Here is a 71,780-nt window from a genome sequence, read left to right on the forward strand (position 1 = left end):
ATATTTTTTTAAGACATTTTTAAAAATTACATTTTTGTTCTTGACTGATGAAGTGGAACTCGCCCAGCATTTGCAGGGCCCTCAAGCTCAGGGCAAGCAGAATGTGTACTCATCTCCTTACTCCATACCCTAGGAACCCCCTGACTGTTGACTCAGGAACTTTCTGAGAATGAAGACAGCACTGGGAGATGAGCTTTGGGGTGTATCCACCTTAGCTCTACAGTCATTGAGATTGTATCATAGAGGGAAGCAGGAAGTCAGAAATCAATCTATGCTTTTAATATGAAACCGTGCCTGAAACAGTTTGATTGTTTTAATATTGTTTCTGAAATTCCTTGTACCTTTGTAAAAAAAAAAAAAAAAAAGTGAAAATAAATAGATGTGGAATAGTGCAATGGAAAGAATGTAACAAAATAATAAACAACATCTTCCTAGACATTTTAATACATGGAGCTTTCCTTGATTTGTTTCACAAATACCAATTACAGGTTTCCCTCGCTATCTGAAAGTAGAGGGTTCTTATGAAACCTTTTGTAAGCCAAAATGGCTAAAGTGAAGAAGCAATTACCTTAACACAACTTGCTAACGGACACACAAAATAAGTCCAGATAAAGCACAAATGCTCACAGGCGCTGTTCAAAGCTAAGACGGCTTAATGTTGAGATGCTGAGTGTAGTTCCTGGGGAAGGAGCTTGGTGGTGCCACTCCCACTGCTTGGGGTGCTAGGGGGTGCACCAATGCCTCTATAATAGCTTGCTGTAAAACAAATGCTGAACATATTTTCACTTTTTGTCTTTTCTCATAAAAGCGAAAATCCTCTTCAGATTTCTTTCCGTTAGTGAAAGCAGGTACTAATGTAGGTCTTTCGTGAAAGCAAGGTGGCATAAAGTGAACTTTTGGAAATACCCACTTGTTTGGGCCAGAAACCAAGCTGGGAAACAGGCAAGAAAGACTTGGTTCCTACCCTCCAAAGAGTTTTTAGTCGTGGTTGGAAGGAAGGGGACATTCAGGCTGCTCTTGGAGGAGAAGCAAGGAAGGCTTCTTGGAGGAAATGATATTTAGGCAGAAACCTGAAGGATAAATAGGAGTAAACAAGGCAAAGAGCATTTGGGGAAAAGAGTGTTCCAAGCAGAGAAAACTACCTGTTCCATAGTCTGGAAACAAGCAAAGGGTGGAGCATAGACAGGGCAGAGATCATGAGTATTAAGAGCCAAGGGCAGACTTCCCTGGTTGTCCAGGGGTTAAAACTCCATGCTTCTACTGCAGGGAGCGTGGGTTCGATCCCTGGTAGGGGAAGCTCCACATGCAAGCGGTGCGGCCAAAAAAAAAAAAAGGAACGGAAAGAGCCAAGGGCTTTGTAGGTGGGAGCTGAGACTTTTTTCCCCTAGTTTTATTGAGGTATGATGATTGACAAAAATTGTATATATTTATGTTGTTTGTGATTTCTTGAGGTGTACGTGGTAATGATTACGATATGAATACATTGTGAAATGATCACCACAATCTAGTTGATTAACACATCCATTACCTCACATCGTTACCATTTTTTGTGTATGGTTGAGAACATTTGAGATCCAATCTCAACAAATCTCAAGTGTACAATACAGTATTATTAACTATAGTCACCATGCTGTACATTAGATCCCCAGAACTTATGGGTTCTGTAACTTAAACTTTGTACCCTTTTCCCCCACCCTACCCTTTTCTGTCAGCCCCTTGCAACCACCTTTCTACTCTCTATCAGTTTGACTTTTTAATTTTTTTTTTAGATTCCACATATTTAGGTATCATACAGTATTTGTCTTTCTCCATCTGGCTTATTTCACTTAGCATAATGTCTTCCTGGCTCATTCATTTAGAAAATGGCAGGATTTCCTCTTTTAAGTCTGAATTACATTTCACTATATATACGTGCATATACCACATCTTCTTTATCCATTCATCCACTGATGAACTTGGGTTTTTTCCATATTTTGGCTATTGTAAATAATGCTGCAGTGAACATGGGAGTGCAGATAGCTCTGAGATACTGACTTCATATTCTTTGGATATACACCCAGAAGTAAGATTGCTGGATCATATGGTAGTTCTATTTTTAATTTTTTGAGGAACCTCCATACTGTTTTCCATAATGCCTGTACCAACTTACATTCCGTGGATGCTGAGACTTTAGCGTGGGTGCAGGTGGAGTTTCCAGAATGTTTCTCACAATTGCGGGAATCGTTATTTCTCTTGGGGATAGGGCAAGAGAGAATTAAGGGAAAATGAAAAGCTAGGTAATGCACAGCATCCTGGAAGGCCACAGCCAACTTTGGTCCCATCCACAGGGCTGCAGTTTTCTGATCATGACTGGACGAACGTCACTCAGCGGGGAAGCCCACCTCCTTGCAGTTAGTTAGCCCATTCGAAGTGAGCCCCCATTTGTGCTGTGGCCGCCTCTGGGCTAGACACAGAGCTGGGAGACCAGGCCTGAGCATTCACTGCCCGGGCAAATGGGCGGGAGAGCACCGTGCTGTCCGCAGGGTGATGATGCTGCGGCTGTGCCCTGGCCTGCCGGGGGCGCCCTGCCATGTATCTGTCTTTCCCTGCCGGAAGTGGGACGGCCCTGAGCGCCCCGCCCCACCGCCCAGGTTTCGACTTCCCTGCCGGCCCCTCTCTGCGCGGCGGCCCCAAAACTTGGGGGTGAATGGCGGGCGCGCCGCCAAGTGGGACTCCTGGGGAGCTGGGCCCAGCGGAGCCCGAAGACGCGCGCGGCTGGCGCAGTCGGGAGCACGGCGACCGCGTGGCTGAGCTCTTCTGTCGCCGCTGCCGCCGCTGCGTGTGCGCGCTTTGCCGGGTGCCGGGCTCGCACCGCGGCCACCCGGTTGGTCTGGCTCTGGAGGAGGCGGCGCGCGTGCAGGTGGGGACGCGGGGGCGGGAGCCCGGGAGCAACGGGCGGGGAGGGGCGTACCGGGTCCCACTGACAGTTCCCGGTTGGGACCAGGACCCCCAAGGCGGTCCAGAGACCATCTAGGAGGCCGACCTGTTGTTGTTCAGAAAAAGAAACTGAAGCCCAAGGAAAGGCAAGGCCATCATTTAAGCATAAGAAGAGGTGGGTTTGGGAGTGAGAACTTGGGCGCTCCGGCCGGCACCGGATATCCCGGACCTCATCCACCAAGGCGGGTCCACCACACTGCCTTTGGGCCGGAAGAAATTCTGCCTTTTAACAAAGATGAAAAAATCCCTCCCGCTTCGAAAACATCTGTGTTTCCGGAAAGCCACACAAACACCTCCTCTGGTTTTCCCTCCTGGAATTCAGAGAGGGACTGCGGACCGCCTGATCGCCCTGGGAGCGGACACAAAGGCCCTCTGCCTACGCCGTTCTGCCCCTCCCCCTCCATACCCGCTCCATTCCACGCTCATAACAGCCTGGTGAGAGCTAGGCCAGACGCTTCGTGGACAAGGAGAGGAGGGTTCTGGAGGCCGAGGAGGGCCTTGAACCCAGGACTGCCTCCCACGGGCCCTTTCTCACCTTGGAGCTCTCACCCATGCTTATTCCTAATAGTGGAAGGGGGCTCTGGACTCTTGTCCCAACCTCGTGGCCAACTTGTCCAGTGACTCTAGTCAGACCCCTCCAACCTCTCTGGGCTAGGCAGGCCCTCCTGTCACAGACAGATGTTGATTCTACCACTTCCACCTTAAAGAAGTCGACTGTGGTTAATCCAGCCCCACAATGACCTATCCCCTGCACAGCATGACTTAACACCATCATGGTGACAACCTTGGAGCTCCACTGTGAGAATGGGCCACGTGGGGGCCAATCTAGCAGGTGGAGTCCAGGATTCAAGGCTTGCCTCTGCCTCCAAGATCTTCTTCTTCTTATCTATAAAATGGTTATAATAATAATTTTGTTCCTCAAAATGCTGTTTTCAAAGTTAACAAGGCTGCTTTCAGAGATATAGCTTTTAATAGGCAGGTCTACCCACCTACCCCTTTTGCATCCACACACCCACCCACTCACCTGTCTGTTCATGCATCATCCATCCGCCCATTCATTCATTCATTAGACGTCCATTCAACTCATACCTGGTGCCATGAGTCAAGGAATAGACCAATTCTTCCCTGACCTGGAGGAGTTCCTTTGCTAGTGGGGGAAGAACAAACAGTGACAACACAGTATGATAAGTACTGTAATTGGAGAGTCTGAGGCAGTGGTCAGTGGGAGCCAAAGAGAGGACAATGTGAACCAGGTACAGGAAGCCCAGCAAGACTTCCTGGAGGAGGAGCCATTGGAACTGGTGGTGAAAAATAAGTGGGGTTTCACCAGGTACCTAGACTGGAGAAGCACCCTGTAACTGGAGGTTTCAAGCACCAGGAAGCTGGGTTATCCTTGGCTGATAGGCAGGAGCTGGACTTGAAGGCTTAGAAATCACAGTGGGGTATGGATGTGCTCCTGGAAGTTGAGGCTATGGCTCATATTTGGGTTACTATTGTGTTCCCAGCCCCCGCACTCACTCCCAGCCCCCCGGCTAGAATGAAACTGTGCACACCGTAGCAAATGCTTGTTGGATATTAAAATAACGATACAAGCTACATCTGTTGAGCACTTACTGTGTGCCAAGCACTATACCAAGCACTTTGTGTACTTCTTATTCTTTACAGCAACTCTGTACGGGTGTCCCCTTTTGTGTAGCTGAGGAAACCAAGGTTTAGAAAGGTGAGGTCACTTGCCCAGGTCATGTGGAAGGAGAGCTGGGACTCAGACCTAGGAGGTCCCATCTGACTCTGGGGCTTAGGCTCATGACTTGCTCCAGCTCTCCACTTGAATTTGGCAGCCCCTGGTAATTCTGTTCAATTCAGCAAACACTTCTGGGTCACCCCCTGGTCCCTATGGGGGAGCGGGAGCCAAGGATGGAGCAGACCTGCCCTCAGGAAGCTCCCAGTTGGTCCAGCAGCTGAGTGTAAGGTGAGCCATAAGAAGGTAAGATGGAGGTAAGGCCTTTGGAGAAATGGCAGTTGCAAAAAGCAGAGATAAGGAAGGGAGCCATCTTAGGTGGGAGAGGGGACCTCTTACACATGCAGGTCCTCTGAACCCCAACCCAGGCCAGAGGACCACAGACCAAGCCTGGATGCAAGTTCCATGAGGGCAGCTCCAAGAACAGGCCCCAGCACATTATAGGTACTCAGTATTCACTCTAGAAGTGAAGGCTCTTCCCCTGACCCCAAGCTGCTTCCCTAAAGTCCTATTTGAGGGCCTGGAAAAGCAGGTCACAAGCAGGACTATCCTAGAAAAAAGGGGGCACCTCGAGGTTTGGAGAATACCTCATGTGGGCCTCTGAGGATCAGAGTGGCCCTAGTTCCAGCTCATCTTCCAATTTGCCTCATGACTTTGGGCAAGTCAGCTCACCTTCTGAGTCTCAGCTCAGCTGAAAAAAAATACAGGAGTGAGAGGACATGACCCCTGGGGTGACTTATTATCTCAAAAGTGACAACATTAAGACTTCTCTCCTAACGCTTGCACATACAGAAACTCACCCAAGAATGTTTAAAGAATTTGACAACCAAGAAGCAGCAGCAAGTTGGCAACCTAACCCAGACAAGATGCTGCTGAGAAGCTCAAGGCAAGTGGGGGATTCTTCCTTATTCTAGATGAGATGTCCACCTTTGCCCTTGGACACACAGTTCTCCCCAGTATGGAGCCAAGGGAAAATGAAAACCAGCCTCAAAGGGGCAGGTCAGGTTTGGTGAGGCCTGGGGCTTCTGTAATTTAGGGGGCCCTTTTGGAGAAAAAGAACACAAAATTAGTTGCAAGACCATGAAGGGGCCATGCCAGGGAGGGACCTGGGGCTCCTGTTTCATTAGCTTTGTGGTGAATCTGCCTCTGCCCAGCGCCCTAGCCTTGTCCCATAATGCCTGACAAAATGGAGGAACAGCCTTTTCTCCCGCCATGGCCAAAGCCATTCTCTTGGGCAGACTACTCCTCCATCCCCCGCACCCCAAACTGCCTGAAGCAAAGCAAAATACAAGGTAAGGAACACACAAATCGCTCTTTAGGTTTCACTGTTGAAAGAAAGTAAATAGGTATAAATGTATTCCATAAATATGTACTTTCTTCAGGCTTCTCCTTGCATAACACTGTTTATTTAGGTGGATTCTTTTGTGGGTTTTAAGTGGGAAGTTGGGGCTGACATTATCCCAGCTGCTGTTTTGACTGTGAGAATGGTGTGACTCTTTAGGAGCGTTTTAGGTGAACTTGGCCAGTCCCTTCCCTTCTCAGACTCAGCTGCCACCGCCTCAAAGTGAGGGCTGGAGTGGGTTGCCCTCCCAGGGCCTGTCTCACTGAGGGCTCTGTGAACCCCAGACTGGCCACCCCAAGTCAGGCAGGGAGGTTGGCTCTGACGACCACAGGAGTAGCTGGCACCCAGACCAGGCCACAGAGTTGCCCCCCTGTTTGCCCAGCATCCATTATCTTTCGGGTGACAGCATGCCCCAGTTTACTGGGGACAGTTGTGGTTTACACCTGTGGCCCTGGGTTAATTATTAATCATGTCATGTCTTCAAGAGCAGGACTCTGGGTATAGGCAACTACATCAGTTCAAAAGGATTTGGGAACTGAAAATTGGCACACCTGAAGGGATGGCGGAGGTGCTTTGGGCTGTTCAGCCAGAAGAACAGAGTCAGGGCACAGTCTCACTGTCTGTAAATCTCTGAGCAGATATGGTTTGGGGGTCCCTGAGGAAAGAGTTAGGATCCGTGTGGAAAGTCTAAGGGGGCAGGTTTCAGCTTAATCTAAGGAATGGTTTTCTTTCTTTGAAGCTTTTCCCCAACTTTTAAACTTTATTTTGAAGTAATTACAGATTTATAGGAAGTTGCAAAAGTAGTGCATGACCCTGGATGGATGACAAGATTCCTTGCCCTTCCCCCAGGCCAGTGGGTGGATTTTACTGGTGCCTGGTTCATGGATGGAGCGGCTCTCTGTGAATCTGGTTTGATGCGGGTCAGGTGGCCCCCTTCCCACTCCCAGGATGCCAGGTGCCCAGGGCACCCTCCTAGATGACCCGGCCCCAGCATGGTGTGGCTCTCATATGCCCCTCCACCTCCACCCCACCCGGGTCCCTCACTCAGCTCCCGCCCATGGTTCTGACGCCAAGTTCCCTCTTTGTTTTTGGCACCCGAGGATTTCCCTTTTTTTGTTGTTGTTTGTTTGATTGTGGGTTGGTCTTTTGGGTTTTGTTCTTTTTTTTCAGCTTGATCACGTAATTTTAAAATTTGCTCATTTTATCAGCATTTCCATGTGTTTGAAGTAGGAAGGGGGATTTCCATGTCAGCTCCTTCTCCCTTTTTAACCAAAACTATATGTCATTTTACATATGGGGGGTTTTGTGGTTGTTTGTTTAAGACCCTAACCCTTCCCTATGTCATTAAAAGTTCTTTATCAATGTCAGTATTAGAGGCTGTATATTCCATTATATGGATCGACCATGATTCATGAAGCCATTTTCCTAATGTTGAACATTTAGATCACTTCCAGGCTTTCACTCATGTAAAACAACGCTGCAGTGATATTTGGCACCTTGATTTATTTTCTTTGGGACACGTTCCTAGAAGTGAGTCGCCTGGCTCAATAGGCACAGACATTTGTAGGGAGTCTGGTGCGTTCTGCTGAACTCTGGCAGGCGTAGTTGTGGCAGAGAGGTCTGGGGCAACCTTGCTTACTCAGAGGTAGTACTAGGGAAAAGACCATTTGCCTGAAAATTAATCCATAAAACAGCTTGGTAAACAAAACCAGTAAAGTTCATAAATGTCAAACATCTACTGTTCAGAAGCCAACAACCAGGCCTACCCATCCACGCCTTTCCAGAGAGCAATCAAGAAGGACTTGATCATGAATCCCCAACCAACACCCATTAAATGATTTTTCTCTGACATCCTTGTTAATAGGCTGTTTGCTTCCCCATCATGGCTCTTCAGCGGGCTCATACATGCCAGGTGTACGGAAAATCAACACTTGCCTGCTGCCCTAACTTTTTACTCAAACTGGGATGAGTTGACAATATAGCAGAGTGGTTGTAGTCTTCTTTCAAATCTTCCAAATTTTCCACAGTGAGCTTTTGATACTTTTGTGAACAACAACAAAAGAGTATATAAATACATGATATATATATAGATATATAATATATTAGTTCACTTTGAACCAATGTGGCCCAAACCAGACAGTGTACTTCCTTGTTTCATTTCCAGAATTGTCTCTCTCAGTCTTTTTTTTGTTTTACCATATTGCATAATCAGCCTCATCTTGCCTATACTTAAGTTTTCTATGCTGAGATTTATAACAATGTGTAGTGTCATTAAGCTTATTTTGTATATTCTTCTTTAAAAAGTGGATCTGTAGAAACTGCTTGGAGCCCAGTTGGTTGGGAGAAGGTATTTGCTCTCGGTTTCTGTAGAAAGGTCCTCCGCGTACATATGTTGCCTCCAAAATGTGTGGATAAATCAAGCGTTTAGAACACATTTTCTTTCCTTCGTTTAGTCATTCAACAAAGATATATTTCTGTCCAGGCTCACTGACTCATAGAAACCATGTTGTAAGTGTGGACTAATTCCCAAGCTAGCCCAAAGCCAATTTAATCAATATGAGGCTCTAAACTCAGAGCCTCACCACTGCCTAGAACATTGCACGGGAAACACAGACTTCGGGAGCCCATCCCGTAGATCCTGCCAAATCACACATTCCTGCCCCACTAAGGAGAGAACATGGCACACAGGGGAGCCTGCCCACCCCCATGCCTGCCTGGGTACCAAGGATCTTTCTGCTGTGTGGGCTGTACAGACATTTGGGCTGAGGAAAGAAGCCGGCCTGATTTTTTTGTTGTTATGATTTTATTTTTTAATTGTACTAGGAATACATGAACGCATCTCAGTTTTTAAAATTTAAAGTTTATTAGAATACAGTGTACAGCTATGGAAAGTACAGAGTGAGAGTCCCTCTTGACCATCTCCCCAATCCCACACCTCTTCCCAAACATGACCAAACTAACAGACATTTTATTTTTTAAAAATTTTGATTAATTTATTTATTTTGGCTGCGTTGGGTCTTCTTGCTCCATGCGAGCTTTCTCTAGTTGCGGTGAGCGGGGGCTGCTCTTCGTTGTGGTGCGCGGGCTTCTCATTGCGGTGGCTTCTCTTGTTGCAGAGCACGGGCTCTAGGCGCGTGGGCTTCAGTAGTTGTGGCTCGCGGGCTCCAGAGCGCAGGCTCAGTAGTTGTGGCGCACGGGCTTAGTTGCTCCGCGGCATGTGGGATCTTCCCGGACCAGGGCTTGAACCCATGTCCCCTGAACTAACAGGCGGATTCTTATACACTGCGCCACCAGGGAAGTCCCCAGACATTTTAAATGCACTTGCAAACGTGCAGATGCATATATACATGTACACTTTTTTTAAAATTTATTTATTTTATTTTATTTTTGGCTGCACTGGCTCTTCGTTGCTGCGCTCGGGGCTTTCTCTAGTTTCAGCGAGCGGGGGCTAGTCTTCATTGCGGTGCGTGGGCCTATTGCAGTGGCTTCTCTTGTTGCGGAGCACGGGCTCTAGGCTCGCAGGCTTCAGTAGTTGTGGCACACAGGCTTAGCTGCTCCGCGGCATGTGGGATCTTCCCGGACCAGGGCTCGAACCCGTGTCCCCTGCATTGGCAGGCGGATTCTTAACTGCCGCACCACCAGGGAAGCCCTACATGTACACTTTTAATTTTGTTATCTTTTACATAAATGGGCTCATCCTATATGTATTATTCTGCAACTTGCCCTTTTTCACACGCTGTCTTGAAGAGCTTTCCACGACAGGACATATAGGTCCACTGCATTCTTTGGGTGTGTGTGTGTGTGTGTGTGTGTGTGTGTGTGTGGCAAAATACACATAACATAAAAGTTACCATTTTAACCATTTTTAAGCATATAATTCAGTGGCATTAATTACATTCACAGTGTTGTACAACCATCAGCACTCTTTCCAAAAGTTTTTCATTACCCTAAATGTAAACTCTGTAATCATTAAGCAATTACTTCCCATTCCCCTCCCACCAGCTCCTGGTAACCTCTAATCTACTTCCTGTCTCTATGAATTTGCCTACTCTAGATATTTCATATAAGTGGAATCATACAATATTTGTCCTTCTCTGTCTGGCTTATTTAATTTAGCATCATGTCTTCAAGGTTCATCCGTATTATAGCATGTGTCAGAACACTGCATTCGTTTTCATCACTGAATATTATTATTTCATTGTATGAATGCAGCATAATTTGTAAATGAACATATATATATACTTCCCATGTTGAAAATTTTGTCCAACTTTTCTCTATCTCAACAATGCTATAGTGAGCTTCTTGGTACACAAATCTTTGTGCACATGTGAAAACATTTTCTAGGATCAATTCCTGCAAGAGGAGCTGCTGCATCAAAGGATTTAAGCATTTTAAATTTTGATATTATCATATCACCCTCTAAAAATGCAATACTAATGGACACTACCACCTGCAGTGTATGTAAGTTAGCATTCTTCCAGTCTGATGGGCAATATATATATATATATTTTTTTATTTTTATTTTTTTCTGATTATGCTGCTCACTTCCTTGATTGTTTGGGACGCTGAGGCACCTCTTCATACGTCTATTGGCATTTGTATATCTCTGGTCCATTTTTAAATTGATTTCTTTTTTCACTATATGTTATGGATAGTAAGCCTGTGTAGTTTGTTACTTGTCATGTGGCTTTGTTTACAGTGCCTTACCTCTCGGGAAGAGTTTCTTTTTTTATGTAGTCCAACCTGTCATGACTCCCGTTTTGCTATCTGAGTTTTGGGTTCCTCTTACAGAGGTCTTCCCTTCTCAAATTTTTAAAAATAAAATTGTTTTGTATTTTATTCTAGTAGGTTTATTATTTTTTTAATGTATAGTGCTTTGATCTATTTAGAATTGTTTGTTTGTTTAGCTTTTATCGTGGAAAGCCTCAAGCATACATACGTGTTTTGAAGCAAATCGCAGACATACCATTTCATCTGTAAAACTCTGAGCATATTACCTCTATAAGATAAGTACTCATTTTTTAAAATATATAACCATAGTATCATCATCACACCTATGAAAATTAACAGTGGTTCCTTAATATTATCAAATATCCAACCAGTAGTCACATTCCCAATTGTCTTATAAACGTCACATTTTATTTGTTTATTTGAATTAGGAGTGAAATAAAGTTTTCAAAATGCGATTGGTTGATGTATTTTTTAAGCTGATGGTTAACATGCTCCTCTGTCCTCTATGTGTCTTCTAAATTGTATCTTTAAGTTAGATCTAGAGGCTTAATCAGATTCACATTTACATTTTTCACAAGAGTACTTCATAGGTGGGGTTCTGTCTGAATTTATTTTTGTATACAGAATAAGATAAGGATCTAACTTAGTTTTTAAAAAAATACATGATTAATTGTATGCTGTACCAATACCATTTGTTGAATTATATATATAATTATATCAATTATATATATGTATATACATACTTTTCTAAGCTATTCTTTGCTCTTGATCTTTTTGTCTATGCCTAAGCCACATAGTTTTAAACCCTGTACCTCTACAGTTTGTTTTGATATCTAATAAGGCAGCTCATCCTTCATTGATTTTTTTTTTTGGCCATGCCACACAGCTTGCAGGATCTTAGTTCTCCAACCAGGAATCGAACCAGTGCCCTCAGCAGTGAAAGCCTGACATCCTAACCACCGGACCGCCAGGGAATTCCCCTTCATTGATCCTTTAAAAGAAATTTTTGGCTTTTCCTGTGCTTATTCTCCCCCATGGTAATTTAACATTTGGTTAATCTGTATGTTAAGACTTTGATTGGGATTGCATCCAACTTATAGACTAATTTGGAGACAAATGGCATCTTTATAGTATTGAATCTTCCCAGCCGGGGATATAGTTTTTCTTCCATGCATTCAGATTATTTTATGTCTTTCAGTACAATTTTATACTTTTCTTTATCTAGGCCCTTACAGTTTTTGTTAGGTCTAGTTTTAAATATTTTGCTATTTTTTTCTACTGTTTTAAAGATGATCTTTATTTCTCCATGCATTTTCCAATTGGTTATAGCTGGTACTTAGGAAAGCTTTTTATAAGTGCTGAACTCACTTTTTAGAAGTTATAATAATTTTTTTCATGTTGATAATTTTGGATTTCCTGGTTGGCAATCATATCATCTGCATCTGGTTTTGTATTGTTCGGGTTTTTCTTTAGGCTCGTGCAGAGTCAAGTAAAACCTGGCTGACAAGGAAATTTACTGAACTCAGATTACTACTTGATGAAGAGGAAGCTCTGACCAAAAATTCATTGAGAAAAACACACAGCTTGCCCTGCAGGCGTACAGGGAGCAAATCGAGTCTTGTGGGGAGCAAATCGATGTCATGAACAATCTCTCCAACAGGGTCTGGAGTATCAGCCAGGAACCCAGTCCTGTACAGCTGCTGCAGGTAATGCTGGGTTTCTGCCCTCACAGCGGCCACCGGCCACCACATTTCATCTTGGTTTATGTGGCACTGAACACAGTATTCACACACTGAGTAAATACACAGAGAACTGCCTTGTCAGCAGGTAGACTGATTACATTGTTAGGAAGATAATATACATCTTGGACTAATTAAATGACATGATCAGCCACCATTTTTGAGGGCCTCTGTGTTCCAAGCACCTCAGGTATCTTAGCTCTAATATTTACTAGAACTCTGCAAATTGGATATTCTCACCCCATTTTACTAATGAGAAATGGAGGCTCAAGGAGATGAAGGGACTCATCCAAGGTTATACAGCTGGTAGGTGGCAGATCTGGGATCAGGTCTGTCTGACTCTAAAGCCACAAGGCATCACTGCCCAGTCCTCTGACGGTACAGTCTTAATGGAAACATCACTCCTGGAAAGGCAGGCACCCTTGCAAAAGCTACTAAGCAGACTTCAAGAGTGGAGTCACAATTTGCTCAAAGGGGAGAGAAGGACGGGACTCCTTGGCCAGTGGGCTCTGTTGGAGGCTATTATCTTATACTGAAGGAGAATCTAAAAACTAGCCCCTATAATATTCACTACTACACTTAGTGAAAGCATGTTGTTGAAGGTCGCGTTCCCGTCTTCAGGGAACCATGGGAGAAACTTCTCTCTCATGTCAGTAATCCTGTGCAGTCACCTGTGCACTTGGATTGCTTTTCTACTCATCTAACTCTTCCTCTTTCTTTCTTTGCCATAGCTTCTGGGAAGCTCAGAGCCAAATATGTTTCAAATAGCTGGGATGAGACTTTGTGGCATACAGTTTGTGCTTCATCTCACTCTGGCTTCCAGCTTACAGTCTTATCCTGGTTTTCTCTTGGCTTCATTTTTCTCACTGTAAAGGAAAATCTTGCAGCATTAGATAACTTTTGTAAGATGCTTTAAAGGTTTGTGGGATGAAGCAAGGTACAACTAAGTAAAGATGGCACTGAGTTGAACCACAGATTAGCATGGGCTCTGGCTGCAAAATAAGACAGACAAATAAATAAGTCAGTACAAAACTAGTGAAGCCAGTCCCTGGAGGCTAATTCCACTCTTGTGCCTTTATGTGGCCTTGGTCAATTCAGCCTGTGTCTCATTGTTAAATAACAACCACGACAAAAAAACCTAACAAAATATCCTGGGTGAGGTGCTCTCCTAGGCACTTTATTTATTTATTTATTTATTTATTTATTTATGGCTGTGTTGGGTCTTCGTTTCTGTGCGAGGGCTTTCTCTAGTTGCGGCAAGCCACTCTTCATCGCGGTGCGCGGGCCTCTCACTGTCGCGGCCTCTCTTGTTGTGGAGCACAGGCACGCAGGCTCAGTAGTTGTGGCTCACGGGCCTAGTCGCTCCGCGGCATGTGGGATCTTCCCAGACCAGGGCTCGAACCCGTGTCCCCTGCATTGGCAGGCAGATTCTCAACCACTGCACCACCAGGGAAGCCCCTCCTAGGCACTTTAGACGTTGTACTTTAAGAGAGGCAAGATGCACAGAGGGGCACATTTTTTTTCTTTTAAAATAATGGTACATTTTAGGAATATCTAACGCAAAGGGATGCTTCCATGGAGAAGAATGCTATTCTTCCATCATAGATACAGTTTCAGGGCTTTCTCATCTTTTTTTTTTTTTTTTTTTTTTAATTCTCTGGTGCCCAAGCTACTGATTTTCATCATTCATCGTTCCTTCCATTTGTTCACTCATTTTTTCATCAAATATACACTGAGCAACCTGATTGCAACAGGCCCCTGCTTCACATTAGGAGCTCATGGGTGGGGAGACATGCTCTGAAAGTTATTCACAACACAGCACAGCTAAGTGAGCTAGAAAAAGTGTGTCCAAGAAAAGTCCAACTCTGTATGGGGAATCAGGGAAGGCTTCCAGGAGGAGGTGACAGTGGAGCTGGTATGGGAGAATAAGGAGGAGCTCACCGGGTATATATAGAGGGAAAAAGCAGAGAGGACATCCCAGGCAGAAAGGAAGCATGTGCATGTGAGAGCTTGGCAGACTGGAGAACTGCCAGGGTTCAGCCTGACTGGAGGCGGGGCAAGGGTACAAGGGAGGGGGGCGTGTTGGGAGATGTAGGGATGCCAGGGTTACTTGATGAAGGGTCTTATATGCCTGGTCATGAAGTTTAGACTTTGTCCTGTAAAGAGAACGGGGGCCAGGGGAGTGTTTTGCACCGAGGAATGACACGGTCAGATTAATGCTTTAGAAAGGTCACTTTAGTGACAGGCTGGAGGATGGACTGGACAGGCAGGAATGGAGCCTGGAAGGAAAGTTGGGAGGAGACCACAGTATCCAGGAGAGAGATGATGGTGGGCTGGACCAGTGAAGGGGCAGTGGGGATGGGGAGAAGCAGGCGAGTTTGATAGATGTGACAGGATTGGTGACTGGGGGAATCCAAGATGACAGCTGGTTTCTGGCTTGAGAGATGGGTGGTTATGTGGCTGTTCCCTGAGTCTGCAAAGGCAAGAAGTAGATGTGCTCACTTTCATTCATTCATTTATTCCATCGTGAACATTTATCGAGAACCTCCTACGTGTCAGGCCCTGTGCTAGATGCTGGAGTTTGGGGTTACCAGGTGGTCGCATTTGTCCCTCATCCCCTTCCCCAGTCCCACCCCACCCATCTGCCCTCTGGGCCACCCTCCTGCCACCCCGGAGCTGCTCCCTGCCCTCCCTGCTAGTGCTCTGACTCCCTGGCCAGCCCTCTGAGTGTGACCTTAGCCCTCTTTCTCCACAAATTACCTTCTTCCCACCCAAATGAGGATGGGCTGTAGACCTGCAGCTTCCTAGGTAGAAAGGGCTTGGAGACCGTCCCTCAGCCCCTCCCAAGGCCCAGCATCCTTCCTGCCAAGTGCTGGGCCACCTTCCCTCCCTCCTGAGGCATCCACCCGCCCCTCCCATCTTAGGCAGCACCGCCCACCAGCCAGGGCCTGCTCTCCTAAGGCAATCTGCTGTCTTCTAAATCCTTGCCCAGGACAACCCTCCAGAAAGTGCAGACAGGGATCTTAGGTGCAAACAAGAGAATCCACTGTAACTGTTTTAAGCAAGAAAGGAGTTTATGAAAGAGTATTAGGCAGCACATCTGATCTCCAGGAAGGCCAGAAAGTCGTGATGAAGACCAGGCCACAGGAGTGAAGTCAAGGCTATGGCACAGACTTGCTCCAGTGTAGACCCACCCTTCTCCGCTGGGCAAGATGTCACAGCTCACACCACTGACCCAGAGCACGCCCCCTGGAACCTCCACTACTGCTGTCCCTGACAGCTACACGCCACTGTCACCAGCCCACCCTCACTTCCACATCCAAGTCTTGGAGTGGAGATGCCTCGTCACATGCCTACACCATGGGTGCAAAGGGGGCTGGGACAGTTTTCTTGATTCTACTTAGCAAAGCCACACTTAACACAGGAAGGGTATTTAAAAGGTGCTGTGCAGGCAGAAAACAGGACAGGCCCCACTGTGGTGGGCACACCCCCTTGGTCAGCATTCCAGCTGAGCTTCCAGAGTCTTTGGCTTCCCTTTTGGGATATGGTTTCCTGTTCCCCTGCTTTGGACGTGCCTCAAGAGCGCCTTCCCCAGGAAAACTGGCCCCTCGCTCTTTTCGTCCCCTGTACCTCAGGCCGACCTCTGTCACAGTGTCTGTAAAGCTTCGGGGGTCCCTTTCGCGGTAGTGAGCAACTTCAGGGCAGGGGCAGTCAGCTTGCCTCCTTCCTCGAGGCGGGGGAGGGGAGGGACTGCCATGGCTGCGGTCCTCGGGGCTCTGCTCCCAGGGGCAGGGCCTGGGCTGGCAGCAGGTGCCACGGCCAGGTGGGGCCAGTGCTCGCTGGCTGGGTTTGTTCCTGGGCACAGTGGTGCAGGCTGGGACGTGGCTCCAAGCCACCCTGAGCCCCACGTGCCCTCGCGCGTACACGGCCGCTGAGCAGCAGATGCAGCAGCAGATGAGCCTGGGGGAGTCGTGCCACCCCGTGTCCCACTCCTTTGAGCCCGTCAAGAGCTTCTTTAAGGGCCTTGTGGAAGCCATGCAGAGCCCGCTACAGACGCCACTGGACGTCCGCCTTAAGGCGAGTAAGTCACCGTGTGACCAACCTTGGGTCCTTTACTCCCCTAGTGCCCTGTGATTAGAGACAACTGTGAAGATCGCCACCCTAAATCATGTCTCTCCTGCACAGAGGCCCTAGGCTGGGTGGTCAAGGTCTCCTGGGCCTGGGCCCAACCCTCCCTTCCAACCTCACCTCCTACCCATTCAGAGACCAGGTCCTGCTTCTCGCAGCTGCACTGCTCTGCTCCTGCCCCTCAGTTGCTCCCGAGGTTCTGCCACACCTCAGCTTTGCCTGCGCTGGGCTCCCAGCTGGAAGGGCCTACTCCCCCTCCTCTTCCTCTGCCTGGTCAGGACCCACAGCTGTGCTCACCTGGGAAGCCTTTCCAAGAAACCCCGGGCTCGCTCGCTCTCCCGGCCGTCTCCCCCCTCTGCCCTGGGCCTGCTCCATCTTCTGCCTGGGGGTGTTTGTGAGCTGGATACATGGACCCCTCCCTTCCTCTCTTAAATGCCTGGAAGGCAAGAACCACTTTGGGTCCAGCTCTGAGGTCACTGCAAGGCCTGACACAAAGCAGGTGCTCAGAAATATCCATTCATTCATCTCTGCTATTAGGATTCATTCAGACCATTTACTGAGCCCCTATTATGTGCTGGGCACAGTGGGGTACAAAACAAAGCTCCTGCCTTTGTGGTGCTCTGTCTTTTAAGGGGAAGATGGACAACAAATGAATATATGCCAGCGATAAGAAGTGCTTTGAGGGGCTTCCCTGCTGGCACAGTGGTTAAGAATCCACCTGCCAATGCAGGGGACATGGGTTCGAGCCCTGGTCCGGGAAGATCCCACATGCCGTGGAGCAACTAAGCCCATGCACCACAACTACTGAGCCTGCGCTCTAGAGCCCGCGAGCCACAACTCCTGAGACCCCGTGCCACAACTACTGAAGCCCGCGTGCCTACAGCCCGAGCTCCACAACAAGAGAAGCCACCGTACTGAGAAGCCGGTGCACCGCAACGACACTCGCCACAACTAGAGAAAAGCCCGCGCGCAGCAACGAAGACCCAAGGCAGCCAAATAAATAAATAAATAAATTTATTTTTTTTTTTTTAAAAAGTGCTTTGAAAAAAAAAATAAAGCTGAGTAAGGAGAATGGAGGGTGACCAGGAGGAAGAGCTATTTTCTATGGGAAGTGGGAAAGGCCTCTTTGAGAAGGGGATGTGTGAGCTGACCTGAAGGAGGGGCTGGAGATCATTGTGGTCACATGCATGGACTCTGGAGCCAGACTGCCCAGGTTCCTATCCCAGGCCCACCACTTCCTAACCCTGCCATCTTGAGCAGGGCGCCTAACTTTTCTATGCCTCTGTTTTCATATCCATAAAATGAAGATGATAATATATTCCTGTCTCATAGAGTTGTTGTAAGGATTAAATGAGTTCTTACATGTAAAGTGCTCAGAATGGCGCTCAGGCATAATCACCATGTGAGCATTAGCTATTATTGTTGCTGCTGCTGTTATATCTGGGGGAAATGTCTTCTAGGCAGAGGGAAAAGCAAGTGCAAAGGTCCCGAGGCACAAGGTATGAGTAAGTTTGGCATGTTGAAGGAACAGCAAAGGGCAGGTGGGGGGAGTCAACAGGAGTAGATGTGGGCACAGGAAGGGAAGAAGAGAGAAAGAGATACCAAGGAGGCTCCACAGATTTTGACCGGAACAACTAGAAGGAAGTTGTCATATTCTGAGATGGAAAAGAGCATTTAGACTTGGAGGGAATGGCCCTTTTGGCTCTCTGAGCAGCACCATGGTGGTTTGCAAGAGCAAATGCCTGACGAAAGGCAGTTAAAAGGGAGCCAAGAAGAAAATGGTTGATCTGTTTTCTAAGGAAGGTTGGTACGATGTGAAAGCACCAGCTACGTTCCATATAAGAAATATTGGAAAAACCCTAGTCATGAGAACTCTAGGAACCAAAACTGCATTTGATGGCCTCAAGGGTTATCTTTTGGAAGTGAGCCTTGCTGACCTGCAGAATGATGAAGCTGCATTTAGAGAATTAAAGCTAATTCCTGAAGATGTTCAGGGCAAAAACTGCCTAACTTTCGTGGCATGGATCTTATCCATGACAAAATGTGCTCCATGGTCAAAAAATGGCAGACCATGATTGAAGCTCATGTTGATGTCAAGATTACCAGTGGTTATTTGCTTCATGTGTTCTGTGTTGGTTTTGCTAAAAACTGCAACAATCAGCATTACCCCGTGTGGTAGACATCTTCATTATCCCCCATTTTACAGATGAGGAAGCTGAGGGTCAGAGAGGTTAAATGACTTGCCCTAGGTCACACAGCTGGTAGGGGTAGAGGCAGAATTCAAACAGACTCTGGTCCCAAGGTCTGTGTTCTGATCCCCTGGAGTCTGCTTCCTCCCAGGCCATCACCCCTCATCCACCACCAGATAAGGCCATCATTCTTACTATCACAGGTAATACTGAGAGGTACTGACTCCCAGGAAGGCCACAAGGAGATGGGGGTCTTGCAGCACCACTGCCCTTCCAGTGTCCCGCCTCACCTCCCTACCTGTGAGTTCCACAGACATTGCAGGCTCAACAGGCTGAAATGGAATCCGGCATCTTACACACCTCAACCCCCAATCCTCTGCTTCTTGACTCCAATCTACTCTTCATTCTCCACTCCCATTAGAGTTAAGCCTTGGTACTTGTACCACTGCAGTACATCCTGAACCCAGCCCCTTTTCCATCCCTGCTGGCCCAGGTCAGGCTTGAGCCTACCAGCAGGGCCTCTGCCTCCACACTCACCCTGCCCCATCCACTCCCCACCAGAGAGAGCTTTGGAGATTCTTCTGCTCATGTCTACGCTCCTTCAAACACCTTCCATGGCTCCTCACTTTTTACATGATGCTCCTAGCACCTGTCCTTAATGTCTTTGCTCCTGCTGTATCCTTGGGAAAGCCTCCCATCCTTTTTCTGGGTGTCCAAATCTTCCCCATCCTTTAAGGGCCAGCTGAGGTGCTTCCTCCTCCATGAAGCCTTCGCTGACCCATCCAGGCCCTGGAGCCCTTTCACGTCTCCTCTTTGATCTGGAGCACTCTCTGCCTTGAGCGGTATAGCTCAAGCAAGCCCATTTCTCATCACCTCATTTACCTGACTGAGCTGTTGGAGACAGGGACCATGACTTGGGTTTCCCCTGAACTCCCTCTTACCTGGATGAGACCTGAACGCGACCTTCCTAAGGGTTCAGCTTTAATTTCTTGTTTTCAGTCTTCATCCTAGAATTTGCATGTCTGCCATGAAATTGCCCCCTTCCTTGACTGCTGAATACATGGTTGACTCTCAGGATGGTCCTGGAGCCTGCTGTCTCCTCCCCATGTCCAGGCCTCACTCACACTGGCCTGTCATTGCTCAGTTTGCTTCGGATCCTGGAAAGTGTGTTTCTGTATAGATCTGAGCCTTGTCCTGAAGTTTTCCTGTTACTGTGAATTTGCATTTCCTACTTAAATTTGCATGCAATTCTTGGGGAGAGATTAGGCGAATCTCCAGTTCTGTAATATTTTTAGTATGTTTTGTGCTGCTTGCATGAACACCAGGCACTCATTTCTCACAATTCATTACAGACGAGAACTGCCAGCTCTCGGGCTCCTCCGGCGCCCAGCCGGGTTCCCTGTTGAAAACAAGCCCCTCACCAGAGCGATCACTCTTAAAACGTAAGACCCCAGGAGCGGAGAGAGGGTGAAGAGGGCGCGGGGTGTACTGGTGGGAGGGAGGGTCACTGAAGTAGAGGCCCCCCTTTTTCCCTAAGAGGCCCAACTTCGGTTTTCTTAACCCTTATTATCAGTTTTTTAAAAACCACAGAAATAATACACATTCACTGTAGAAAAATTAGAAAACAAAGAAAAGCAAAGTTTTTTAAAAGAAAATCACTCATAAATCACTGAAGAGCTTCGGAAATTTTTCTGCTCACATACCCAAGCAGACACGTAGTAGTAGATCACTACTATTATTTGCCCTTTTAACTTTCTTTGGCATATACATACTGTGATAAATATTTAATATATATATTTTTTACAAACATGGTGTCATACTCTACATCCTGTTTTGTAATCTGTGTTTTCATTTACTGATATATTATGAACATCTTTGTTCCCTTAAAAAATTATACAGGTAATGCGTGCTTCTTGTAGAGAATTAGAAATTACATATATGAAAAGAAAACAATTGCCTGCCCCAGAGTTAAATGATGTTAATTTTTGGCATATATTCTTTCAGATGTTTTAAAAGTATATATGTCTACAGATTTTTAAAAATGGGATCATATTACAGATATTCTTTTGTAATTTTATTTATTTATTTATTTATTTATTTATTTATTTATTTATTTATTTGTGGCTCCACCACGAGGCTTGCAGGATCTTAATTCACCAATCAGGGATCGAACCCCGGCCCCCAGCAGTGGAAGTGCGGAATCCTAACCACTGGACCGCCAGGGAATTGCCTTCTTTTGTAATTTTAAAAATTTAATAGTATAGATTGAACAATTTTCTATTTTAATAAACACAGATATTATGGTTATTTTTAAAGGATACATGGTATTCCATTGAATATGCCATGTTTAAATCAATCTCATATCGTATTGTTGGACATTTAGGCTGCTTTACATTTTCATTTCTATAAACAGTGCTGCAGTAAACATCCATTCTTGTACCTCTTTGTTGAATTAATGACTAAGTGACTGAATACACCTTAGCTCATTTTTGTATTTTTTTTAGGAGTAATTTCTCAAAATGGAATTACTAGGCATGCATTTTTTTAAACTAAACTTTAACAAATATAAAATACATAAAGAAAAGTGCACAAATCAAAGGGCTGTAGCTCAATGATTTTTTAAAAGTAAACACATTCAATAACTTCCTTCAGACCATGAAATGGAAACTTCCAGCTCCTCAGAATCCTTCCTCATGCCAGTTCACTATCCCGAAGGGTGACTACTCTCCTGACTTCTAACAGTAAAGATTACTTTTGCCTGTCTTTGACCTTTATATAATGAGATCACTCAGACTACTCTTTTGTGTCTTGCTTCGACAGAACAACGTGACATTTGTGAGATTTACCCATATGATTGTGTGTAGCAGTAGTTTGTTGATTTTCACTGTAGTGTAGTATTCCATTGTATGAATGTAGCACACTTAATATTATTGATGGACATTTTGGATTGTTTCAGCTTTTGCCTATAATGAATAATGTTGCTTTGACTATACCTGTACATGTCTTTTGATGCACCTATGAATGCATTTCTGTTGGGTATTTACCTAGGAGTGGGAGAAAAGGATGCCCAGTGTAAACACTTCTATGCAACATTGTTCTAGATGTCCTAGAGAGTGCCTTGAGGCAAAAAAAAAAAAAAAAAAATGTAAGCTATAAGGATGGGAAAAGGGAAAAAAAGATCATTATTCAAAGATGACATGATTATTTACAGAAAATCCAAAATAATCTATAAATAAATTAGTTACCAAATGAATTTAGAACAGCTGCTGGATGTAATGTCAGCATACAAAAATCAATTGTATTTCTATGTATTGGCAATAAACGATTAGAAAATGAAATTTTAAAAACATTATTTTCAGTAACACTTTTAAAAAGCTAGGAATAAATCTAACAAAAGACGTACAAAACCTCTCTACAGAAAACTCCAAAATATTACCGAGAAAACTATCCGGCAGTATCTACTAAAGCTAAACATCCACATGCCCTAAGACCTAGACTTTTCTCTAACTTCATGTCTACAGATGTGTATAATGCAACAAGAACTGTTATTGGGAGTTTAAATCACCACCACCTTTCTGGAGGACAGTTTGGCAATATTTACCAAAGGCCTTAAAATCACAATCATCCCCGTTGACCCAGCAATTCTTCTTCTAGGAATATATCCTAAATAAATAATCAGATACATAAAGATGTGTTCATATTAGTGTTTCCAAAACCTTTTTAAAAAGCGTATTTTTTAAGGCAGGGGGAGGGGATAGGTTAAATTATAATTCATCTATACATCAAAATCTTAAGGTTGCCATTAAAATGCTCTTATAAGAATATTATTTGATGTGGTAAAATGTTCATAAATACATCAATAAATTTAAAAAGCAGATTACCCAAGAGCCTGTATAGTATGACACCAACGTTAAGAAAAAAACTATAAAGGGGCAAGTAAAGAAAAAAATTGGAAGCATATACACCGAAGTGTTAACAGTGATAGGATTATTTTTTATTAAATTTTTAGAAATTGGCAACAAATTCCATGGTACAAAATTCAAGCCGTACAACGGGTGTGCACTAAAATGTTCTCTCCTGCCCGTGCTCCCCAGCCACCGCCCCACTCGTGATTTCCGTGTTTCCCTGTATTCTACCCTGAACACTTGCGGGACAGCGGGTACCAAGCAGGGTCGGTTTCCCGGGGGCGGGGCAGGGCAGCGGCACTGGCCCCGCCCATCGGGCGTGGCCCGGTGTCCCCGCCCCCCGCAGACGCACGCACGCCCACGCTGGAGCCAGACGCGCTACACGCGCGCCTGCGCCGCTCGGCAGACCGCTCGAAGGTGCATTGCGGCCGCCTCGGCAGCCTGGGGCTCAAGTCCGCGCTGCATTTCGACATGCTGTGGCAGGTGCTGGGCCGCGACTGCTTCGACGCCGGCAGCCACTACTGGGAAGTGGACGTGCAGGAGGCTGGCGTCGGCTGGTGGGTGGGCGCGGCCTACGGCTCCCTGCGGCGCCGCGGGGCCTCGGCCGTCGCCCGCTTGGGCTGCAACCGCCAGTCCTGGTGCCTCGAACTATATGACCTCGAGTACGGGGCCTTCCACGACGGCCAGCGCAGTCGTCTGCGGCCCCGCGACGACCCCGACCGGCTCGGGGTCTTCCTGGACTAAGAGGTCGGCGTCTTCACCTTTTACGACGTGACGGGCGGCATGACCCACCTGCACACCTTCCGTGCCGCCTTCCAGGAGCTGCTCTACCCGGCCCTGCGGCTCTGGGAAGGGGCCATCAGCATCTCCCGACTGCCCTAGGGGCCGACACCTGAGTGGCCGCCCTAGGCTCTCCGCGGCTCTGGTCTCACCCGATCCAGACGTGGCTGGTCTACTGCCGCCTCTGTAAGCATTCCCATCCTCTCCCCTACCAGTCATGCCCTGTGCTTTGAACAGTTACTCTCCTAGGTAGGCTAGTTTCAAACGGGCCCTAAACACAGGTCCTCTGCTGCTGTTCTCTCATCCGAACTCCCCACCGCCACCAGGGCCCTTCTACTACACTGCTTTTAGTCCAGGTTCCTGAAAGGACACACCCACAGGTGAGCCCTAAGCATCCTCACCATGTCAGGATACATGATCCTCAGCCTCAGAACATTCTCCCTCATACAGCACTCAGAACTGCCTGGCACATAGTAGGCGCACAGTAAATATGTGAATGAATAAGAGTCGCTAAGACTCTTCTGTCCCGTAGTGTCCCTTGGATCTGCTTCCTCCTCTCCACTATCCTTCAGCTTGTCCATGTCACTCCCTTAAGAGCAGCTGCAAGAGCTTCTTAACACCTCCTGGCCTGAACCCTTTCCCATGCTCATCCTCCACCCTACAGCTAGAGTAATCTGCGTGAAACCTCACTTAACCTCTTAGAACTATCAAAAGGTTCCCAAGGACTATGGGGGGGGGGAGGGGAGCACTTTACCTTAGCAGTCAAGGCTTTCCTAGTCTGCCCCAAACTACATGTCCTCATCTAGCTCCTCCTGCTCTTTTCAGAGACCCTCCAATCAGAACTGTGTGTCACATAGTTCCACCTCTATACCCTTGCCGTTGCCATTTCCCATAGAAACACATTTATCCAGGAAAGCCCCTTCTTTTTGCCTGTCTGTTTTCCCCAGGCTTAACTGCCCCCAGGAAGTCTCCCCAAGCTACAAGAATCTCTCTCTATCAGATCCACAGTCTGGGACCTGTCTTTCCAATTAGATTGGAAGATTCCTAAGGGCAGCCATGTCCTACACCTTACCCAACCTGAAAAGTTCAGAAAGTCCCTTCCCTCCAAGGCAGCGAGTGAATGACCACTAGCTGGCTGCTATTGAATCAGAACAGCTGAGCTGGGAGGGTCTCACAGATCACTCAGCCTGACCCCATTGTACATTTGGGGAGAATAAGGTCCTGAAAGAAAGTTGCCTAAAGTCACCCACGGTGATTAAGGGCTCGGCCACCTCCCAGCCCTCAAGCATGTGTCTCACTTGCCCCCTGGCCCAACCCTTCAGGCCCAGCTTTCAACCTGGAAGATTTTACTGCTTATTCATTTCTTAGGGGATGTTGGGAAGAAATCAGCAGGTGACTGTTGCTAAGCAACCACAGGCAGTTTTCCCAACTGTCTTGGAATCAAAAGGAGAGGAACTAACTATGAGTGGGGTTCGGGCAGCTCAGGCATCCCTATGCTCCTCAGATCCAAAATGTTGCCAGGGAAACCCAGAGATCCCCTGCTTTCCAGAAGGTAATGACGGAAATAGAGAAAGCCAAATCAGCAGGGCCTCCCAGGGAGATCAGCCCCTCTAGTAGGGAGGGAAAGGCCTCTTTCCAGGGTCTGTGCCTCAGTTCTGAAGGTTCAGCATCCTGTCTGTCAAATTCCTTATATGGTTTTGAAGTGGTACTATGTAAAAGTATCTTCTTAGGTGCTTGGCAGGAGGGCAGTGGTAGGGTGAGGAAAACGCAAAGAATCTCCCTCAGGGTTTAAACAGACTCTCAGTGCGTTAATTGGTTTGAACCATATAAAACTGCCAATTTCCAATAGTTTTTTTTAACCTAAAAACGGTACTTTCATATGGGGCAGTGTAATGTAAGTAGAATACAAGGCAGAAGGAACCTCAAAAGTGGCTTTAGTCCTAACCAAATCATTTAAAACTGTAGCTTGGATAGATGTCTTCAGCACTATGCTCCAGGAATGCTGAGAAGAGGGAAATTAATTCTACTGGGGATGGCCCAGAGCTGAATTCTGACAGGCAGAGGGCATTCCTGACAGAGGAAGATGCATGCAATTGACCCCATATCTCTGTTCATCCCTGCAAACCAAGATTTATTCCCAGACCCACGGCCACAGGGTCCAAGTAAAAATACTTGCTATTTTGTCAGGCACTGTTCTAATGCTTTACAGCTATTAACTCGTTTGATCCTTACATCACCCCTAGGAAGTAGAAAGTTATCCCAATTGTACACATGGCAAAATTGAGACACAGAATGAGTAACTTGCCCAAGGTCACACAGCTAATGGTGGAACTGGGGTCTGTACTCATCCGCCATGTCCAGGTGAACGCAACCGGTCTCTAGCCAGTGCCTACTCGCTCTGGCCCCTCTCTTTTTTTTTAACATCTTTATTGGAGTATAATTGCTTTACAATGGTGTGTTAGTTTCTGCTTTAACAAAGTGGATCAGTTATACATATACATATGTTCCCATATCTCTTCCCTCTTGCGTCTCCCTCCCTCCCACCCTCCCTATCCCACCCCCCTAGGTGGTCACAAGGCCCTGTGCTATGTGGCTGCTTCCCACTAGCTAGCTATTTTACTTTTGGTAGTGTATATATGTCCATGCCACTCTCTCACTTTGTCACAGCTTACCCTTCCCCCTCCCCATATCCTCAAGTCCATTCTCTAGTAGGTCTGTGTCTTTATTCCTGTCTTACCCCTAGGTTCTTCATGACCTTTTTTTTTTTCTTTCTTAGATTCCATATATATGTGTTAGCATACGGTATTTGTTTTTCTTTTTCTGACTTCACTCTGTATGACAGACTCTAGGTCCATCCACCTCACTACAAATAACTCAATTTCGTTTCTTTTTATGGCTGAGTAATATTCCATTGTATATATGTGCCACATCTTCTTTATCCATTCATCTGTTGATGGACACTTAGGTTGCTTCCATGTCCTGGCTATTGTAAATAAGAGCTGCAATGAACATTTTGGTACATGACTCTTTTTGAATTATGGTTTTCTCAGGGTATATGCCCAGTAGTGGGATTGCTGGGTCGTATGGTAATTCTATTTTTAGTTTTTTAAGGAACCTCCATACTGTTCTCCATAGTGGCTGTATCAATTTACATTCCCACCAACAGTGCAAGAGTGTTCCCTTTTCTCCACATCCTCTCCAGCATTTATTGTTTCTAGATTTTTTGATGATGGCCATTCTGACCAGTGTGAGATGATATCTCATTGTAGTTTTGATTTGCATTTCTCTAATGATTAATGATGTTGAGCATTCTTTCATATGTTTGTTGGCAATCTGTATATCTTCTCTGGAGATGGCCCCTCCCTTATTAGGCCTGTGATGCTTTGCTTTTGCCCGGTTACTCTGTGGGACTTAAGTCTACCTTTGGATTACCTTCCATGGGCTCTGAGATGAGGTCTTACACCCAGAGGGAGATTTGAGAGTTTGGGATTCATGTAGCAGAGTCAGAGCTGGACTATAAAGGATGAAAACTGCAGTTTTGGTCCACAATCAATTGTGACCTCAAGCTAGTCACTGTACTCCTTGGGGAATCATCTGTAAAATGGGGTTAATGACCCTACCTGCAAGTGCTGTGAGGCTCAAATGAGCCCAGAGGATATGAACTTGCCTTAAAAACTGTACAGTACTGTACCATGCCAGGACCTATCAGCATCCCCAGTGGAGTTCCTGTTGGGCCTGACACGGTGCTGAGACAGCCGATAATCCTAGCTGCCATCTGGCAGTAGCAGGAGCCTCCGTGAATATTCAGCACAGGACTGAGCTTCCTTGGGGTCCATGTCTGTAACGGTACTGATCACTTATTCTCTTTCAGACTTGAATTTATAGAAATTTCCTTATTGATAAGAGCAAATTGCTTGCAGATGTGGTTTTAATAAAATATGAATACCGTCCCTTTTAACCGTGTTCTTCATTGGAAGTTTGTGTTGCTTCAAGTACACGGCACCCAGGCCTGGATGGGGTCTTGCTCATTTCCCACCCCCTCCACAACTTTCTTGCTCTAGTCAGCTGGTCCTTGATGGAATATCTCTAGTAATGGGGGGAGTTCACTATTTCTGAAGGTAATTCACGTTAGAACTTCTTGCTTATGTGGCAACAAATTCTGCCTCCCAGCTGTTCCTATCCAAGATAATATTATGTAACTTTGGGCAACTTTTGATCAACATTGAGGCCATTTGTGGTCACTTACTAATTTTTAGAGATTTCAGGGACCCTTTCTTGTCTACTGCATGATATCTTCTGTTTCTGCAGTTCGTCTTTGCCAGGGAGAAGGGGACAGTGATGATAGCCTGGTGGAGACACAGCCTAGCAGAGGGCACACAGAGGTGGCCCAGCACAGCCAGGGCATGGTGGGCAGGAGTCCATACCATGAGGAGAGGACAGGCTGCCCAAGAAGCCAAGCTGCATACGAGGTGGGACGGTAAGCATAAGGGGGGGGCCCAAGGTTGAGTCCGCCGTGTCCTGCTCTGAAGCCTTCCATGGCTTCCCATTGTCTGTTGAACACAGTCCAAAGTCAGCAGGCTTTTAAGCCCTTGCTTCCTTCCTGACAACCTTCCAAATCCCTTCCTTCTTCTGCATGTGGCCATTCCCTGCCCAACTTTCACCTGGACATACAGGGTACTTTCCATGCCCCAGATCCCACAATTCCTCCCTCAGTCACTTGTCAACATGCACGGTTGAACTAAAGTGCCACCTCCTCCAGGAGAGCTTCCCTGGCCACCGCCTCCTCTCCCATCCCCACTCCCATAGCTCTCATGACTCTTGGAAAACATTTCAGCAATTCACACATGCAGGGCACTATTTGTGGAGGTACCTGCACCCAATAGGCTGTGAATTCTCTGACAGGGACCGTCTGCTGCCTCACTGTGGGCCCAGCACTGGATCTCCTTCCTGGCAGGTGCTCAGGGACGTATGAATAGGCCAGAGCTGTGCCCAGAGATCCATCCTCCTGCTCTCAGGGCCTGGCACAGCATGAGGTGGCCAGCTGCTCCTGGCTGCAGGCAGCCCCATACTTTACCTACACACGTCATTCACAGGCTATGATTTTCTCTATGTGCCCTGATGGGAGGCGGGTTCTAGACGATGGCCCTTCTTCACAGTTCTCTCCAACACATTACCCAGTCCTCTACCCAAAAGGCAGAGTTAGGCCCTGTGCCCTCAGTGGCTCTTCCAGGTGTGAGCCTCACTGGCTTCTGCCCTCTGGGGGAATCCAGCTGAGGTCTACAGAGCAGCCTGGGCCCTTCTTACATTCCAGTCTGACAGGACCTGGAAGCAACTGACGGGTTCCCTGCTAGAAACCGCCTGCCGCACATTCTCAGCCAGAGTCCCGGCTAGGCTCTTCCCTCCTTTCCTTTCAGACCCACCTCCTCTTCCCAGGCCCTGGAACACATCCGTCTACTACCATACTAAGTCTCTTCTTGTTAGGAGGTCTCAGATATTTAATGTCATCTCTGCTCTTGTAGAAAAAAAAAGGCTATGGAATCAGAAATTTTGATTGTCTGCTCATGACTGTTTATAGGGAGAAGTGAAAGGGAGTAAACAGCAGCCAGAAATGGATGCTGTCACACTCCAGCTCCTAGCACGTCAATTTTATGGATTCTCGTGAGTACGACCCCGGATTCCCACCCCACCCCACCCACACATATAAACGCGAGTCTCCTTCCAGAAACTGTTTTGGGATCCCCAGGAGAGGGAGGCCCTATCCTCACAAGTAAAGAAACTTCAAAGGGCAATTTATGCATTCGGAAAGAGTCTCCAAGATACACTTTGAATCAAGAGGAATTAAAGTAACCAGGTCTAATAAATATGAACAAAGATTAAGAATTTGAAAGTATATTTGAAAATAATCATTAATCTCAGTATTGGTTCAAAACAACAAGAGGAATATGATATGGAATCTCTGTGAAGGGTTCATGCTGCAGTTCAAGGAAGTCCAACAGGATCTTTTGTTAGCTGGGTTGGTAATTTCACGACGGATCATGGAAGGGCTGATTTCAGCATCGCCAGCATACTTACAAGTCACCACAAGCTGCAAATACACCAAGCCCCACACTCCCCAGCTCCCTCACGTGCCCCACTGCACGTGTCACCTTCTGACGTACTGTGGTTTACTGTGCTCCTGGTTTATGGAGCATCTGTCCCCATCTGAACGGAAGTCCCATAAGGAAGGGATTCACTGCTGTATCCTCAGGCCTTAAAGCAGGGCCTGGCACATAGTAGGCCCTCCATATTTGTTTAAAGAAGGAATAAATGCCATTTCCCTCTCTTTGCTCAGAGCTATGAGTGCTTTGGCATCCTCTGCCTGCAAAACACTTTGGCCAACCCCTTCTCTAATGCCTAGTGATGGCTATACAGCTAACTAGACTCAACCCCAGGGCGGGCAGGGGATAAGGAGAGAGAGATGAAAGGAAGAGATATTTGGGGTCATTAGGGTTGGTTTTGCAGGCAGGAAGAAGGAAGGCTGAAAGGAGAGGGCCCATACAGCCAGCACTCACTCCTCTGCACCCTCACTGCTACTGGGCAGTGATGAGATGCTTCTGAGCCCACTGCCCCTTCTGGGCCAGCCAACCTGAGGCAGAGGCCACCCATATTTGCTCTCTGTATCCCTCCAACGGGCTTGACCCAGTGCCTGGCCCCTAAATGTGTGCTGTCTGGGTGGGGAGTGGATGAAAGCCAGATCCCCGGAGAACACCACTCCTGCCCCACCTCACCCAAATGCACCTGACGGCACCAGCAAGGCAATCCAGAATTCAGAGAATGGCACTTTTATTTTAAGACTTGATTTTTTTGCCATGATTTTCTACCGATTCCTCCATGATGGTGTCATCTTCTTCCACAGTGACCAGGACCTTCTTGCCCACCAGATTGAAGATGTCTTCAGGAGGGTAGCCTTTGGGCTCACCCACCTTCACAGTGAGCATGTCCAGTGTTAGAATGGTGCCTTCCGGAATTTTCACTTTGGCCACCACAGACTTGCCCAGCTGTGGATAAAATTAAGACTCAGTGCCAGCCTCACAGAAATAATTAGTGCACGTTGCTTTATCCCCAAGGTCCCTAATCAGTTTTCTCGCACAAGGTACCTGGATAGCAGGGACTCTGTTTTCCCCCTTCGGTGCCTAGAACAGTATCTCACACACAGCAGGGACTCGGCCAGTGTGGGGTGGACTCAGAGACTCAGAGGAGGGGCCTTTATAATAAAGGACTCAGGTTATGTAGCCAAAGAGAGCCAGATCCGAATCCCAGGCAGCTGGGTACAAGCTGTGGCTGAGTTTCTCTGTAAAATGGGAAATAACAGTGTCTCTACCCTGTCAGATGACTACAAGGATTAGTGATAATAATGTATGTAACCTACCTGGAACATAGACTGCTCTCAGTAAATAAAAATTATGATTGCTTTTGTCATCATCCAGTTCAGTATCACATTTTAAACATGGGGAAACGGAGGTCTACAGAGGGTGGGTAAGCTGGCCAAGGTTGTGAGGAGCCAAGATGAGAACCTGGGGTTCCTGACTCCTGAACCACTGCTCGAGGGACACAAACCTTGTGTCCTCCTTGCTCAGTACAATAGCAATACAGAGGGCGCACAGACGCTGAGTATGGAAGGGGGCCTCTTAGGAAGAGGCAGATAGGCTGGGCAGGTGAGGGGAACGAAGGAGACCTGAAGCTCATGACCAGTGTTTCTAGGTCTTGTCCATAGATGCTTTTCAACAAAGTATCTAGTCTAATACTCTGCATCTTCCAGGTAAGGGCCAAGGAATCGATTCTGGAATTTATGCCAGGACAAAAGGTCTGTTGGCAGATGATTATCAGATTCTGCATCCTCTGGTACCTCACTGTTTGCCCAGGGAGCCAGGAGGCTCAGAACCAAATTAAGTGCTCAACTGCTATAACTCTCATTCCAGTTTCTGGGCCAATTCTCTCCCCTTTTCTTGTATAAGGTAGTTTGTTTCTTTTTACTGTTATTTTAATTTCCTGGTGTATATGCATCTTTAATTTGAGGGCAGCAAGTAGGCCCCACTGGGATAAAAGACAGCGCTCCTCTAGCAGGCCTGGTGTTAGATCTTTGTTTGAGCCCAGACAGCCTGCAGCGTTTGAGGAGTGTCTGCTTCCCTGGCGGCCCCGGGATGCCTGGCTCTAGACTCAGAGGCCCAGCCAGGTATAGGCCATGGCTTCCGGGAAGCCCAGATAGTCAGTGTGCCAGGCAGGGTTCGTGGGCCTCCCCGTCCCCTCTGTCTGAAGGTTAACGCTGCACAGCTCAAACTGCTCCTGAGGGAACGTTTGCGTCATCCCCCACCAACCCCGTGACAAGCCCACCCCCATCCATCCAGTGCCTCCCACGCTTAGGGACGCCTTGACATATCACAGGCCCTCCTCCCACTGCCTCATGGGACCCCTCTGCCTGGATGTCCCTCAAGGATTACCTACTCCACGGGACCCCAGACTTGACCTACCCACGTGCCTCACGAGGCCCCAGATACCACCCCCCTTTACCCGGGGTCTAGAGCGCTGGGGCCAGAGGCTTCAGAGAGTTAATGGAAAACTGTAATATGATGCCAGGGAACGAGAGAAACAGCTAAAGTTCCTTAAATAACAAGCTCCTCCCACTGCTAATATGAACCCAAAAAAACTCATAGGCTCCGAGCGACATCCCTGCATCATTCCACTGGCCTGGGCTCAGGTAGGGCTGGTACCAACTACCTCTCAGGTAAGCGCATGCGGCCTCTCTCAACAGTGGCGCCCAGCAGGACAGAAGAACCCACCTTCTCATTGCAGGCCATCTCACAGGGCAGCAGCTGCTTGGTCGGGGAGCCCAGGGCCCTCTCCACGAGGCGCACAGACCGCACCAGCTCGGCCAGCTCTCCAGGCTCCAGCGAGGCCGAGTGGTCACTCCCCTTCCAGGTCTTGTCCAAAGTTATGTGACGCTCCAAGACCTTGGCCCCCAGAGCCACTGCGGCCACAGATATCGCTATACCTGTTTCATGCCCAGAATACCCTATGGGAATGTCAGGAAAGAGCTTCTGATATTCCTTTAAAATAGAAAAAGGGACGAAAGAAAAGTTAAATAGTGTGGTACTTTCCGCATACATTCCAGAGTCAGGCAGATCTGAGTTTGAGGCCCAGTAAGCTCCAGGAAGCCTCCGAGGCTCTCTGAGTCTCTCCTTCCCAGGGATAGCAGTACCTGGTGGGAGCTGCTATGAACGTGTGGAGGGCACTCAGCACACTGTAAATGCTCAAAAATAATGGCTGCTATCAGGAACACATCTGAAGAATGTTTCACACTGCGCAAACCACGAAGAATAATAACAGAACTATAACCGAATGCCTAAACCCATTCAAAAAGCATCTGTCACATTTAATTAGCCTGAGCTGCTGAAAGCAAGTATGCTATATGCACAAATACCACCATCAATAATACATACAGCCCAATCTCAAAACAATCCTTTGGTGGGAATGCTAAATAATTAATTAATTGGTTATCTATAATTCACTGGATGTGACGAAAGACATTCTAAGTGGAGTGAGCCTTGTCAGTGAGGGTGACCAGAAAGCTTAAGTACAGCAGAAAGACCCAGATGGGAATTAATAGAAGATAAGGATGGCTGAGTGGCAAAGGCCTTGAAAACCAGGCTTAAGGGTGTGTGATGGACAAAGAAGTGCAGGTCGCTAGGTCAGAGGACTCACCCTGCTGTGACAGGGGTAGGCTGGGCCTGGGGGGCGGGCTGGCAATTTAACTCTGATGGTGCCCTGCTCTAAAGAGAGAGGATGTGAGCATACCTCGGGTGGGGATGGAAGGGATATGGGGACCACACTTCACAAAGGAAGAAAACTGAGGAAAATATTTGGCGTCAGACACACTAAATTGTTAATTATGGTGATCTCTGTGGGATGGGATTACAGAGGATGTTCACTTTCTATGTTATATATTTCAGGGCTGAGTTTTTTTTTTAAACCATGTTTAAATTTTAAAAATAACATGATTTAGAGATGAGCTAGAAATGGAGAAAAGACTACAGAACTGGGAGGGACAGAAACTTTAGTTAAAAAGAGAGTAGTGTCATTTCAAAAAATGTTAATATTTTTTTTAAGTTAAATATGAAGACTCTCTAGAAAAATGTATAAGAGCTTATATAATCATGGGGGGGGGGAAAAACCCCAGAATGTCATATACGGTAATGAAAGAAAAACATAAAAGGAAAACTGGTTAATTGCAGTATCAGGATTGTGTGTGTGTATATATTTAGAATTCCACTACTCTTACTATAATGTTTTTTGTATGATAATTACACACCTATATATTTCCAATTAATTATGTTTCGGGAGCTACCAGGAGGAATTGATAGAGATGGCCCGAGACAATAAGAGACAAAGAATTCTACTCCAGCTTTGCCACCAGGCTGCTGTGAGATCTCAGGCAAGTAAGGACTGGACCTCGTCACCTGTAAACCGACTGAAGTGGAACAGACAAAATGCTGGGAGAGAGAAAGCTCTCTCAAGGCTGTCACTGTAACAACTCTGACCCTCAAGGATACTCAGAATCAGAGAGCTGGTAAATAACAGAGAGCAGGAAAAGCCAGAAGTTTCAAGAAGGTCTCCTACAACTCAATATGAAGAAAAACGGATTTCTGTACACCAGTGTTCATATCTGCATTATTCACAATAGCCAAAATGTGGAACCATCCCAAAATGGTTTTGTTGTGCTACCATCACCACCATCCATCTCCAGGACTTTTTCATCATCTCAGAGTCAAACTCTATACTCATTAACACTAACTGCCCATTTCCCTCTCCCCCATTGACAAACAAAATGGGTATTTTGTTTGTCAATATGGAGAAAAACGGTGTATTTGTACACCAATGTTCATATCAGCATTATTCACAATAGCCAAAATGTGGAACCATGCCAAATGTCCATCAACAGATGACTGGATAAACAAAATGTGGTACATACATACAATGGAATATTATTCAGCCTTAAAAAGGAATGAAATGCTAACACATGCTACAACATGGATGAACCCTGAAGACATTATGCTAAGTGAAAGCAGACAGACACAGAAGGACAAGTACTGTATGATTCCATTTATTTGAGATACCTAGAGTAGTCAAATTCATAGAGACAAAACAGAATGATGGCTGCCAGGGGCTCGGGGAGGGGGAAATGGGCAGTTAGTGTTTAATGAGTATAGAGTTTGACTCTGAGATGATGAAAAAGTCCTGGAGATGGATGGTGGCGATGGTAGCACAACAATGTGAAAGCACTTAATGCCACTGAACTGGACACCAAAAAATGGTTAAGATGGTAAATCATATGTATATTTTACAAAAACAAACCCACAACTCACTAAGAAAGCCAGCGAGTCACAGAAGAGGGACCGCTGATGGCCAATACACACAGGTAAAGAAAATGTATATGGACAATTATGAAGACTCCCCCTTAAATTTTATAATGAGAGAAATTAAGGTTGGTTTTAAGAAAACGTAATTTGTAATCTTTAGAATGTATCTGACTCCTTAACTGCATAGTTGATTCTAATTTGATTCTGCAACAGCAAGATCGTCAAAGGATGTTCGAATTACGAAGCATGTCAAGACTGGTTAGAATTTGGGCTGCATCTTCCCCACAGCAAACGGCCCAATCAGACAAGGGCCCTCCCTCGGGCTCACCGAGATGACGCGCAGGTTGACGTCCTCGGGCTGGAGCGGGTACGCACTGGTGCACTGGAGGAAGCAGAAGTTGGGGTTGAGGGGCTTCACAATCTGATAGACTTGCTTCATGGTGTCCATGGACTGCATCCCACTGGAGATGACCATTGGGCGGCCTGAGAGACCCAACACCAATACCATCATCACCTTCTTTTTAGGGGTTCTGACTCTCCCTTAAGCACACCCCTGCTGTTGGTTTCATCATTCTACTGAACCCCGCAAACATCTCTTAAGCACTGTGCCAGCCACAGTGGGGGAACAGAGGTGAGCCTGGTGGGTTCCTGTCCTCAACCACGGGAAACGTAGACTCCCCTCACCCCCATAACATTATCGTTCAGCAAAGTGAACCCAACTAAGAGGAATTTCACACTCTTAAGAGAAAGATGAGCATCTCATTGGATTAAGAGGTTGCACAGTGTGGTAGGGTGAGCGCTGCCCCAGACTCAAGAGTGTGAGGCCCGGGGTGACCAACGTCCTAGCTGTGTGGTCTCAGATGCCTCGTCAGTGAAGTAAGCAGAAAGCATCATCATCATATGACCTGCTTCAGTCCCAGGATTGTCATGAGGATCAAGTGAGATCACTCATGTTGTAAAACTACTTTACAAACTGTGATGTGTGGAGGTTGGATATTATACCTACAGAATACTTCTCAAAGTCAGAGCTTCCTCTAAGAAGTTTTACACATACTGTCATATCCTTAATTTTATATAAATATTTTCTTAGAAATTAAAAATAATTTTAATTTAAAAATTCTTAAAGAAACTGTCTTAGTTTTCATTTCTTTCAAGTCAGCACATGAAAAAGTGGGAGTATATGCTGACTGGAAAATCTGTCTTCAGGAGACTCCTTTAGTGGGTTATTACTAGTGGGGTAAAAACATGAAGGTCTGGACTCAGATTGTATGACAAAAATTAAACACTCACCTTTTTTGGCTGTCTTTTCCAGATAAGGGAAGTTGTTAGTGTCCCCAGATCCAACTTTGAAAAATGGAACGTTCAGTTCATGCAGAAACTCAACTGCCATCTACAAAAATCCAAGAGGGAGCTCCTTTTCACGATTGTTCAAAATCACTGTCCTCAAGACAGGCGAGGAGCCACATACGAAGAGAAAAACCCCTCTTGCCCAGCAAGAGGGACTCTCTCAACAACTTGAAAGCAGACACAGATTTGTTATCAGTCATGTCATTCAAATTCAAACATTATGTCATTCATATCCACACATCCATTTGTCCAACAAACATTGCGTGCTGGTACACACTGGATAGGAGAAACTGGAAAAGAATCGGAACCCTGGCCAGACCTTCCTTCCCCAGGGGCCTGGAGCCCCAGTAAACAAACGAAAAAGGGTCATGACCTAATCTTGACCCAGAAAAGCAGGCACTGAGCAAGTGAATGTCCCTCAAAGGCCTTATCGTTTCCTCAGGACCAAACAGCCGGGAAAAGAGGCCATTTCAATCCTTGCCAAAAATAGAAAAAATGGAGTGTTTGATGGCCTAGCCCTGACACACTGATCCACAGCTGGCAGGGCCCATCAAACCCAAGCCCTTTCAGACCTCAAACTATGCTGCCCACAGAAAAAACGAACCTCAGTCACTTTTTTGGACACAACATCACTGTTTGAGGTTACCTCTCTAGGGCCCCTCACCATCCTTATCTGGGATTCATCAATAACACTCAGGAAATTGGCAAATGTCAGCAAATGCTTGCTGAAGGAATCAGTGGACCACAAGTTTTAAGAGTAAAATCTCAATTTGCTGTAAAATTACTATTTTACATTACTATTACTGTTTTCATTACTTTTTTTTTTTTTAATTGAAGTTGAAAATCAGAAGTAGGGCGAATCAATGTCTTGGAACGTTTCCCAATATCTAAGTTCCATCTATCTTAAAATGCTGGCTGAGTCTCAGAAGTAAGTTTGGAAGACTTGATTAGCTAGGTCAGTGCTTCTCACGCTTTATTACGGGCACATGAACCTGCCATGGATCTTGCCCAAATGAAATGCAAATTCTGATTCTGTTGGTCTAGAGTGGGGCCTGAGAGTCTGCATTTCTTGTAAGTTCCTGGGTAACACTGCTGTTACTGCTCCATGAATCATACTCTGAGTAGCAAGTAGCAAGGTTACCAGCATGAAAATCCAAAGGGCTCGGGGGTGGTAAGGAACAATATGAGAAAGTAATTCTGCTAGCAGTTTCTTTAAATCAACCCACTACTGCCTGAGCTTCCGTCCACCTTCCCAGCAGGTGATGAGCTACTCCAATCACTGGTCTCAGAGAATCACTTTCCTCATATGTTAATCCTCTAATAATGTAGGGGTTAGAGCTGCTGGTGGTTCATACAGAGTGACCAACCAGCCAGTGAACAGTTCAAAGGCAGAAGGCAACCCCCTCGGTCTAAGAGACACCTCTCAGGATGGCCCAGGCGCCACTCCCCTCCAAGGTGCTAAGCCACCACTGCCTTCCCCCCTCGGCTTTATGTCTTCCTCGTCTCTCTCTTCCCTTCCACAGTTTTCTATGTCACTCTCTCCTGTGTACGTATCTCTCATACTGTTAACCAGCCCTAAGATGGAACTGAAAACCATTTGTTTTTAATATATTTCTTGAACAAAGTCTAATGTTCCCACCCTTCTCACTCTATCTGGCAGATGAAGAGTGTTTTCTATTTTAAGACGGAAAACGCTATGCTAAGTTTTCGTCTGTAAAAATGCTCTATTTGTGAGAGCACGGCTCATGATGAAAAAGTCCCCAAGGGCATAAAGAGATGGATGAGCCCACTCAGGAGAGGTGCAGAGCGCGTAGGGGCAAGGAGGGGCCAAATGCAAAAAAAACACTTTGCAAAAGCTTACCTACACTACTGTATAGCCCAGGGAACTCTACTCAGTGCTCTGTGGTGACCTAAATGAGAAGGAGATCCAAAAAAGAGGGGATATATGTATATGTACAGCTGATTCACTTTGCGGTACAGTATAAACTAACGCAATATTGTAAAGCAACTATACTCCAATAAAAAATTTTAAAAAAGCTTACCTACACTGGTTGTAAAATCTGCATGGAGCTCTACAATTTTCAAGTGAGGAAAAGGGGAAATTCCTGCCGGAGGAGAAAGGTGCATCTCGTTTTGCAGCCCTCCTGGGGAGCCAGCCCCATCTAGTGGCCATTTAGAAAACTGCCATTTTGTCAATCCTTGGTCCAGGAAGATCCCACATGGCACGGAGCAACTAAGCCCAGGTGCCACAACTACTGAGCCTGCGCTCTAGAGCCCGCGAGCCACAACTACTGAGCTCGCATGCCACAACTACTGAAGCCCACGCACCTAGAGCCCATGCTTCGCAACAAGAAAAACCACCACAATGAGAAGCCCGCACACCTCAGCAAAGAGTAGCCCCCGCTCGCTGCAACTAGAGAAAGCCCGCGTGCAGCAACAAAGACCCAACGCAGACAAAAATTAATAAAATTTTAAAAATAAAGTAGAGAAAGCATTCTTTAAGCATTAAAAAAAAGAAAAAGAAAACTGCCATTTTGGATTAATCTCTGCAAACGGTGCCAACTTCAGTAGTAATCTGCAAGATGCTAGCCTTCCATCCTGTGGCAATACTACTGTGCCCAGGGCCCCTCAGGCTAGGTCAGCGCCAGTGGCTGCCTTCTCTCTGTGGACTCCCTGGCTTCCTCTAGCCCTGCCCACGCTGCTGTCTGTCCTCCTTCCATCTAGGGGTACAAGGCAGCCAGGCAGTCTCACAACTTCTCCTCCCTCCCACCCCACACATCACAAAGGCTTTCTGAGTCTGTCTGAAAGGAACTCAACTGAGTATGACCCTCCCTGGGCATCCAACTGGGTTAAACACACAAAAAAGGGTCCCACCAGCAAACTGGTTTGGGTAAAATGCTGCATTGCCAGACTCTCCCTTAGAGGGTCCCAGTAAATACACTTGTCTAGCTATTTTACAGTGTTTCCCACACTTCTTCTACTCAGAACCCTTATTTATTTGGGGAAAGGGCTTTGATTCGAAATTAATGAATTAATGAGGAACCCCCTTCCCACAATGTGTGCCCACAGAACCCCCTTTCCACATCATGTCCCATGAGAAATTTGAGGGCCCACTGATCTAAGGGGTAACAGAAATGACAGGAGTGGAGCTGGGATTTTTCTAGAGCTGCTTCCACTCCCCTTGGTTTCTGGATCCATGGTGATGAGCTGGGGAGAACAGGGGGTGCTGGAGAGCTGCCCAGGGTGAGGAAATGATGAGGGGGGAAGCACGGAGCCATAAAGCCTGGGCCTTTCCTCAGCCCGGTGGCCCTGTCAGAGTGCACCACGACGTAGGCAGGGGGTGCCCTGTGGAGGCAGGCGCTGGGAGGGAAGGGCGGCTCCGCCGGAATGGGTCTCCAGGGGCCACCTCTACGTCACGGCTCCCATTTGCTTTCTCAACAGAACCCTCCATTTTGACCAAAGACACTCTGCTCGTTTCAGTCGAGTTCCACACGCCTCCGTGCAGTTTTGACCGTGTGCCCTGGCAGTTTTCTTGTTCTTCACAAAGTTCGTTCCACCATGCCTTAACCTTTCCTCAGCACACAAAGAAGGCCCTAGGACAGCACACAGAGTGGAGAAGATCGGCACTCAATAAATGCCTACTGTCCATGAGGAAGTTTGGGTGGGTAAATACTCAGAGATACTTGCCAGGTAAACACAGAACAAGGAACCAACCCACCTCCAACAGCCAGGTAGACAGGACTTGCTGGTTCGGCAAAGGGACCTGGCCGGCAAAGCAAATTAACTCTTGCAAAGGCTCTTAAGAATGCAAAGGCTCTTAAGGTCAGTCAGGAGACCAGTGGGGAACAAACGGCATTCTTAGGAGAGGGGAGCCTCCCTGCCCCGTTAGTGTGAAGCAGAGAAAAGGGTTCTAAGCAACAGAACAGCTGTCATTCAGTGGGTGCAGATCTTGCACCCCCTAGACTCACCTCACTGGGTCCTCATCGCAGCCTCTGGGGTGGGCATCTTGATTACCCCGTTTTTACAGATTGGACACGTGTGGCTCAAAGAGGCTACATGACCAGCCCAAGCCCACCGAGCAAGCGCTAGTACCAGGACCTGAACTCAGACGGTGGCCGCAGAGCACGCGTTTATACACCAAAGAGAAGTGCTTCCTGGGAAACCAAGAGGGTACCTGCGGAGAGTCAGCCCCAGCCACCAACACCCAGCCAGGTTCCTCTCCTTCTCCCGCCTGCTCCTGATTCCCACCTCGAAGCCACCGGGGAGTGAAAGACGTAAAGAAGTGACTTCCTGAGCAGATGCAAGGAGATGCACCCCCTTCAGAGTCCACATCCAGGAGCTCCGGTGCCTGGAAACGTGGACTGAACAGGAAAGTTCTCATCCCAGATCCAAGTCACCTTAGTGTCACTATCTCCGATTCTATGCTGGCTCAGGACAACAGAGCAGGGAGAGCCTTTGGATAGCAGCTTGTTCGCACACAAAAGGAAATGGAGGCCCAGAGCAGGGAAGGGACTCTTCCAAGCTCACACTGCGATGAACTCAGAGCAGAGCAGGGCAAGCACCCAGACGTCCTGATCCTCAGCCCAGGCTGTTTCCTGAACGGTAACTAACGCCGCTGAGCGCTGGCTGTGTGCTGCGCTTTACACGGGTGATCACGTATAATCCTCACGACAACCCTACGAGGTGGGTTCAGCTGAAGAAACAGAAGCACAAAGAAGGTAAATAACCTCCACCTGGACTCAACAGGAATGACAGGCAAAACCATATTCAAACTCAGAATGTGACCCCGGAGTCTGTACATTTAACCACGGGCCCATCCAGCCAGAGTCTGCGCTAGACAGCACTCTTAGTACTGAGGACTCTACTGAGTTTCCATTTATGCAGGTTCTACCTATTCATATTTACTGAATTAAAATATTTTAAGGGACTTTCCTGGTGGTGCAGTGGTTAAGAACCCGCCTGCCAATGCAGGGGACACGGGTTCGAGCCCTGGTCCGGGAAGATCCCACATGCTGCAAAGCAACTAAGCCCGTGCGCCACAACAACAGAGCCTGCGCTCTAGACCCGCGAGCCACAACTACTGAGGCCTGTGCACCTAGAGCCCGTGCTCCGCAACAAGCGAAGCCACCGCAATGAGAAGCCCACGTGCAGCAACGAAGACCCAACGCAACCAAAAAAAAAAAAAAATTTTTTTTTAAACTGAGGATTCTTTTTTTTTAGATTTTAAACTTTTTATTTTGAGATAATTATAGCTTCACATGCAGCTGTAAGAAATAATACAGAAAGAACCTATGTACACTTTACACAGTTCCCCCCAATGGTAACATCTTGCAAAACTACAGTGTAATATCACACCTGGGAGGGTAACGTTGATAAGAGTCCACCGATCTCATTCAGATTTCACCATTTTCACATGTACCCATCTGAGTGTGCTCGTATCTAATTCTCTGCCATTTTACCACGTGCCTAGACTCACGCGGACCACCACCACAGTCCGATAGAGTTCATACCACCACTACAAGGTTCCCTTCATGTTACCCCTCTATAGCCACATCAACCTCCAACCCCTCCCCTCCCTAACTGCCGACAACCACTAATCTGCTCTCCAGCTCTATAATTCTGTTATTCCGAGAATGTTAAATAAGCAGAGCCGTACGGTATGCAACCTTCTGAGAGAAGCTTTTTCACTCAGCACAATATCCCTGAGATCCATCCAAGCTGTGGCAGCTATCAGTTTTCACTCCTTTTTATTGCTGAGTAGTATTCCGTGGTGTGGATACGCTACAGTTTATTTAATGATTCACCCCCTAAAGAAAGTTTGGGTTCTAGTTTGGGGCTACCACAAATAAAGTTGCTATGGACACTCATATACAGATTTTTGGGTGAACATAGGTTTTCATTTCTTTGGGGATAAATTACCAAATGACAACTGGTGGGTCACATGATGAGCACATGTCTAGTTTTATAAGAAACTACCAGTACACTTCAAGTGGGTGAATTGTACGGTATGTGAGTTATATCTTGATAAAGTTTTTAAAAAAAGAAAGAATTTTCTAGAATGTACCGTTCTACCTTCCCACCAGCAATGCATGAGAGGTCCATTTTCTCTGCATCCTTGCCACAATTTGGTGTTATCATCACTGTTTTTTTTTTTAAGATTTAATTTTATGTATTTTTGGCTACGTTGGGTCTTCGTCGCTGCGTGCGGGCTTTCTCTAGTTGTGGCAAGCGGGGGCTACTCTTGGTTGCGGTGCTCTGGCTTCTCCTTGCGGTGGCTTCTCTTACTGTAGAGCACCGGCTCTAGGCACATGCGGGCTTCAGTAGTTGTGACGTGCAGGCTTAGTTGTTCCACGGCATGTGGTATCTTCCCGGACCAGAGATCGAACCCGTGTCCCCTGCATTAGCAGGCGGACTCCTGTCCACTGCGCCACCAGGGAAGTCCCATCACTTTTTATTTTAGCCTTTAGCCATACTGATAGTTGTGCAGTGATATCACATTGTGGTTTAAAACTGAGAAATGTTTAAATTACAAGAATAGACAAGCATAAAAGAAAAAACTAAAAAATAGGACATCATCAAAATTAAAGATGTTCGTGCTTCAAAGGACACCATCAAGAAGTGAAAAGATACCCCACAGAATGGGAAAATTTTTTGCAAATCATGTTTCTGATTAGGGACATGTATCAGGAATATGTAAAGATAAATAACCCAATTTAAAAACTGGCAAAGGATCTGAATAGATATTCCTCCAAAGAAGACACACAAACGACCAATATGCATATGAAAAGATGCTCAACATCATTAGCCATCAGATAAATGCAAGTCAAAACCACAATAAGATATCACTTCACACTCACTAGGATGTCTAGAATCAAAAAGACATGTAATAACAAATGTTGGTGAGGATGTAGAGAAATTGGAACCCTCATACATTGCTGGTGGGAATGTAAAATGGTGCAGCCACTTTGAAAAACAGTCTGGCAGTTTCTCAAAAAACATTAAACATGAGTTACCGTATAAACACCCAAGAGTAATGAAAATATGTTCATATAAAACATGTACATGGATGTTTGTGACAGCATTGCTCATACTATTCATACTAGCCAAAAAGTGGAAACAATCCAAATGTCCATCAACTGAGATGTGGATAAATAAAATGTAGTCTATCCATAAAATTGAATGGTATTCAGCAACAAAAAGGAATGAAATACTGACACATGCTACCACATAGATGAACCTTGAAAAAATGTTACCATGTGAAATAAGCCAGACACAAAGGACCACATATTGTCTGATTCTATTTACATGCAATGTCCAAAATAGGCAAAACTATAGAGATAGACAGGAGATTAGAGGTTGCCTAGGGTTGGGAGAATTGAGGGAATTGAGCAATGACTGCTAATGGGTATAGTTCTTCCTCTTGGGGTGATAAAAATGTTCTAAAATTGATTGTGGTGATGGTCGCACAACTCTGTGAATATACTAAAAACCAATGAATTGTACAATTTAATTGAGTGAACTGTATAGCATGTCAATAAAGCTGTTAATTAAACACTGGGAAACCAAAAAATTCATTTGACTTGCTCTATTGAGATATTCACTTTATTGAGGTGGTCTGGAATTGAACCCGCAATATCTTCGAGGTATGCCTGAATGCTTATTCCAAAGACAGTAGTACTAGGGATCCAAAATACTTCTGTACACTTCCTTGGAAATTCTCTCCAGAGCCTGTTTATGGGCCCTGCAAAAACTAATCTGCCTCAAAATGAACCTCCAGGGACTTCCCTGGTAGTCCAGTGGTTAAGACTCCGTGCTTCCACTTCAAGGGGCACGGGTTTAATCCTTGGTTGGGGAACTAAGATCCCGCATGCCGAGAGGTGTGGCCAAAAATTAAAAACAAAAAAACAAAAAAACGTATCTGCCTCATTACTCGTTACCAGGTCGGTCAGATCAAAAGTTTCACCCAGGAATTTTAAGTCTATTCACATTTGACCCAAGAACAATCAGTAGTTTCTTGAACCCAAACCAGCCCTCTCCAAGGACTAGGATTTAGCTGTCCCTGAGTGAATGAGTCCTACAGGCAGTTACCAAAGAGCAATCCCCAAAGGTTCTGAAGCCACAGTACACGAAACAAGCACGGAATGAAAACTGTCATTTCTTGGGCATGACCTTCTTCCTATCAAGCTATTTCCTAAGCATGGACTATGGGTCAACACTGTGCCAGGACCTGGGTTCATGGTGGTGTCCATGCTCCTCAGGTCAAGCCTACCTCCTGGGTATTTTTATTTTTATTTATTTATTTAAAAAATAAATTTATTATTTATTTATTTTTGGCTGTGTTGGGTCTTCGTGGGTGCACGTGGGCTTTCTCTAGTTGCGGCGAGCGGGGGCTACGCTTTGTTGCGGTGCGCGGGCTTCTCATTGTGGTGGCTTCTCTTGTTGTGGAGCACGGGCTCTAGGCACGTGGGCTTCAGCAGTTGTGGCATGCAGGCTCAGTAGTTGTGGCTCGTGGGCTCTACAGCGCAGGCTCAGTAGTTGTGACGCATGGGCTTAGTTGCTCCGCGGCATGTGGGATCTTCCCAGACCAAGGCTCGAACCCGTGTCCCCTGCATTGGCAGGCGGATTCTTAACCACTGCACCACCAGGGAAGTCCACTTCTGGGTATTTTTAATCCACCCCCTTGCCCTTTACCTATGAGGAAACAGGCCCGAGAGATGCAAGAAGAGTATGGTCAGGAGGGCAGGCTCTGGAGTCACCTAGGTTGGAATCAGCCTCTGCTGATCAACAGCTACTGACAGCTAACCCACTCCGTGCTCTAGCGTCCTCATCTGTAAAGTGGGAATAATAACTGTCCTATCTCAAGGGGTTGTTAAGAGGAGTAAATGAGCTGATACATTTAAAATGCCTAGCACAGAACCTGGCAGATCATAAACACTCAAGAAACGTTGAAGATTCTTACTTTTAATTACTCAGCTAGTTAATGGCAAGACCAGAAAAAACACCCAAGTCTTTCAGATCCCAAAGCCCACAATCTTTTTGCCTAACATTTTTGATTTACAGATCCTTTAAGGATCTGATAAAAGCCATCAACCCTCTCTTTTGTTTGGCTCACTTATTTACTTATTCACTCAACAAACATCTCCTGGGCACCTACTACGTGCCAGGCACTGGGGATGCTGTGGGGTTAACAGCCTGGTGGAAAGGAGCAGTAGTTAGCGGTAATTACGGAAGTAAAGAAAACCGGGAGACAGGACTTCCCTGGTGGTGCAGTGGTTGGGAGTCTGCCAGCCAATGCAGGGGACACGGGTTCGAGCCCTGGTCCGGGAAGATCCCACATGCTGCGGAGCAACTAAGTCCGTGCGCCACAACTACTGAGCCTGTACTCTGGAGCCTGCGAGCCACAACTACTGAAGCCCGTGCGCCGAGAGCCCGTGCTCTGCAACAAGAGAAGCCACCGCAATGAGAACGAAGAGTAGCCCCTGCTCACCGCAGCTAGAGAAAGCCCGCATGCAGCAACGAAGACCCAATGCAGCCAAAAATAAATAAATAATAAATAAATTTTTAAAAAAAGAAAACCAGGAGAACACAACAGAAGGAGGGGCCTGAACCAAGCAGGGGCACAGGAAGAATTTCCTGAGGAGGTACTATTTAAGATGGGATCAGAAAAATGCCCAGTAACCACTTTAGATAGGTTTTCCTTAAAATATGTCCCCTTTTCCCCAGGGCATCTCTTGGGCCCAAAGACTCTCCAGCCACCAACATCGAGAGTGGTGAAGAGCAGGGGGGAAGCCCAAAGGCTCTCCTGAGCTTTGGGAAGCCACACACACCCGGACGGACGGCCAGGTGGCAGCTGAGGGACCGCAGAAAGCACACTGCACTAGGCATCAGATCTGCCCTCAAGACCCATTTCCCAGCTGTGTGACACTGTACAAACTTCCTGGCCCCTCTCAGTCTCCATTTCTTCATCTGCAAAATGGGGCATAGTAGGGATAAGTTATATTACTGTAAGCGGGCTACGGAACTGAAGCCTGGACTTGTCAAGTTTCCCAGACACCTAGGTTCTCTGCTTCCCCCCCTTTTTTAAACCACCAATGGTTTAGGCTAGAGTTATGTTTCTTTTGACTCAATTTACAGTCATATTTTAGGGTTGGAATAGTGACACAAAAGGTCAGAGGCCTAGAAAAGGAACTGGGCTCCCTTCAAATATTCTAGTTGACTAAAAGAATCCTAAGTGTTTCAAGAGCCTTTAAAATGTTGTTTCATCTAATGATCCATTGCTGCAAAGCTATCCTAAGGAAACAATTCAAAACACAGAAAGAAGATGGTCATCTCAGCATTATTTATAAGCACAAAAAACTGAAAGTAAAAACATAACCTCATGTTCAAACATAAAGAAACGGTTACATACATTATAAATCCTCAAAAGAAATACTACACCGCCATTAATAACTTTCAGCACAAGATATGGAGAGTTACATGTCAATTATATCTCAATAAAGCTGGGAAAAAAAAAACAAGATATGAGTGAAAGCTGTGGATAATGTTAACTGGGAAAAGCATGCACGGAACTAAACATTCACAAATATAACAACTAGGCAATAAAATATGCATATAAAACAACTTCAGGAGGAAATATATAAAAAGAGCTGCCAGGGACTTCCCTGGTGGCGCAGTGGTTAATAAACTGCCTGCCAATGCAGGGGACATGGGTTCCAGCCCTGGTCCGGGAAGATCCCACATGCCACGGAGCAATTAAGCCCGTGTGCCACAACTACTGAGCCTGCGCTCTAGAGCCCGCGAGCCACAACTACTGAGCCCGTGTGCCACAACTACTGAAGCCCGCGTGCCTAGAGCCAGTGCACCGCAACAAGAGAAGCCACCGCAATGTGAAGCCCGCACACCGCAACAAGAGTAGCCCCCGCTCGCCGCAACTAGAGAAAGCCCGCACGCAGCAACGAAGACCCAACACAGCCAAAAATAAATTAATTAATTAATTGATTAAAAAAAAAAAAAGAGCTGCCATATAGAGATTATGGGTCAGTTTTTCTCCCTTTTTTCTGTTTTCTAAACTTTCTGTGACATTGTATTATTTTTATAATTAAAAAAATTTTTTATATTCGAAAAAAGAGCACGTAAAGGAGTCTTGAGGCAGGTCACAGAGCAGATGGGACCCAAGACCTGGCACCAGCTGGACTCTTCCAGTATGTCAGCATGGCCATCCTGTGTGCCACTCCCTTCTGAATGATGCAATGCCACCTCACCCAGATAAGCCACGGCCACTCAGCAAGGGGAGGACTCCAGTCAGAACTGAGGTTTCCTGAGTCCAGGCCACTTTCCACTGGGAGAAAACTGGCCCAGTGGGGCATCTCCCACAGGCTTGAGGGACTCTGGGGTTCCAGGGTGGCTGGCCCCTACTCCCAGAGACAGCCTGCTTTGAAAACTATGGTTCTCTGTGTCACTGGGCCTCTGATCCCCCTGGCCTCCTGTTTAGTTGGGCATTTATCTTGTTAATGCTATGGGGAACTCTAGGTCCAGAAAGCACAAAAAAGTCTGAAGTGAGCAAGGGCTGGAGCTGGCTCTAAGCCAAAGCCACAGGGCTACCTGAAGTCCCCTAGGTCTGCTAAAATGGCAAATAACAGCGTGGCGGAGGGCTCACCTCATCCATGCCGGAGGCAGTGAAGAAGATGCCAACCTCCTCGGCATATTTCTGCAGCTCCTTGTACTGGGCGTGGCTGAATTCCAGGTGGCGTTTGTGCTCCCCGTACGTCTTCCCCCAGGAATGCTTCGAAGTATACGGCCTCTCCAAGGCTTTCCGATTAAACTTACACTCCAGCTCACTCTTCTGGAACTTGGCACAGTCAGCGCCACACTCCTGCAACACACATTAGGGCTCCTTTAATGACCCGGCATGGATTCTGAGAGACAAGAGAAGTGTTGGGGCAACTGCTATGAAATTATTATCTTTAAAAATAACATCAATTGACAGACGCATTAAGAACTCCCAAAGAAGAGAAACAGGAAAAGCAAGGAAGTCTCAAAGGAATAAAAGGGTGGGGATAGGGGTTCTGCTCTATTTTTCCCTCTTAAAACGTAAAAAAAAAGGGGGCTGCTTTGTTTTGCATTATAATATTAAAAATAATTAATCAAACAGTCAAAGAAGATTTTAAGTTGTGTAACTTGTCAGAGGATATGAGAACTGGGCCAGAATTTAGGGGAAAAAGTCAGAATCTGACTTAACTCTGACTCTCTTAGATAAGTCACTTCCTATCTCTGGACTCAGTTTCTCCATCTATACAAATGGCCATTTGGACTAGCTCTAGGACCTGTAACTTTCTGAGGAGCCCCTGATGGGGGTGGGAAACAAAGGAACAACTGTGTTTTTAGCTGTTCTGCACATGTGCTTTTCTGCATGGCATCTCGTTTGAACAAGAGGTTCTGGGGCAAAAGCAAGCAAACTTAGAAATGCCCCAGCTTTACTTAACAGAAGCTATAATATTAAAGCTGGATTGTCTGACTATAAAAGCTATAATTTTATTGCCAGTCAGCCTCCAATCTTTCAAAATTGTTTTTTAAAACCACTCAACAGATAGATAAAGGAAAGCTCTCTAAAGTCTCAGCTCGCTGACATTTCTGTAGACACGGAGGTCTTCATGCTGCTGGAAACCTCAGCTCCAGAAATGCCTGTGCTGAGAGTGCTGCTTCCACTCCTGGAAAAATCAAAAGATGGCACAGTCAGGACTTGATGCTGGACAGAAGTTCAGAGAACATTAGACCTGAAAGTGACCTTGGGCAACAGAGTCCTCATTGTCTAGATGAAGATCCCAAGGCCTAGAGTGACCTGACCAAAGCTGCACAGTGAGTCTCTGGCAGAGCTGGCCAGAGGGCTTTCCTGAAGGCCGCAGAACATGATCTTCACAGAGCACTGCTTCCTTCCCTTTGCTTCTCACCTCTGTCTGAAGAAGTAGACTTACCCTCAAGAAGTTAAAAAGCTTGTCTCCACCTAGGCAAGTAGTAAAGTGAAGTGAAGTAAAACAGCAGAAAGTACTAATGATAAGAGATAAGATAAAGTTCTACCACATTCCACATGACAGCAGTTGTATGGGGAGGACAGCAGGTTCCTCCTCTTCTTTTCTCAGCTTCTTTCCTAAATATGACAAATTTCTTTAACTGTTTAATGCTATGGTCAACTCTTGGTTCAGAAAACACAACCACTGTCACTGTTTTACCATAATGCTGATGGTTTCTTTGCTCAAGCTTTTATTGCTTCTCTACTGGCAAAAAGCAAGCTACAGAATGAGCCAAGGTGTGATGTGCCCTTTGCATCAAAATTTGAGAGTTAAAAGTATATTCAATCAGCAAATTTCTAATTGTAACACAGTTATATTTTTACACATATTATATAATTATAATAACATTTTGTTGTAATAAAATAAAAATAATTGGGTGAACAAAGAAAAGAACAAAGGGTATCACTCATCATCCAATTATACAAAGGCTTAAGTTGCAACCCACTGTAGTCACCCACAGAGAGTGAGTCCAAAGAGGAACTGAGGATAGAAAACACAGGATGAGGGATTCTGTGCTTTGGATAAAAAGCCCCCAGAGGAGCTTCTGGGTTGGTGAACACGTGGAGGTGCTGGGAGAGTGGTGCGCCTGGAGAAGTCATGGGAAGTCTGCTCCCATTCCCCGTGCCTTGCCCTATGCATCCCTTTCATCTGGCTGTTCCTGAGTTATATCATTTTATAATCCACTGCGGATCTACCGTGTGGCTGACAGGGTCTTGGTGCTCCAGCCGGGTGTCAGGTCTGAGCCTCTGAGGTGGGAGAGCCGAGTTCAGGACATTGGTCCACCAGAGACCTCCTGGCCCCATGTAATATCAAATGGCGAAAGCTCTCTCAGAGATCTCCATCTCAACGCTAAGACCCAGCTCCACTCAACGACCAGCAAGCTCCAGTGCTGGACACCCTATGCCAAACAACTAGCAAGACAGTAACACAACCCCACCCATTAGCAGAGAGGCTGCCTAAAGTCATACTAAGTTCACAGATACCCCAAAACACACCACCAGATGTGGTCCTGCCCACCAGAAACACAAGATCCAGCCTCATCCACCAGAACACAGGCACCAGTCCCCTCCACCAGGAAGCCTACACAACCCACTGAACCAACCTTACCCACTGGGGGCAGACACCAAAAACAACAGGAACTACGAACCTGCAGCCAGTGAAAAGGAGACCCCAAACACAGTAAGTTAAGCAAAATGAGAAGACAGAGAATTACACAGCAGATGAAGGAGCAAGGTAAAAACCCACTAGACCAAACAAATGAAGAGGAAACAGGCAGTCTACCTGAAAAAGAATTCAGAGAAATGATAGTAAAGATGATCCAAAATCTTGGAAATAGAATGGAGAAAATACAAGAAACATTTAACAAGGACCTAGAAGAACTAAAGAGCAAACAATGATGAACAACACAATAAATGAAATTAAAAATTCTCCAGAAGGAATCAATAGCAGAATAACTGAGGCAGAAGAATGGATAAGTGACCTGGAAGATAAAATAGTGGAAATAACTACCACAGAGCAGAATAAAGAAAAAAAAATTTAAAGAATTGAGGACAGTCTCAGAGACCTCCGGGAGAACATTAAACACACCAACATTCGAATTATAGGGGTCCCAGAAGAAGAAGAGAAAAAAAAAAGGGACTGAGAAAATATTTGAAGAGATTATAGTTGAAAACTTCCCTAATATGGGAAAGGAAACAGTCAATCAAGTCCAGGAAGCACAGAGAGTCCCATACAGTATAAATCCAAGGAGAAACATGCTAAGGCACATATTAATCAAACTATCAAAAATTAAATACAAAGAAAAAATATTAAAAGCAGCAAGGGAAAAGCAACAAATAACATACAAGGGAATCTCCATAAGGTTAACAGCTGATCTTTCAGCAGAAACTGCAAACCAGAAGGGAGTGGCAGGACATATTTAAAGTGATGAAAGAGAAAAACCTACAACCAAGATTACTCAACCCAGCAAGAATCTCATTCAGATTCGACAGAGAAATTAAAACCTTTACAGACAAGCAAAAGCTAAGAGAATTCAGCACCACCAAACCAGCTTTACAACAAATCCTAAAGGAAGTTCTCTAGGCAGGAAACACAAGAGAAGGAAAGGACCTACAATAACAAACCCAAAACAAATAAGATAATGGTAATAGGAACACACATATCGATAACCACCTTAAATGTAAATGGATTAAATGCTCCAACCAAAAGACATAGACTGGTTGAATGGATACAAAAACAAGACCCGTATATATGCTGTCTACAAGAGACCCACTTCAGACCTAGGGACACATACAGACTGAAAGTGAGGGGATGGAAAAAGATATTCCATGCAAATGGAAATCAAAAGAAAGCTGCAGTAGCAATTCTCATATCAGGCAAAATAGACTTTAAAATAAAGACTATACAAGAGACAAAGAAGGACACTACATAATGATCAAGGGATCAATCCAAGAAGAAGATATAACAATTGTAAATATTTATGCACCCAACATAGGAGCACCTCAATACATAAGGCAAATGCTAACAGCCATAAAAGGGGAAATCGACAGTAACGCAATCATAGTAGGGGACTTTAACACCCCACTTTCACCAATGGACAGATCATCCAAAATGAAAATAAATAAGGAAACACAAGCCTTAAATGATACATTAAACAAGATGGACTTAATTGGTATTTATAGGACATTCCATCCGAACACAACAGAATACACTTTCTTCTCAAGTGCTCATGGAACATTCTCCAGGAGAGATCATATCTTGGGTCACAAATCAAGCCTTGGTAAATTTAAGAATATTGAAATCATATCAAGTATCTTTTCCAACCACAACACTATGAGACTAGATATCAATTACAGGGAAAAATCTGTAAAAAATATAAACACATGGAGGCTAAAGAATACACTACTAAATAACCAAGAGATCACTGAAGAAATCAAAGAGGAAATCAAAAAATACCTAGAAACAAATGACAATGAAAACACGACGACCCAAAACCTATGGGATGCAGCAAAAGCAGTTCTAAGAGGGAACTTTATAGCAATACAATCCTACCTCAAGAAACAAGAAACATCTCAAATAAACAACCTAACCTTACACCTAAAGCGATTAGAGAAAGAAGAACAAAAAAACCCCGAAGTTAGCAGAAGGAAAGAAATCATAAAGATCAGATCAAAAATAAATGAAAAAGAAATGAAGGAAACAATAGCTAAGATCAATAAAACTAAAAGCTGGTTCTTTGAGAAGATAAACAAAATTGATAAACCACTAGCCAGACTCATCAAGAAAAAAAAGGGAGAAGACTCAAATCAATAGAATTAGAAATGAAAAAGGAGAAGTAACAACTGACACTGTAGAAATACAAAGGATCAGGAGAGATTACTAGAAGCAACTATATGCCAATAAAATGGACAAACTGGAAGAAATGGACACATTCTTAGAAAAGCACAACCTCCCAAGACTGAACCAGGAAGAAATACAAAATATAAACAGACCAATCACAAGCACTGAAATTGAAACTGTGATTAAAAATCTTCCAAAAAAAAAGCCCAGGGCCAGATGGCTTCACAGGCAAATTCTATCAAACATTTAGAGAAGAGCTAACACCTATCTTTCTCAAACTCTTCCAAAATATAGCAGAGGGAGGAACACTCCCAAACTCATTCTACGAGGCCACCATCACCCTGATATCAAAGCAGACAAAGATGTCACAAAGAAAGAAAACCAAAGGCCAATATCACTGATGAACATAGATGCAAAAATACTCAACAAAATACTAGCAAACAGAATCCAACAGCACATCAAAAGGATCATACACCATGATTAAGTGGGGTTTATCCTAGGGATGCAAGGATTCTTCAATATACACAAATCAATCAATGTGATAAACCATATTAACAAATTGAAGGAGAAAAACCATATGATCATCTCAATAGATGCAGAGAAAGCTTTCGACAAAATTCAACACCCATTTATGATAAAAGCCCTGCAGAAAGTAGGCATAGAGGGAACTTTCCTCAACATAATAAAGGCCATATATGACAACCCCACAGCCAAAATCGTTCTCAATGGTGAAACACTGAAACCATTTGCACTAAGATCAGGTACAAGACAAGGTTGCCCACTCTCACCAATATTATTCAACATAGTTTTGGAAGTTTTAGCCACAGCAATCAGAGAAGAAAAAGAAATAAAAGGAATCCAAATTGGAAAAGAAGAAGTAAAACTGTCACTGTTTGCAGATGACATGATACTATACATAGAGGATCCCAAAGATGCTACCAGAAAACTACTAGAGCTAATCAATGAATTTGGTAAGGTAGCAGGATACAAAATTAATGCACAGAAATCTCTTGCATTCCTATAGACTAATGATGAAAAATCTGAAAGAGAAATTAAGGAAACACTTCAATTTACCATTGCAACAAAAAGAATTAAATACCTAGGTATAAACCTACCTAAGGAGACAAAAGACCTGTATGCAGAAAACTATAAGACACTGATGAAAGAAATTAAAGACGATACAAACAGATGGAGAGATATACCATGCTCTTGGATTGGAAGAGTCAACATTGTGAAAATGACTATACTACCCAAAGCAATCTACAGATTCAATGCAATCCCTATCAAACTACCAATGGCATTTTTCACAGAACTAGAACAAAAAATTTCTCAATTTGTATGGAAACACAAAAGACCCTGAATAGCCAAAGCAATCTTGAGAAAGAAAAACGGAGCTGGAGGAATCAGGCTCCCTGACTTCAGACTACACTACAAAGCTACAGTAATCAAGAGAGTATGGTACTGGCACAAAAACAGAAGTATAGATCAATGGAACAGGATAGAAAGCCCAGAGATAAACCCACCCACATATGGTCACCTTATCTTTGATAAAGCAGGCAAGAATATACAATGGAGAAAAGACAGCCTCTTCAATAAGTGGTGCTGGGAAAACTGGACAGGTACATGTAAAAGAATGAAATTAGAACACTCCCTAATTCCATACACAAAAATAAACTCAAAATGGATTAAAGACCTAAATGTAAGGCCAGACACTATAAAACTCTTAGAGGAAAACATAGGCAGAACACTCTATTACATACATCACAGCAAGATCCTTTTTGACCCACCTCCTAGAGAAATGAAAATAAAAACAAAAATAAACAAATGGGACCTAATGAAACTTAAAAGCTTTTGCACAGCAAAGGAAACCATAAACAAGACGAAAAGACAACCCTCAGAATGGGAGAAAATATCTGCAAACGAAGCAACAGGCAAAGGATTAATCTCCAAAATTTACAAGCAGCTCATGCAGCTCAATATCAAAAAAACAAACAACCCAATCCAAAAATGGGCAGAAGACCTAAATAGACATTTCTCCAGAGAAGATATACAGATTGCCAACAAACACATGAAAGGATGCTCAACATCACTAATCATTAGAGAAATGCAAATCAAAACTACAATGAGGCATCACCTCACACCAGTCAGAATGGCCATTATCAAAATATCTACAAACAACAAATGCTGGAGAGGGTGTGGAGAAAAGGGAACACTCTTGCCCTGTTGGTGGTAATGTAAATTGATACAGCCACTATGGAGAACAGTATGGAGGTTCCTTAGAAAACTAAAAATAGAACTACCATACGACACAGCGATCCCACTACTGGGCATATACCCTGAGAAAACCATAATTCAAAAAGAGTCATGTACCACAATGTTCACTGCAGCTCTATTTACAATAGCCAGGACATGGAAGCAACCTATGTGTCCATCGACAGATGAACGCATAAAGAAGATGTGGCACATATATACAATGGAATATTACTCAGCCATAAAAAGAAACAAAATTGAGTTATTTGTAGTGAGGTGGATGGACCTAGAGACTGTCACACAGAGTGAAGTAAGTTAGAAAGAGAAAAACAAATACTGTATGCTAACACATATATACGGAATCTAAAAAAATAAAAAAATTTGGTTCTGAAGATCCTAGGGGCAGGACAGGAATAAAGACACAGATGTAGAGAATGGACTTGAGGACATGGGGAGGGGGAAGGGTAAGCTGGGATGAAGTGAGAGAGTGCTGTGGACATATATACACTACCAAATGTAAATAGATAGCTAGTGGGAAGCAGCCACATAGCACAGGGAGATCAGCTCGGTGCTTTGTGTCCACCTAGAGGGGTGGGATAGGGAGGGTGGGAGGGAGACGCAAGAGGGAGGAGATATGGGGATATATGTTTATGTATAGCTGATTCACTTTGTTATACAGCAGAAACTAACACACGATTGTAAAGCAATTATACTCCAATAAAGATGTTAAAAAAAAAAAGAAAAGCCCCCAGATAGTTAAGATGCATGTCTCAGGAAAAATTTTAATGACCCCAGATTCTTGCATTTTCCCATACATAGAAAAGCACTAAACTCATTAACTTGAGATATCTGTTCTTTGTGATTAGCAGTACTTTTTTACCAAGATTCATGCTTGATTACATGTATTTCCTAGCCAAAAAATCCATATATATACTGGCTTCTCCCCTACCTCTTTGGAGCAGTTTCTCAGATCTACAGAGAGACTGTATCCCGGGCTATAGTCCTCACTATAAAACTTAACTCACAACTCTTGTGTTGCACATTTTTATTTTGGTCAACAATTGAATGAACTGCCAACTAAAGAAGGTCACTCGCCACCTGGTTTTACAAGAATTAAGTCACTAGCCACTGCAGTTGCTGACCTTCAACATATCCTGAAAGTAATTCAGGGTAGAGATCAGGAATGAGGCTCTCTGTGCTCCAGGAAAACTGGCAGAACAGGCCTTTAGACAGTTAAGTATTTGTAGGAGAAATTTTTTATGAACCTGGATTCTTGAATCTTCCCATACTTAGAAAAGCACTAAAACCATTAACTAAGATATCTGTTCCTCGTGACTAGCAGCAACCTTCCACAGAGATGTGTGCTTGATTACAGGTTCCCTTCGCCAAAATCACATATCTACTTACCTCCCTCCTCACCTCTTCAGAACAGTTTCTCAGAGGCTGTCTCCCTGGTTATAGTCCTCAGTATGACACTGAATAAACTCAACTCACAGCGCTTATACTGTGCATTTTTTTTCCAAGTTGACAGAACTCAACTTTTAATATTGTAAACAGATTTGGTACATGAACAAGCCAGCTTGTACATAATATACTCTGGATAACTAAACTTGGAAATGTGACTCCATTTGGCAAGAAAAAAAAATCCTAAAATATAAGGATTTCAAAAGATTCCATTGCTTTAAGTTTAAAAATAAAGATACATACATATTATAAAACAAGTGAAACTGAAGCCTAGAGAGGAAAAGACCAAGATTATCCAGCTGCCCAAGATTATTCAGCTAGTAAATGGTATCATGACTCCAGTCCAGCGCTCTTTCCACTATAACACAACCTCAAACTCTTCATTCTCCTCCCCCGGGGAAAACTATCCTTCACAATTAAAACAGGAAGAAGAAAAAAACCCACTATAACTTTGTTTCTATGGCTTCACTATTTCTAGGTATTTTTACAACTTCAGCACTCAGAGTTGACACCTCCAAAATAAGGTTGTTTCCTAAATTAAGAGCCGAAGTCTCCCCCTAGAAAACAATGTTACAGTACAAAGGCTGGAGCCCTGTGTCTAAGAGCAAAGCTCTGAAATACATGAATTACTAGCTGTGGGCCCTCAGACAAGTCACTGATCTTCTCTGAGCCTTTAAAATGAAACCAACAGCATCTATTCCACTGTGTTGTTGTAGGAATTAAATGAGATGGTGCATTTAAAGCACTTGGCCCAGTAAGCACTCAAAAATGTTAGCAATTGTTACTCTTTAAAGGTATTTTATTTTTTACATTCTGTAAGTGATAACATAGAGTATTTGTTTTTCTCTGACTTATTTCACTAAGCATAATATCCTCCAGGTCCACCCACATTGTTGTAAATGGCAGAATTTCATTCTTTTTTATGCTTGAATAATATTCCATTGAGTATATCAACCACATCTTCTTTATCCATTTGTCTGTTGATGGACACTTAGGTTGCAAATAGACTCATGGATCTAGAGAACAAACTAATGGTTACCAGTGGGGAGAAGTAAGGGGGAGAGGTAAGATAGGAGTGGGGGATTAAGAAGCACCATCTACTATGTATAAAATAAATAAGCAACAAGGATGTATTGTACAGCACAGGGAAATATAGCCATTATTTTGCAGTAACTTTAAATGGAGTATAATCTATAAAAATATTGAATCACTATGTTGTACACCTGAAACCAATGTTATTGCAAATCAATTATACTTCAATGAAAAAGTAAATAAAATTTAAAAATAAAAGTATTTTTATGATTCAGTAGGCTTCCATAAAAGCAGAGTTAGTCCTGAAGGAGTAACAGAAAACCTAATCATGAATGGCTGAGTGAACAGCACTGACTGAAGGGAAGTGAAAGGAAAAAAGATGGAGTGAGCTATCGCTAAACCAAGGAATCACAGCGCAGACTTATGGTGGGCCCGGGGTCACAATGAAGAACATGACAGGCCTCCTCTTCAGAGGGCTCACAGTCTAACAGAGAAGTTTAAACAGACAGTGACAATATAATTCGATGGGAACAACTACAGGAGCCCAGATTTGCAGGGAGGGATTGGAGAAAGTATCCAAAGAGGGAGCATAAATGTTCATTAACATCATATCACTAATAACCAACATGTATTGAGTCCTATTTGCCAAGTACTGTACTAAGAGCTTTACACGAGTTATCTCACTTGATCCTCACAACTCTATGAGGTAAGTACAAGGAATGGCAGGTGAGAGAGACAACAGCAAATTTCAGGAACTTCCTGGAAGTAATTCACTGTCGCTGGAAGATGTCAGAGATTAAAAAAAAAAAAAAAGGCAAGAAGGGGCCAGGTCATTAAGGTCTTGAAGGCTTTATTAAAGGGTTTCGACTCCACCCGCGGCCAGTGGGAAGCCACTGAAGGTGCCAGGCGGCTGATCAAATCTGTGTTTCAGAAAGATCATTCTGCCACCAGAAGGGAGCGAGAGAGGTGGGAGTAAGGGGGGGGGGGCAGATGCAGTAATGCAAACAAATCAGGATGGTGGCGGAGGGATGAAGAGGATTCGAAACGTTTGGAAATGGATCCGGCGAGCTGGACGGCAGGCCGGACGCAGGGCACCGAGAGGCAGAGGAAGGATGGCCCCAGCTCTGCGCAGCCCTGCCCCATCCCTGCCCAGGCCGGTCTTCCCCAGGCCCCGCCCTCCGCTCGGCGCCCGGGTACTCTAGACGGTCCCCTCACCTTGGCCATGCGAATCATGCGCTTGGCCACGTCCAGATCGCCCTGGTGGTTCTGGCCGATCTCGGCAATGATGAAGCATGGGTGCTGCCCGCCCACCCAGCGCCCGGGACACAGCTCCAGCTCCAGCGGCATGGCAGCGGCTCGCGCTTCCGCGCCGCACCACCCGTCACGGTCCCGCCGCCGCCGCCCTGGTCGTTTCGGTCAGCAGCCCAGCCCGGCCCACACACCGGCCCCGCCACGTCAGCCCGCGGCCACCGCGCAGCCAATCCTCGAGCGCCGCCTCGCTCCAGACAGCCAATCAGGTCAGGGGGCGGAGCCACCCTCTAGGGGAGAGGTGCGGCGGGAAGAGGAAGCCCCGCGCGCTTCTCGGGAGCTGGGCTTGTGGCTCACAGCCGGAGGCGTGACCTCTGGCGGCCGTGGGGTCCCTGCGTTCACCCGTGAGCAGACATTCCCCGAAGGAGGTTGACGGCTGGGTGCCTTCGGCGTGGAGAGAGTGCGCGCCCTACAGTGTAATGGAGAAAACGGATTCTGGAGTTAGAATTACAGAGCTGGTTCGAGCCCAGCCCATGCCACTAACCAGCTCTTGATCCTGAATACCTTAGTCTTTCTGAGTTTTATTTTCCTTTTTCTCTGAAATGGGAAAATTATAAAGACCCCACCTCTTAAGGTTCGTGAGATGATGTGTGGAACACCCTAATCACAGTACTTGGCCTGTAGTAAGCTTTCAATAAGTGGTTGCCAGTCCTATTATACGAGAGGCAACAAGTTCAAAAAGTTCACTGACTTGTCCAAAGCCATCCAGAAAGCCGTGGTGGAGCTGGGATTAGGACCCTGGACTGCCTCCTAGCCTAGGGCTCTTGCAATACACTATACTGGGTTACAGACAAAGCTGAGAAATAAGAACCAGTTTGAAGGAAGAAATAACACTTGATTCCCAGCTTGACTTTCAGAACTAATGAGCAAAGTAACAATAACAGAAAGGAGAGGAGGAGGCACTTCTGGGTGGAAAGGAGAAGGGTAGGTTTGGGACACGTTGGTGTAAATATGCAGGTGAAACTGCCCACCAGGCAGAAGGAGAGGCAGGTCTGAAGCTCAGAGTGGAGGTCTGGGCTGGAGAGAGAGATCTGGGAGCCATTTTGAGGGAAGCCTGAGGATGGGTTTGACTCCTGAAGGAGAGAGTGTGCAGAGGGATGAGCAGTGGAGAGGTGAGCCTTGTGCAGCCGTCCTGGAAGGACAGAGAACCAGGGTGTGTCCTGAGGAGGAGAGACCCACAGATTTGAAGGCCCAGAGCAGTGCAGGAGAATGAGGAGCAAGAACTTGGGGGGAACATGGGGGCAGGGGGACCACTGGAGACAGCAGATTTGGTGGTGAAATGGATTTGGTGGCCAAAGGAAGATGAAGGAACACAGGAGGCGAAAATAGACCTTTTCTTGGAAAAGTTCAGTTGTTAAAAACAGACGGAAAATGGACCATGGGCTAGAGGGGGGGTCCCAAAGTTGAGAGGTTCTGAAGAAGTGCAAGTTTGGAGGCCAGGAGGAAGCAACCAAAGGACAAGGAGATTGCAGCAGGGTTCATTCGTCTGCGATATGTCTAGACTAGATGCCATGTGCTTTATGTCTCTCAAGTTTAAATGGCCTTTCACACCTGGGTAAGGCTGAGCAACAGGACCTGATTACAGAGAAAATTAAACCCAGCACTAAAGTAACTCAGTCACTTGGGGCTAAAGAAAACCATCATGGTTTTGCATAATTCGTAAATAAGTGGAAATTAAGTTTAAAGGAAAAAAAAGAAATCACATTTAAAAATATGATCATCCCACAAAAGCAAATTAGGCTGTTGTTATTTGTGGTTAAATAAGGACTTTCAATAAATTAAAGCAGGTACTTATTTAGTACCTACCACAAAAAAGGAGGAAAGTTTACAATTTTTCTTCTACTCTTGTTCTTGTTTTTAAAGCCAGTTTCCAGTGCTTTCTGTTGCTTTTTCTGCTTGGATAATGAATCAGTGTTCAATCTGTCGAAATGCATGAGAACATGTGGGAAGTTCTTTAAAAACAAATTAAAACCAATGAGGGATCTTTTTTTTTTTTTGGCAGGAGAGGGCAAGGAAGAACTTAATTTTGGAGAAACTAGGGTACCCAGAGTGCTGGGTCATGAGGGCCAAGGTCGAGGATTGGACCCAGTTCCTAGAGCTCAGACCCTGGGGCCTGGGACCCCAGTGGCTAGTTTGACTGTGCTCAGCCCCTCCTGCAGTTGATTCCCGCAAAGCCTCCTCCAGCCTAGGACTCCTGCCTAATTTTTTGCCACTCTGTGCTCTAGTTACACTGAACTATTTTTGAGTTCCCCTAAAGGATCATGTTCTCTCTCCTCCAGGCCTTGGCACAGGCAATTTCCTAAGCCTGCACACTCCCTCTTCCCCTACACCCACCACGCTGAGCCCTGCCTTCTGCAGGTCCTTCTGCAAGTCCTTCAGGGTAGAAGTCACCTCCTCTCAGGACCTTCTCTGATCTCCCCAACGACCTTCTCTGGACTCCCACAGGACCCTCTTTTGGCCCACTTACTACCCTTCATGGTGACTCCCTCTTTTCTTGTCTGTCATTCTCTCTAGACTGTGAGCTCCTCTGGGTTGGAACCATCTGGAGCACCTACTCAGCACTAAACCCAGGGCAAAGCCCTAAGGACACCATGGTGAACAAACAAGAAGTCCAGGCCTCTGCCCTTATGTGGCTTAGAGCCTTGTATTATAACTGTGTCCTCCAGGACAAAGAGCTCCTTGAGAGCAGGGCCTGAACTGTTTCCTACTATATCCGTAGCACCAAGCACAGAACTTAACACTTCGTAGGTGCCAATAAACATTTTCTGAACGGCCAAGTGCAGAAAAGGAAAGATGACAGCGAGGACTGAGTCATAACTGACTTCATACATTTACTCCTCAGGCCACATTCAGCCTCTTAGGTGAACATGACTGTTCCCTGAAGTCAGCTTTCTGGAAAGTTCCTCTGAGGAAGAAGTGAAGTATTAATGCACCCAAGCTCCCCGACCCCAGCCGCCGAGGACCTGCCCTGGTGTCAGGTGCCCCAGGTTCTCAGTTGTTCCATTTATAGGCACCCTTGATGGTCACACCCTGACCTACACCCACTTCCTGCTTCTTCAACCTTGGTCCTCATTCCTGGAACATAAGCATCATTTTTATACTGTCCCTGAGCGAACAAGCCCACCATCACACCTGGGGCAGTTTGGGAGGTGAAAGTCACCTCATACTGTCTCTGTGGAAGGATTTTTGACCTGGGATACACAACTTACCTGCCTCCATTTTCCAAATGCTACCTCACTCACCCATCCAGCAAATAATTCCTGCATGCCAGGCACCCCGCCAAGCACCAGGAATAGAAAGGGGAATGAAGAGTGTGGTCCTCTTCCTGTAAACTGTATTTTACAGTAAATGTAGTTTACGACAAAAGTAAAGTATGTTCACGCACTGCTATAAAATCATGGACTATAATAACGAGGGCAACGAAGGAAACAAATTGAGTGCTGTGTGTGACTAACAAGGGGGCCTTCTTTACACGGGTGGTCAGGAAGTGTCTTTCTGAAGAGTCGACAGTGAAGCTGAGACCCCTATCCCAAATTCCTTCCAAATGATAATAATCTATTCCCACACTGGCCCCCAAAGAAGGGAAACAGTATAGTGTCCTGAAAAAATCACAGGGTTTGGAATAAGTCAGGCCTGGGTTCCACTCCCAGCTGTGTTCCTTCCTGCTAAGGAACTTCTCAACTTCCAGCCAATGGAAACAACCACCACCAGAGGCCGTAGTGAGGACCATAGGAGACGAGGGGTGTGAGACCTCTAACAGCCTGGACCTGCGGCCCAAGGTTCTTGCCCCAGATACTTAGGGAGAAAGAAGTCTCATCCTGAGCTCCTGCTCCCTGGCTGCTTCCACTGCCTGCGGCCTGGAGGACCTTCCCTATCCTCATACCTCGTCTTGACAGTCTCTGCCTGTCACCAGCCTCATCTCCTCCTCATCCCCCACCACAACCCCCTGTCTGGCAGGTCCTGCCCCCCCCTACCCCCAGTTAAGACAGTGGGTCTAGGGAATTCCCTGGCGGTCCAGTGGTTAGGGCTCGGTGCTCTCACTGTGGTGGCCTGGGTTCAATCCCTGGTCGGGGAATAAGATCCCTCAAGCTGTGTGGTGTGGCCAAAATAAAGACAGTGAGTCTACGTTGTCTCCACCTCCTCCTATCACTCTTAACTTCCAAGAGTCTCCAAAGCTTTAACAACTTTCACTCTTCTCCCTTACGCTGTCTTGGGAATATCGTCCATTCACAGAGCTTCAAGATGTATGTTTTCATGGGTGACTCCCATATATTCATCACCAACCCCGGTCTGACTGCTCTCCTGGTTGCCTGCTCAGCTCACAACCATCTCTAGAAACAGCCCCAGTACACCAGAACGCCCCATAGCAACCTGGTCTCAAACATGTGATACTGCCAACCTGAGGCCAACCAGATTGATCCAGACGTGTATTAAAAGATAATATTCCAACCGATAAGCACATGAAAAGATGCTCAACATCATTAACCATCAGGAAAATGCAAATCAAAGCTACAATGAGATTCCACCTCACACTCAGTAGGATATCTAGAATTAGAAAGACATAATAACAAGGATGTGGAGAGATTGGAAACCTCATACACTGCTGATGGGATATAAAATGGTGCAGCTACTTTGGGAAACAATCTGGCAGTTCTTCAAAAGGTTAAACATGGCATTACCATATGACTCGGCAATTCCATTCCTAGATATATCCCCAAGAGAAATAAAAACACGTGTCCACACAAAAACTTGTATACAAATATTCATAGCAATATTATTCATAAAAGCCAAAAAGTAGAAACAACCCAAATGTCCATCAACTAATCAACAGATAAAGTATAATATAGCCATTCAGTGGACTATTACTTGGCAATAAAAAGGAATGAAGCACTGATGCATGCTACAACATGGAAGAACCCGACATTGGAACCTTGTCACATGAGTATTCAATAGGTGAAACTTTCAAGACTATTCATCTGAGATAAATTGTGGAGAAGAGAGTCTGGGGGTTAGGGGAGCCATGATGGACATTGTCAAATATTTGCAAGACTCCATTTAAAAAGCTAAATTGGATTTTTCCCCTCTGCAGCTCCATGGGACAAAATTAGAGCCAAGAGTGTTATAGGAAATTAGATAAATAAGAGCTTTTTAAGTAGACTCCTTATCAAGTTAACAACACCCATGATAATAAAAAATAAAGTTAAAGCTGCCTTACTATTGTGGAGATAAAGAACTTTCTGTTTTTCTAAGATGGTAAATACATTGCCTTATAAAGAGTGAGATCCCCATCACCAAGGTATCCAACAAAAGTCAGGTAGGCATGTCGCTGAGGGGTTTCCAACATCAGTAGAGGAATTTGACTAGATGAGATCTGGTTTCTTCCTGCCTGGGGATCCTGGATTTCATTGCATTCTAGAAGTTTCCATGGGTGTCTGGAGATACAACTTTGTTAGCTCCAGATTGGTGGGTTCTGATTTTGGGGACTCTAGACTCCCTTCTGTAAACTTGTATCATCTACTGCCATTTTAGCCTTCTGCTCCTCAAAATAAAATAATTTTTTCCTGTTCCAAGTTCAAAGGGCATGGGGATAATTAATGTGAATTAGTGTAGTTTGAAAGAGCAGTAAAGTTTGGGATAACTGACTTACACAAGATCACAAAACTGGTAGGAAGAGGCAAATCAGGATTTGACTCTCCTCTCCAAATCTGTATCCCTGGGTTCGACTTTTAATCACATTTCTTATATGTCCAAACACCCAACTGTGGGGGCTTTTAAGCACCTGACTGCCATTCTCTGCCCAGAGGTTTTCACAATTCACGTGTTTGGTGTTCTGAGTTGAATTGTGTCCCCGCAAAATGCATATGTTGAAGTCCTAATGCCCAGTCCCTCAGAATGTGACCTTACTTGGAAACAGTGGTGTTGCAGATGAATTAGTTGAGTTCATTAGGGTGGGCCCTGATCCAAGATGATTAGTGTCCTTATAGAAAAGGGAAATTTGTACACAAACACATACACAAGAACCCCACATGAAAGACACAGGGAGAAGACGGCCATCTACAAGCCAGGGAGAGAGGCCTGGAACACATCCTTCCCTCGCAGCCCTCAGGAGGAACCAACCCTGCCGACACCTTGACTTTGGACTGCTAGCCTCCAGAACTGTAAAACAATAAACTTCTGTTGTTTATGTTACCCAGTCTATGGTACTTTGTTACGGCAGCCCCAGGAAGTTAATACACATGAGGAAATGTCATTGAGGAAATATGCACTGAGTGCTGGTGGGTGAGGCACAGCAAAGGGACTCAGGCCCATGGCCCCGAGCACTCACTCTCTGGCAGGGGAGACAAGACAGGGAGCAGAGCAGCCAGTGCTAGGGCCATGAGAACAAGTCATCAAAGTCACTGAATGAGGAACCCAGGGAGGGAAGTTTCCTGTCTGCTGGCCTGCTGGGGAGGCTAAAACCTTTGCACTGGTTCTTGAAGACTGGGATGGTTGGCTTATGCAGATGGAGGAAGAGTGCAGACAGAGGAGGCAGCACGAGCAAGGTGAAACACACAGGAATGTTCGGATGGCCAGGTAGGGCATATGGAGACTAGGCGCAGGAAGTAAGGCTGATAGGGTGGTTTGGGATGTTGTCTGTGTGTGCACTTGGGGGGTGTGGCACTGGAAAGTCACTGAAAGTTCCTGAGCTGCATCAGGAGAACCAGGCTGTGGGGAGATCCTTTGAGCAACATAGGGAGGACAGGTCCTGGGTGAAACACTGAGGGGCCTCAAGTGGCCTATGATGTGGGAACTTGGATTTCCTCAGCCTCATTTCTTCCATTTCCCTCTTCCTCCTGCCGAAGCACCCGCACTGTGGAGTGCTCTGGGTATCAGAAGTTCCCATCCACAGAGGGATCCTCTGAGATGAGCTTCTCCCAAGTCCAGTGGAATAGTCTACTGTTACTGGCTCATCCCCGGCCTTTACCCCGGGATTAGCACAAGGCAGGGAGAGAAGTCGACCTTGCTCTGCACTCTGGGGCCTTGCAACAGTCATCCTGAGCCTCAATTCCCTCATTTGAAAGATGGGGTCAGAATCCTCACACTGCCTCCCTTGAACAAGATAATGGATGTGAGCTATGCGAACTGTAGCATGGTATGGACACATTGGGGGCCATCATTCTTTTGTCAGAAGTGGGGCTCAGGACGGGTCAGACTGGAGCTGGTCAGGCCTGAGCTTGGCAGAGTGGTTGTAGGTAGGATTTGGACAGGTAGCTGTGGGGAGCACCAGGTGGCTACAGAAACAGGGAAGCAATGGGCTGATGTCCCAGCAGGAGTGAAACCTAATGGCAGATCAGGGACAAGGTAGGGCCCTGACCCAGCACTGGTATGGACAAAGCCAAGGGCCTGACAGGAATTCCTACCCCCAGGGGCTGGCTGGAATCCTGCAGACTACTCGCTTCCCCAGAGTCCATGTCACCCACTCCCAGACTCCCCCAGTGCCAGGTCACCCACTCTGCTCAGATGCCCACCTCTCACCCACCTGCTGCTGCTGCAGCAGCTACCAGGTGCACAGCTGTGCAGAACCCCGGCTGCACGCATGCTAGCCTAGTCGGCCACTGAGAGAAGCCCATGGTGTAGGCTGTTCCCAGCAGTTCTCCACATCACCCCTCACAGTGTCCAGCACTCTCACACTCATTAGCTTACCACAGCGTGCTCAGGGCACCCCCAATTTATAAATGGGAAACTGAGTCCCAAGAAGCAAAGGGTCTTTTGCCAGTTCACTAAGATGGTATATGGCAGGGCTGCCTCTCACAATGTGAAATTATTATGATTAAGAGTGGTAGTTGTATTTACAGAGTGCCCACTGTTTGCCTGCACCCCTAAAGCATTTCATGGATCTAATTCTAAAAACTAGCTCTGTTCTCACTCTGTCTTCACTCTGTCCTGAGCCTCAGGGTCTTGTTAGCCAACATCTACTTTGCTCCGGAGAAGAAAGAAATAGGTCCACTAACTTTCTCATTAGAACAGAGCCAGGAGCCAGACAGCCCTAAGGAGGAGCATTTGGCAAACAGCAGAAACTGAATTCAGGCAGAGCTGGGTTGGAATAGGCTGGTTATTCACTGGCTACGTGACTTTAGAAGCACTTCACCTCTAAATCCTTCAGTTTTCACGTCCGTGAAATGAGGATTACAGTTTGGCTCCCTCCCTCTGATTCAGAGCATTAGTGCCCCCTAGGGGCAGGTACACATCCTGCTCATGCTAAGGTGAGTCTGTAATTCTATCTTCCAGACCGATTAGTCTGACCAGTAAAACAGATTTACTAGTACTCCTGTTGCAGTTTTTGGATGACACCTCGTTCACCGTCAGTCCTGGGGGTGCAGCCCTCATCCAGCCTTGTCTGGGTAACTGTAACAGCCTCCCCAATGATCTCTTGCTACAGGTCTACCCCTTTCTACTCCACCAGCCTAAGGCACAGCTCTGACATTTTCCACTAGCCCAAACCCTTACCTAACTCCTCAGGAGGGCGGGGTAAGTGGGAGTAACGGCATGTAACTAACTACTAGCATGTTTACTGCTGGTCAGAACTTGGAATATACCCCCATTCCGATTTGTAAAGCTGGATCAGAGCTGCAAGCTTGCTTAAGCTTGGGCCCCATATTTTCAGTCGAGGAACTGAAGGTTCACAGAAGGGAGGTGACTCAGGAGGGTCAAATACCAGCTAATGGCCAGGCTGGGGCTAGAACAGGTCTCTGGGTTCTCTCTGAGGCCTCCCTCACCACACCTCCACTCCTCTTCCCCAGGGCTGGGGTGGGGTGACGTGTAACAAACACATACACACACACACACACACACACGTAGACCTGGGTCAAGACCCCTTAATCAGACAGAGTAACTCTAAGGGTCATTTTCTTTTCTCTATATGCCCTTCTGACACCTCTGGGACAAGTTATAAAATACTTGGTCGGAGATTATGAAGCTGACCTAATTGGCTCTAGGAAGAACTTCAACACTTGCTTCAATCTTGGTGTCTTTCCTGCAGAGCAACTGTTTGGCAGCTGAAGCTTAAGTCAGCTGGTAACCTGACTCCCTTTCAAACTGTCAACACAGTGGTATCACCAGTCTCATTAAAATTGATGTCAGCACAACTTGACAGGGCTGGAGAAAAGGGAAGGTCATAGCCTAGGGATAGAACCACCTCTGTGGTTCTGTCTCACCCTTCTCTGATGGGAGGGTGGTGTAGCCCAAATAGGAATGCCAGAAATGGAAACCATTGACTCTGCTGTAACTCTGCTCACATGTATTCTAGTTAGGAGTCCTGGTAGTGGTGATGAGCAGTGGGGGCTAGCATCTTACACAAGGTGCTCTGCATTTCCATCAGAAGTGTCAGTCACTCTTCAGGGCCTGGATGCCTAAAGCAGGAGTAAACTAATGGTAAGAGCAAAGTTGAAAGCAGGGCCAGGTTCTTTCACTACTTACCAGGAAACCTTGGGCCGGTCCTTGACTCTTTCCTGTGCCTCAGTTTCCCTATATCTACAATGAGCAATAGTTCTAGCCCTTTTATTTTTAAAAGACGAATGCTTCAAATGCATGCCAACATATCACACAGGAACAGGGCCATTGCTCTGGCTGGAGGGCAGGTATGTGTGGAAGAGATCCCTCTCCCCACCCTGCAGGAGCAAGTAGGGACCAGTTATCCAGCCCATCACAGCTCCCACCCAGCTCAGACATTTATAACTTAAACATTCACTGCAAAAGCTGGGAGCAAACCCACTCAATGAACGTCTCCTTCAGATGGGAATTAACCCCAGAAATATGGTCTGCTCTGTGACCTCATCACCAAAAATCCTGCTCCTCAAGAAGTTTAAAATAGTCTTTAGTCAAGAGCAGCTAAGCCAGGGACTTCCCTAGTGGCGCAGTGGTTAAGAATCCGCCTGCCAATGCAGGGGACATGGGTTCAAGTCCTGGTCCGGGAAGATCCCACATGCCGCGGAGCAACTAAGCCATGTGCACCGCAACTACCGAGCCTGCGCCCTGGAGCCCATAAGCCACAACTACTGAGCCCGCGTGGTGCAACTACTGAAGCCTGCGCGCCTAGAGCCCACGCTCCGCAACGAGAAGCCACCGCAATGAGAAGCCCGCGCACCGCAACGAAGAGTAGCCCCTGCTCGCCACAACTAGAGAAAGCGCACACGCAGCAACGAAGACCCAACACAGACATAAGTAAGTAAATAAATATTAAGAGCAGCTAAGCCTCAAGGCCCTCCCAGAGGTCTGAATGTCACAGGGTTCTGGAAAACGTAATTTTAAAACAAGAAAAAGCATGACAGAAATGAAAAGCTGGTTTGATAGTTCCCTAGAATCCTCACTGGCCACAGGTAGTAGGTCAAACTGACATTTTGCAAAGTGAATGGAAAAGAAAGGTCTGCCGTTCAAGCCCCCTTCGGATAAGGTCCCAAATCACTGCTCCAGTCTCACCTGCCATTCCTCTTCTTCCTCCTCATTCTCTAGTCAAACTTGCCTATTTGAAGCCAAGCGTACAGAACTCCCTGTGACCTCTGTCCATCATGTTCCTCCCTCCTTTCTCCATTTCTATTTCTAAACTCTACTCACATCCGCATGTGCGTCTCAAATACTTCCCTTTCTAGGAAACTTCCCTAATCCTCCCAGTTGAAAGCTACCTTTCCTACCCCTAAATTACTCTAACACTTACTGGACCACTTGTTCTAGGTCTTGGTAAATATCATTCCCATGTGTCTTCTCTTCCCTACTAGTTCCTATGAGCACCCAAGGGCTGGTTTGTCTTTTTTGCTGTTTGCAAAAAGCAAACTCCACTCTAAAGCCTAGAGGGGACTTTAATGTAAAGTACATGATTTGGGGGCGCCACTGACACTAAAATGACATAAATTCAGATTAGTTTCCAATCTTTAACATTGCTTTTACATGTGTAAAAACACACTCCAGTAGCTTATAGCTAAGTTACCAAAACAATCCTCAAGTCTTCCACTACAAAAATTGACAGTGTAGTCACACATGTATTAAATTGTTGAGCCACTGCATAAAGACTGCAGAATCTTACCCCTCCCCCAAATCCCTTTAAGATCTGTAAGAATAGAGCAAATTTCCATCTTCCACAAAAAAAAGCTAAGCTGACCTCAGGCAGTGTGTACCCACGCCCCTCTCCCCCCAGCCAAGCTTTTCACATGTCATGCCTCCTTAGCTCACCTGTCTTGATAACAAACCATACCCTGTTCACCTGTCAGTCGAACCCTACATGTTTCAGCCTTCGTGCAAAGCCCATTTTTTTCTTCAGACCTTCCTGTCCGAAGCCATTTGGTCACACCCCCTCAACTTTATAGACTGGGAGGTAGTCCAGAGGGCAACACAAGGTCACACAGGAAATCAGTGGCAGAGCCAGAACTAGAATTCAGATCTCCTGGGACTCAGAGTAAGGCCTTCTCCTTTATACTACCCTCCTTTACTTAATTCATCTATTATTTGAATCTAACATTATTTTTACTGGCTTTCAGGGGCTCCAGAGCATTGAATTTCAAACATTATTTTTCAAAAGTCTACCTCATTACTCTCTGTCATCAAGAATGAGGATTAGAGTTAAATGCTCAAAGATCCTACATACTTGTGTATTTCCCCTCAATAACCACTAATATAAAAACACCAAAGAAACCAGTTCTTTAGTGTGTTTCAACACAGGCTTACAATCAAAGTCTTAAATTACAAATGTAAGCATACAACTAGGCTTTACCAAAGAGGAATGTGTTTATTTCACTTAAATTCTTAAAAATACTTTTTTGGCAGTTGTCACATAAAATGTCCTAATGTAAAAAAAATTTCATTAAAAAGAAAAGAAAAGCATGAAAAAACAGACCCAAAATGTTAAGATTTTATTTACAAAGCTTCTTTGTTGTACAGAAAGTAAAAATGCTGTTACAATCTCAGTGTAACTGGCAGCCACGGACCATTGACTCACCAATCACAGCTATCCACGCTACAGCAAGAGTCTTACACGAAAACCTAACAATGCTTACAATTTTGTTGGGGTGAAGTCCCCAAGCTTGGTGGTGGATTTCCAAGAGGGACTAAATGGAGGAAGGCGGAATGTCACAGGAACTATTCTTTGGCTCTTTGGGTGGGTGGGTGTCCTGGGGTTTGTATCACAGCTACTTTTTTTTTTTTTTAAACAGCTACCAAATCCATGTGAGCAGTCCAATCAATACTGAACAGTTCTTTTTTTGCAGGTTATTTGGGGTCTTAATCATCTTCTCCTTCATCATCTGTTTCTCTCTTCCTCTTTTCACCTTTCCCGCTTTCTTCCTCTTCTGTACAATAATAAAAATTCATTTTGAGACAACTGGAAAGGCATTCACTTTGCCTAATTATTGCTAACAGAGGTAACAACAATGAATTTTTTAACGGTTGGGAGATAAAAAATGATGTAAGCTTGGTCAAATCGACAGGTTGTTAATTAAGAAGTTTTAATTCTAAGAAGCATAAATAGTAGGCATGGAACCAAGAAGGGTAAAATGCACAGCAGCACCTCAAATCACAGCAAAGTTAACTCAGTTTTCTCAAGTTAAGTTGCTGTCTAACCAAATGTTTCTTATTTTTCTTACACTTGTTGGTCCCCCAAATCAGACATTAGCAGTTATTAAAATAAATAGCAAGGACTCTGGAGCTCCTTAAGCCTATTTCCTCATTTGTAAAATGGGGACAATGGCACTGACTCCATAGGGTTATTCTGAGGATTAAATGAAATAGCACGAAGTATTTAGCCTAGAACATGGCAAGACTCAAACTGTTGCAAGTTTATATTAACTAAAAAGAGATTTCTTAGACTCCTTAAGTATTTGAGACACAGAGACCTACACATCGTTCTGTTTTTTTCAACTAGTAAAAACTCATTGCTACTTTAACGAAATTAGCTAAATCTGCACTAAATTGTGTTCCAAAAAGCTCCCTGAAGGCAGAGACCAGGTCCTAATCATTGCTGTATCCAAAGTAATTTTAGTCCTGTGACTTGCACAGAGAGAAGATGCTGCTGAGAAAGTATGAACCAA

General features: G+C 45.5%; 3 protein-coding genes and 1 pseudogene across 3 annotated transcripts in view; 2 read left to right on the forward strand and 2 right to left on the reverse strand.

Moving 5' to 3' along the window:
- Positions 1–2,633: 2,633 nt before the first annotated feature.
- Positions 2,634–23,791, forward strand: TRIM14 (tripartite motif containing 14). The gene is given in 8 exon segments (XM_061200202.1): positions 2,634–2,899; positions 5,507–5,574; positions 5,576–5,600; positions 12,261–12,339; positions 12,342–12,493; positions 16,445–16,607; positions 20,196–20,285; positions 23,095–23,791. Coding segments are annotated over 8 exon segments (1,326 nt in total). The 5' UTR covers positions 2,634–2,686; the 3' UTR covers positions 23,631–23,791.
- Positions 18,373–18,833, forward strand: LOC133098098 (small ribosomal subunit protein eS1-like; annotated as a pseudogene).
- Positions 23,792–30,333: 6,542 nt separating the features above from the next.
- On the reverse strand, positions 30,334–58,856 carry NANS (N-acetylneuraminate synthase). Its single transcript, XM_061200204.1, has 6 exons — positions 58,636–58,856; positions 47,925–48,140; positions 36,212–36,311; positions 35,250–35,404; positions 32,345–32,611; positions 30,334–30,565 (listed from the first exon to the last, which is right to left on the reverse strand). Exons 1-6 carry the CDS (start codon positions 58,765–58,767, stop codon positions 30,356–30,358), a joined length of 1,080 nt encoding a protein of 359 aa, XP_061056187.1. The 5' UTR covers positions 58,768–58,856; the 3' UTR covers positions 30,334–30,355.
- Positions 58,857–70,594: 11,738 nt separating this feature from the next.
- The window catches only part of ANP32B (acidic nuclear phosphoprotein 32 family member B), a 25,780-nt gene continuing 24,594 nt past the window's right edge, over positions 70,595–71,780 (reverse strand). The window contains exon 7 of the mRNA XM_061201111.1: positions 70,595–71,042. Coding sequence (XP_061057094.1) covers positions 70,975–71,042 — 68 coding nt within the window. The 3' untranslated portion in view covers positions 70,595–70,974. The remainder of the gene's footprint in view (positions 71,043–71,780) is intronic.

Source organism: Eubalaena glacialis, chromosome 9 (genome assembly GCF_028564815.1).
Source record: "Eubalaena glacialis isolate mEubGla1 chromosome 9, mEubGla1.1.hap2.+ XY, whole genome shotgun sequence".
Classification (NCBI taxonomy): Eukaryota; Metazoa; Chordata; class Mammalia; order Artiodactyla; family Balaenidae; genus Eubalaena; species Eubalaena glacialis.

Bases quoted from the DNA above. Each gene is read 5' to 3' on its own strand.
- NANS (XM_061200204.1), bottom strand. From the start codon at position 58,767: ATGCCGCTGGAGCTGGAGCTGTGTCCCGGGCGCTGGGTGGGCGGGCAG. The intron at 36,312-47,924 runs GTGAGCCCTCCG...GGATTTTTGTAG, and splicing joins CTGCCTCCGGCATGGATGAG to ATGGCAGTTGAGTTTCTGCA. The intron at 30,566-32,344 runs GTGGGTTCTTCT...TTTTATCCACAG, and splicing joins AGATGGCCTGCAATGAGAAG to CTGGGCAAGTCTGTGGTGGC.